At 42.6% G+C, this 64,925-nt stretch overlaps 1 protein-coding gene and 1 long non-coding RNA gene across 3 annotated transcripts; one reads left to right on the top strand and one right to left on the bottom strand.

Moving 5' to 3' along the window:
* The first annotated feature begins 22,453 nt into the window (after positions 1 to 22,453).
* On the top strand, positions 22,454 to 29,548 carry LOC123492597. The gene is made up of 3 exons (XR_006661803.1): positions 22,454 to 22,488; positions 28,153 to 28,246; positions 28,605 to 29,548. It is a non-coding gene; the product is annotated as an uncharacterized LOC123492597 (long non-coding RNA).
* A 1,085-nt stretch (positions 29,549 to 30,633) lies between these two features.
* On the bottom strand, positions 30,634 to 41,661 carry LOC121580810 (snRNA-activating protein complex subunit 3). Of its 2 annotated transcripts, none has more exons than XM_041895863.2 (9): positions 41,413 to 41,661; positions 40,986 to 41,069; positions 40,760 to 40,841; positions 40,218 to 40,322; positions 39,814 to 39,963; positions 38,937 to 39,019; positions 34,422 to 34,580; positions 31,170 to 31,277; positions 30,634 to 30,970 (listed from the first exon to the last, which is right to left on the bottom strand). In XM_041895863.2, the coding sequence occupies exons 1-9, from the start codon at positions 41,640 to 41,642 to the stop codon at positions 30,823 to 30,825; spliced, it is 1,149 nt and encodes a 382-aa protein (XP_041751797.2). In that variant the 5' UTR covers positions 41,643 to 41,661; the 3' UTR covers positions 30,634 to 30,822. The 2 variants fall into 2 exon arrangements, with proteins under 2 accessions (XP_041751797.2, XP_041751807.2); XM_041895873.2 differs by having other exon boundaries at positions 39,814 to 39,930.
* Positions 41,662 to 64,925: the final 23,264 nt, after the last annotated feature.

Genomic DNA, 64,925 nt, shown 5'->3' with positions numbered 1-64,925 from the left:
TACACTCTGACTCACAATGTTATGGCTGGCAGTTAACCTGGGGTATGTTAATACTTAAGTTTAATGATGAAAGGCTCACGGAGATGACGATAGAGTAACCTTAGTGTGGGGTTTATTTCACGAGACTGGACTCCTGGAGACTTTGTCTGAAATGGGGATGGTGTGGAGAGAGGGTGAGGGGAGTGAATTGTGGGTGGAGGGGGAATGGATAGTGTCTGGGTGAGTGCAGGAGCTTTGGACACACAGGCCAAAGGAGGGCTGCCTGAAGCGTTCCCGAAGTCTCAGCCGCAGCCTTCAACGCTCCGTCTGCCCAGCCTCCCCAGCCAGTTAGCCCATCCCAGCGGCGACACAGACCGTTATATAACAAGCACTCCAAATATCGGGAAGAAAAATACGAAAAAAAAAGATGATGAAAAAAAATCTACTTTATCACTTAAAATCAACAAGGAGAATGTCAATGTTTGCTCTGAGGGAGAGAAAAAAAACGTTTAAATATACATTTATTCAGAGACCGGCTGAGATCAAACAGCAAAATTGATCAGCTCTTCCCTCAACCCCTTCCCCCTCTTTCTTCCTTTCCTGCCTCCCTTTCTCTTTTCCCCTCTTCTCTGAAGTATCGACTTTCTGCATGAGCCATCACCATGCACCGATTCCTGGCCCGCTGTCACCTCTCTTAAGAGGCAGAGCCTGGAGTATTATGGGATTGGGTCCATCTGACAGCCTTAGGCAGGGTGTGTTGGGAGTTGAGGTTGAGAATACACACACATACAAACACACACATACGTATACAACCACACACACTCAGTCACACACACACACACACACACACACACACCTCTCTCCCTCACGAGGCCTCTTGTCTTACCAGCGAGGCACAAATTGAGTTCCCTCGACCAGTCCACCACAAAACAAGTTTCTAATCAAACAAGGACTGCCAATGATTCCTCCAAACCTCCACACATTTCCCTAGTGTCCCTCACAGCCCCTCTCACTGCATTACCCAATAGGAAATCAGATTAACTCACTCCAGCCTATCAAGTGTAATTAGTCCATTTCGGTGTGCCCAATTGCAAGGCCTTTTACAAAATGGGCCTGTCAAACCCCTTCCCGAGGCGATCAAATATTTGCCTAGGGTATTCAAGGCGGACGCAGCCCTAAATTAAAAATACCATCCTGTCTCCTGGTAAGGAATAACGACTGATTGTGGAGTTAGAATGCGACCAACCACAATCTGATGTGATGGTCATGAACAGCCTTCTACTGTCCAACCACAACCAGTCAAATGGCGGGTCATATTTAATAATCCGAGAATGGTTTAATATGATTGATACACTTGTCAGTTATTGTTTATTTAATCACCTCCAACCACCCCCACAGTCAAATGAGGTGGATCATGATGTTCAATAAGGAGATAGTTAATATGATTGGATAAGTCATTTGTCAATTATTTGTTCTGACCAATCAGAATCATACAATGTTTGGCCAACGCTTGGACAACGCATCTCCAAAATAAGCCATAATGGCCAATACTGCATAGGTAATAATTTAATCATTGATCAATGAGTGAAGGGTGTCATTAGGACTTGATGAGCAAATTGTGCTGCAGTGCAGATTCTGAAGCAACACCTCGTTGAATGGAGACAGCTGGAATGGGCATTGGAGGTGGATCGATAAGACCTGGGGCAGATACAGAGGGAGTGATGGGTACTCCATTGCAGCATCACTACGGTGGTATATTAGCAATTAGGAAGGCCAGCTGCTGATTCATGACAAACCACAAAAAATAACAAGAAAAAACAAGAAGACAGTTTTTTGGAGAGTATAGCTGAATCCTAAGTTTGTTCACCTCAGACTCAGTCAGTGTATTTCAGATAGACACAGGTGGCCGTATCTAGCAGAGAGAGGAGCAGCCCTATCTAAATCAGTACTGACTGAGATGGAGGTTAACCTGTGCTCTCAGTAGGTACAGTACAGTAGTTATCCCTCCTATGTAAGCAGATCTCGAGCTCCTAAACTGGGTCCCACTACACTACAATTCTACAAATGAGATTTACACTTGTATTGAATTAATTTGTTCAATTGAAATGTAAGTCTATTAATCACCATCATCCCTGTGATGGCAATGATTCATCTGGATACCTTAGATCAGCGTTTCCCAAATGATTCATCTGATACTGTATACCAAACCTGTCAGCAGTGACTGATATGGTGTATCTATGATATATCCTATTTACATGTAGGTTCAACATGCCAATAACTAATTGATTATGACAATATTTTATGGATGAATTGCTTTACCGACATGTTTCATAAAACAGATTAACTCTGTCAATAATAATAATAATATCTTTTTTTACCCGATTCAAAATTCATTCTTCTGTTCAAAGGGTTTTCTTTATTTTACAATTTTCTACATTGTAGAATAATAGTGAAACATCACAAATAACACATAGCATGGAATCATGCTGTTAACCGAAAGTGTTAAAAATATATATTTTATATTTGAGATTCTTTTAAATAGCCACCCTTTACCTTGATGACAGCTTTTGCACACTCTTGGCATTCTCTCAACCAGCTTCACCTGGAATGCTTTTCCAAAAGTCTTGATGGAGTTCCCACATATGCTGAGCACTTGTTGGCTGCTTTTCCTTCACTCTTCGGTCCGACCCATCCCGACCATCTCAATTTGGTTGAGGTCGAGGGATTGTGAAGCCCAGGTCATCTGATGCAGCACTCCATCACTCTCCTTCTTGGTCAAATAGCCCTTACACAGCCTGGAGGTGTGTTGGGTCATTGTCCTGTTGAAAAACAAATATAGTCCCACTAAGCCCAAACCAGATGGGATGCTATCGCTGCAGAGATGCTGTTTGTAGCTATGCTGGTTAAGTGTGCCTTGAATTCTAAATAAATCACAGACAGTGTCACCATCAAAATACCCCACACACCTGCCCACCTCCTCCTCCATGTTTACGGTGAGAAATACACATGCGGAGATCATCCGTTCACCCACACACTTGCGTCTCACAAAACACGAGCGGTTGAACCAAAAATCTCCAATTTGACTCCAACCAAAGACGAATTTCACCGGTCTAATGTCCATTGCTCGTGTTTTCTTAGCCAAAGCAAAATCTCTTGCTTCTTATTGGTGTCCTTTAGTAGTGGTTTCTTTGCAGCAATTCGACCATCAAGGCCTGATTCACACAGTCTCCTCTGAACAGTTGATGTTGAGATGTGTCTGTGACTTGAACTCTAATGAAGCATTTATTTGAACGAATTTCTGGGGCTGGTAACTCTAATGAACTTATCCTCTGCAGCAGGGAAACGCTCTGGGTCTTCCATTTCTGTGCGGGTCCTCACTTGAGAGCCAGTTTCATCATAGCGCTTGATGTTTTTCATGATTAGAAAATATAAAAATAAAAAAAAACCCTTGAATATTGATTGTTCTAAAACTTTTTGACTGGTAGTGTATGCTATTTAGCAGATACTTTATCCAAAGCAACTTACAGTCATGCGCGCAATACAGTTTACATATGGGTGGTCCCAGGAATCGAACCCACATTCCTGGCATTATAAGCGCCATGCTCTACCACCTGAGCCATACAGGACCACTATATTTGGAGTGAACATGGCTGGTTTGATACAGATGAAGAAGGAGAATTTAGTGCAGAGAGAGTAGTTATTTAATGTAGGTGACTGGTGTGTGGCCCAGTGGGACCCAGTCCCAGGGTCATCCGGTCACTGTCCCTACGAGGTTGCCCCGCAACGGGTCACCTGGCGCCGCCTCTATTCCTCGTTATTTATCTCCATCTGACAGTCCATTCCTCTTCCTGTCATCTCTCTCTCCTTCCTCGTCCCCCATTCCCTCTCCTCCTCTCCTCTCCGTGTCTGTTTTTCGTCCTCCCTCTCCACTCCCCCTGGAACTAGAGCCAGCGCCAGCTCCCGAACTAATGCCTGCTGGAGTCGACCCCTCCACTGCCACCGCCCCCATCCCCCCTCCAGTAGCCCCCACTAGCCCCATCCCCTGTAGAGATCGCCATGGCAACCCTGGTTTCATGGGGGCGTACCTAACGATGGTGATATGGCGGATCCGGCTGTATGCTCTTGGCGGTTCAGCTATGTGCTCTCGATGTATAATGTTAAGGTCCAGTAGTTCCTCTAACCCAGCTGGGGGGGGTTGCGATCTCACTCCCCGTGGCCCAGCAATGATAATTATTTCACGTTGGTTGGGTCTGGAAATTGACTCTCCCTCCCAGTGTCAGGACAAGGCCCCCTTTCTATTTCATTCATTAGGAAAGTAGCAGCTAACGGAGGCAAGAGGCAGCCGGACAGAGTGAAGGCCCCTCTTTTGGCCGGTGATAAATTGGTTCGCCTCGCAGGCTGGAGGTAGGGAGAGGGAGGAAGGGGGGTAGAATGACACGCAGAGGACGGGAGGAAAACACAGGAATCCAAACACCGTAAGGAGGTGAGTGAATCACCAGCAGATAAAAACCTCTAGTTCAAAAGAGAGATCAAAGAGACAGACAGGAGAAATACACTTCCAGCTAGAGTGTCTGTCCATTCTGTCTGAAATAAGAGCCCTATTCTGGGTTTGTATTAGCAAGGAGACCACTGGTCCGCACATCAAGGACAGGCCCCAAAGTGCGAACAAGTAGTGGGCATTAACATCAATTGAAAGCACAGTAATGACAGGAAAATAGTGGTATCATCTTCACTAGAGTTCCGGTTAAGGTGGAGGAATCCTCCAAGCCATTTTAAAGCAGTTTTGTACCTTGCAATTACTTTGCAGCACTCACAGGCAGTTTAAAGTGACACAGCAGTGTGAAAAAAAAATGTGGAAGAAAGCACCGAAAAGAGTATGTTAAGCGAATGGGTTTCATGTGAGCAACTCTTTGATTTATAATTCAGTACGCAGCGCCTCCTGCTAACAGGCTAATGCTCCACTGAATTAGCTAACCTGCGTGCTACTGGAGAGGAACCACCAACCCAACATGATGGGTCATTTTACTCTATTAGGTGGGTTTAAAGGGTCGAGGCGTGGGGTCCATACCTCCGTCTCTCTCAACATCACCTGGTGGGCATCGGGCATCAGATCACCCAGGGGTGAACTATGTGAGGAGGTTCAGGAAGGTCTGGAAGATGGGAAGTAAGAAGGGTCTCTCTCTCTGATATCTAGCCAGATGAAAGGGATGAAGGGATTGGTGAAGTGGGGACTGAAACACTCCCCTCCCCCAAACTGGAGGAAGGAAAGACCTCATATAGCCATAGGGGGGTTTACAGTGACTGGACCAAACAATGAGAGGAGTTTAGTTATAGTAATCGATGAACTTTAATATAGATTCACTGCACATCCAGTAGAGCGCTTTATGTGACCTTTCATCTGACACTCTGCATCTGTGTGTCATAAAGAAGAAGTCGGACCAAAACAAGACCAGAAATACATAGTGCAGCTACTCCATTTGGAATAGTAGGCGTGTAGAATCGTTTCTAATCAGATAGCTGCTTTGATAAACTGCAGTGCTCTCTGTTCTCTGTCTGTGTAGCCTGGTTTCTACTAGACACAGTTAGGCTTTTCCTCTGTCAGTCTCCCCCTGGGTCCAATGATTCCCCTGATCATCTCCTTCTCTTTACGCCTTATAAACTAATGTATGTGCTGACTTTAATTTCAACCGCTGTGATCCCCCACAATCCCCTCTGTTCCCTCGGTTCCCGCTTTCCACATTCCCGATGCAGTATCCTTGGTCCCTTTATTCCCATACATAGGCAGTCCCCAGTTAGCAGTTCAGCGTCTCAATTCCTTGGCGATGTTGGGCCTCGGCGGTTCAGTTAAGCGTTTCCCCATGCCCTTCTCCCAAATTCACAGCTCTTAACCGAGGAGGAACCCCTTTCTCCCAGTTTCCCATCACCAGCACTGCTTTCAGGGTTTCAAGTTCCCCTCGATAGTGTGCATGAATTAACCTAGATTTTGTCTCGCCCATCTTTGTCAAGCCCGTTTGCCAAATACTCAAAGGGCCAATAAGCTAGGTCTTCGCCGGCTGTTCTCCAAGTAATCCTCAGCTCTACTCTCTCTCAAAAATCCAATGTTAAGGTTGAGAGGAGGTAACTTGCAATTATTCAACTCATTGGGGTTGGGAAGTGGTAAAATCTGAGGAATCACCCTTTTTTTGTTAGTATGGGGATTGGTCTGCATGATGCAGTTAACTGCCCATATGTCGTTCAACATGGTACATTTGCAATCAGCTTTGTGCCAATGTGTGACCCGTTTCAGGAAGTGGCGTATGTCTGCGTCACTACTACTTCTGGAGGCATTTGAACATACAGTCATGCCAAAATTATTGGCACCTAAATCGATATATTTCTGAAAATTTACACATGTTTTCTATACATATTTATTTCCTTTGTGTGTATTGAATAACACACAAAAACCGAAAAAACCAAATTTACATAATTTCACACAAAACTCAAAAAAGTGGGCGACAAAATGATTGTCTTTTACTCTAACTTATTATTGTGCACACCCTTTGGAAAAAATAACTAATCTCTTCCTATAACCATCAATAGAAAGCTTCTTACACCTCTCACCGAATTTTGACCACTCTTCTTTTGCAAACTGCTCCAGGTCTCTCATATTGGATGGGTGCCTTTTCCCAACAGCAATTTTAGATCTCTCCACAGGTGTTCAATGGGATTAAATCTGACTCATTGCTTACCACTTCAGAACTCTCCGCGCTTTGTTGCCATCCATTTCTGGGTGCTTTTTGAGTATGTTTGGGGTCATTGTCCTGCTGGAAGACCCATGATCTCGGACATAAACCCAACTTTCTAACACACTGGGCCCCTACCACCGACCCAAAATCCCTTTGGTAATCCTCAGATTTCCATGATGCCTTGCACACAGTCAAGGCACCCAGTGCCAGAGGCAGCAAAACAACCCCAAAGCATCAAACCTCCACCATATTTGACTGTAGGTACTGTATTTCTTTTCTTTGGAAGGCTTCATTACATTTTATTTAAACAGTAACGATGTGCTTTACCAAAAAGCTCTATCTTAGTCTCATCTGTCCATAAACGTTCTCCCAGAAGGAATTTGGCTTACTCATTACATTTGGCAAACTGTAGTCTTGCTTTTTGTCTCTGTGTCAGCAGTGGGGTTCCTCCTGGGTCTCCTGCCATGGCGTTTCATTTCATTCCAAATTTCGGCCCATTATAGTTCGCGCACTGTTAGTGATGCACCTGAGCCTGCAGGACACCAATTTCTTTGAACTTGTTTGGGGCTGCTTATCCACCATCCGGACTATCCTGCGTTGCAACCTTTCATCAATTTTTCTCTTCCGTCCACGTCCAGGAGATTAGCTACAGTGCCATGGGTTGCAAACTTCTTGATCATGTTGCGCACTGCTGACAAAACATCTATGAATCCTCTGAGATGACTTGTAACCTTGAGATTGTTGTTATATTTTTCCTCAATTTTGGTTCTCAAGTCCTCAGACAGTTCTCTTTCCCTCTTTCTGTTCTCCATGCTTAGTATGTGGCACACACAAACACATCAAAACTGAGTCACTTCTCTCCTTTTTATCTGCTTTCAGGTGTATTTTTGTTCCCACACTGTTACTTGCTCCCAGAGTGAGTTTAAAAAAGAGCATCACATGCTTGACCTTATTTATCCACAATTTTGAAAAGGGTGCCAATTTTGTCCATTACCCATTTTTTTAATTTTGTGTGAAATTATGTCAAATTTGCTTTTTTCCTGTTTTTTTTGTATTATTCCAAAAGCACACACAAAGGAAATAAACATGTGCATAGCAAAACATGTGTAATTTCAATACTTTTTCTGTAAATACTTCATTTTCTGGAAAAATTTCCAGGGGGTGCCAACAATTTTGGCCATACTGTATATTCCTACCAGTCAAAAGTTTGGACACACACCTACTCATTCAATTTTTTCTTAATGTTTTACTATTACTTGTAAATATAGTGAAGATATCAAAACTATGTAAAAATAACACATATGAATCATTAATTAACCAAAAAAGTGTTAAACAAATCCAAATATATTTTATATTTGAGATTCTTCAAATGGCCACCCTTTGTCTTATACTTTGCACACTCTTGGCATTCTCTCAACCAGCTTCATGAGGTAGTCACCTGGAATGCATTTCAATTAACAGGTGTACCTTCTTAAAAGAGAAGTTAATTTGTGCAAATTTATTTCCTTCTTATCGTTTGAGCCAATCCAGTTGTGTTGTGACAAAGGTAGGGGGGGGCATACAGAAGATAGCCCTATTTGTAAAAGACCAAGTCCATATTATGTCAAGAACGGCTTAGAAATAAGCAAGAGAAAGCTAGTCCGTCATTACTTTAAGACTCGCAGAGAAGAAGGTCAGTCAATACAGAAAATGTCAAAACTTTTGAAAGTTTCTTCAAGTGCAGTCGCAAAACCCCATCAAAGCGCTATGATAAACTGGCTCTCTCGAGACCCCACGGAATGGAAACCCAGGTTACCTCTGCTGCAGAGGATCTTCATTAGTTACCACCTCGAAATTGCACCCAAATAAATGCTTCAAAGAGTTCCAAGTCACAGACGCTATCTCAACATCAACAGTTCAGAGGGACTTTGTGAATCAGGCCTTGATGTCAAACTGCTGCAAAAAACCACTACTAAACACCAATAAACCTGCTTGGGCCAAAACACAGCAATGACATTATTAAGTAGTACTACTGTATGGGTTGGGATTATGGTTCACAGCTACTAGCTACATCTCTAACCAAATACTCCTTCGCCAATATTATATACCCATCAAGTTAGCCAGGTGTGTCTGGGGGTATTACGACCATCTAACAATAGTGACCCATCCACTTAGCTTCAGATGTAGCTGGGAGTTGGTTATGGCATTTACTTCACATGACCCATCAATTTAGACAAGTGTGTCTGAGTAAGCTATCGTCTAATAATTATAAAATATCTTTATCTGACACTTTCTATTTTTGATATTGCTACTATGCAAGTACTATTTCTCCTATACATTAACACCTTCTGTATCCTGTGCATGTGACAAATAAACTATGATTTTAATTGATATAGTGTGTGTTTACCAAACTAATGTAAATCATCAGATTATATCAACTATGTTTTTTTTTTTACCTGGAGTTTTCCCTTATCATAGGCTACTACTTTCACCACTTTTAGTCTTGGGTTGTTTACTACACTTCCTTACCCCTCTGTTTATACACACATGACACAGAGTGGCGCAGTGGTCTAAGGCACTGCAACGGCAGTACTTCTAACTTTGCCACTGAGATCCTGGTTTAATCCGGCTCTGTCGTAGCCGGCGCGCCGGGAGACCCATGGCGCGCGTGCGTCGTCCAATAGGAAGAATGACCGCAGGGATGTCGCTCAATTGGTAGAGCATGGCGTTTGCAATACCAGGGTTGTGGGTTCGATTCCCCCCCGGGGCCCTATAAAAATAAATAAAAATTAATGTATGCACTCACTAACTGTAAATCGCTCTGATACTTTACTAAAATGTAACGAAGCATCTTAAAAGATACACCTGGGTGGGGCTAAAGCTTAAGAGGGTGTGAGGATGCTGAATGGTAACAAAAAGCTCTCCAGTAGGTGTACCAAAACATTCAAGAGCCATTTTCTCAAAAGTGGGGTTACAAGTTTATCAACTTTGAAAGCAGAATTACTTTCCACATTGTTCCTCAACTGCAATTTATGATATACCATTTTCTGCTCTGAGTCTCTACTTTTATCCAATTAAAAAAACACAATTTCACATTTTGATTTATATACCGAATATTCGGTCGCATATATCCTTAAACATGAGCAAACCTACTCCATAAACCACTGGGGCTAAAAGTTCAGTAGTTGAGCTGTTGTCCTAAACTCTTATTCTTCGTGACAGAGGTGCTGCTATCTAAATGTATCTTGGTCCATCTATCATGATTAACTACTCCTCGACGGAATGTGGCCATAGCGTCTGCTGTGTGTGTGTGTGTGTGTGTTTCTGGGTAAAAAATGGCCATCTAGCTCTGGGATGGTGCAGGGACTGCCAGCCACCTTGGCTAATGTCAACCTGATCGAGGCTCAACCCAGATGGGTGGATTTCCCACCCTCGACCTGGGTCTATCCATAATTAATATGTTGTTTATCAAATTCGTTTGCCTCGAAATGTCCCATGCACGCTCCCCCTTAGTGAAGACCTACCTCCAAGCAGCTGAAGGTTGCTCCGGAACTTGGCTCGCCCCAACATCTGCTCCCCTCGCAGGGGCGACCAGCGCAGCCCTGTCTCGAGCTGACTCCTCCCCTAGCCAAGCCCTTCCCCTGTCCTCGCACGCTACCCCCATTTGCCATACCCCCCCACAGCCCCCCCCTCTCCCCCTGGGCCCGAGCCCCCGGCCCAGCTCTGGCCCGTTCCATCACCTTACTCCTCCTCCCGCCTGCCAGCAAGTGCCCAGTGTAGTCACTCCACCACTGAAGGACTGATCCTGTCTTATCATCCCCATCGCAGCCTGTCGAGAGGGGAGGATGAGGAGGAGGCATCTGTGGCGCTCCCACTAACCGGTACTGTTACCCTGACAAAGAAGCATCTGTCATCCCTCTTCACACACTCACCTGCTGTCCGAGGGCCTGACTCTCTCATTCCTCTCTCTCTCTCTCCCCATCTCGTCCCTCCCTCCCTCTCTCTCTCTCCTGCAGAGCTGATAGGGAAGCTCTCCTACCCTCCTCCCTCAAAAAACTCTCTGCCATCTCTTGTTCTTTTTAATCTGGGATATACATCCATTTTCGGACTTGGGGGTAAAACACATATGCTCCACTATCTGTTTACTGTACTTCCAGATTATTTTCCAGGAGTCTCCACCAGCCATCCAGTGTTTCAACAATAGACATTTTGTATTAATGATAATACATGACCTGTGCCACTCAGTCCCAAATATTGTTTCCAACATTTATTAAATCCATACTTTTGTCACATCTCACTTATAGTATAAAACTTTCTCAATCATTTGTTTATTTGGCTCTTTTACTTTCCTTACTAGGTCATTTAATGGGTTCACATAGTTCTCACCGGAGTCGGAAACAGTAACACTTCATGAAGAAAAAATAGCCCCCTAACATGGCTGTGGTGTTAATGAAAATCTACCTGTCTGCTTACTTTATCATTCCCAATGGCACCCTGCCCACCCCCCAACGGTAGTTGCCCGGCGGCGAGGGGAAGGCTGCCAATCCACGGGCCACTCACACACAAACACACACACTCCAACACCCTTTCACTATTATTGCCCTTCCGACCAGTTTCCTAACCCTACACAAACCCTCCCTAACCCTACACTCTACACACCAGGCCTGTACCTAAACCCTACACACTACACACACGTCCTGAGTACCCCTAAACCCCTACACACTACACACACAGTCCTCGAGTACCAAAACCCTAACAATACACACCGTCCTTACCTCCCTACCCACTTAAACCTACACTCTCCCGTCCTGGCTACCATCCCTACACACTACACCTCCTATACCCTAACCCTACACCTACACACACGTTGATCTACATCTTTCCTAAACCCTACACACTACACACAGTCCTGGTCCATAAACCCCTACACACTACACCCAGTCTGGTGCCCCTAAACCCCTACACACATCGGCCTAAAAATATGCCGAAACCTGAACACACATACAGGGAATAGTTAAGTTCATTATTTTAAGGTATATTATTATTTTATATGTTCCCAAGTACATTTACACATACTCTGAATGTTACTAGGTGATATGGTGAGTAGACAGCAGACATCATGGGGTCTTAAGGGGATGTTGTGCCACACCTCGTCTGCCATGAATAATACTCCTACCACCTTCAGTCCCTCCTCCCTCCCTCCCTCCTCCCTCCCTCTCTCCATCCATCCGTTCACCCCCACCTACCTACCTCCATCTCCCCCTCCTCCCTCCCTCCTCTCCCTCCCCCCCCCCCCCCACCTACCTACCTCCATCTCCCCCTCCCTCCCTCCCCACTAGGCCTGGTGTCTAACCCTACTGAGCTGGCTCAGTCCACACCGTCTCTCACCCCTACAGGCTGGGCAGGGGTCCTCCTCCTCCTGGTTGCTCCTCTGTGTTATTCCTGACCTCTCTCCCTCTCCTCTCTCCTCCCCAATCCCCCTCTCTGGGGTGACTGGGCCCTGTCCTTCACATTCATCAGTATCTCCTTTACTCCTATTGTCTCCCACACACACACACACACACACACACACACACACACACACACCCACTGCTCTGTCCTGTGTTTGTGGTCACACCCACCTAGGTCACCTTCATTCAGTCCTCCTGCTGTGTTTGTTCAACAGTAGAAAGGTTCAAGTAGACGTGACGTCCTGAAATTAAATATCACTTTAATATTTTACAGTCACTTTAATAAATGTTTACATATCTTCACTTCTCATCTCCTATTATATACTGCATTATTTTCTATAATTTCTACTGTATCTTAGTCCATGCCGCTCTATCATTCTTGTCCATATATTATATTTTCTTAAATTCCATTCCTACTTTGTGTGTTATTTATATTTGTGAATTTTAATATTACTTGTTATATTACTGCACTGTCGGCTAACACAAGCATTTATTCTACACCCCGCTCTAACATCTGCTAACACTGTATGTGACAAATACAATTTGATTTGATGTGGTGGTTCAGAGGAAGCAGTTGCAGGCCTAGTATTACTGATGTGATGTCTTGTTGTTGTCAGTCACAATTCACCTTTCTAGACGAGACCTCTGATAATTCCAACTCAGTGATGTAGTGGAAATAAACTCAAATCAACTACCTTTTTAATTGTGTAATAGGGTCTATCTACCCTTTTTTACTTACATCCCTCACTACTAACCAAACATGTATGTTCCTAATAATATCTTCTAGAGAATGTAACTAAATACTTTAATACAATGAAGAGAAGTGACAATACTCAATTCCTGTTATGAGTATGTGTCCTCTTAGTTCTTGGTAGAGCATGGCGCTTGTAACGCCAGGGTAGTGGGTTCGATCCCCGGGACCACCCATACTAAAAATTATCACACATACTGTAAGTCCTTTGGATAAAAGTTAGTGGGGCTCAGTACCTATCTCTCCACCACTGGAGGGCAATGAATCGCAAGCATAAGAATCTATTTCCTGTAGTGGTGCAAACTCGAATACTCCACTAATGTCAGCATTCTGTAAAATATAAGACACTATAATACCCGTTACTCCAAAGTAGCCTACAGTTTAAATATAAAAGTTATTTCACACAGAGTCGATACGCTTTACCAAATGTTCTTACCTTCAAAGGAGTGATATGTATTACTATGTGATAACATGTCATATTTGGGGGTATTAGACACTCATATTTCAGATTACAACTCGAGGAAACAACGCATAGTTCCTCAAGTCAACTGTTGATATGTCAAAATGATCACATGTGGATTTATTCAACCATATACCATAATGCCGGCATCATTACCAAGGAAATGTACTTGCGCAGTTCTCCTAAACGTTACATCTTATGGAGGGGTTACCTCATCCACTTAATTGTCTTGCATTACTACATCTACAAATACAACTGTGTGCACATCAACACAAATAATCTCAATTCAATTACTTTATTCCTAAAAAGACCAAGATGCGCATTGCAAACTAGAATTTGAGTGTTTAGGATTTTAGCTTACCCTATTTTAGAGCTATTATGGTAGAATCCATTACCGTGTTGCGTGGATCGGAAAGTTGTGCAGGCTTTCTTCAACATATACTAATTTGGTACATTTTACACTTTTCCTATAGTAAACTCCATTCACTGTTTGTGAATATACACTACATCACATAATAGTATTCCTTTCTTAACGTATGAATTAGTTCGTTTTAACTGAGGTCAAAGCTATAAAAGACAGTCCGCATGTTCATGTTGTCACCGGAAAATACTAGAATGACGGGAAAAGGAAACATTGTCGCGCAACGCTGATAGCTAAAGTTTCACTACATGTTGACAAGCATGAAAAAGTATCTACCTGTAAACATAATAATGCACTCTTCATGGTCGCAGAGATTCGGATTAATGAATGACTTATCGTCCACTTTCTGTTTGTGTGCACAGTCGATGGGCTAATGCATGGCATGGGGGGTAAGGGTTAGTGCCCTTGCTACACACCCACACTGTTATGCACGAATCATCATGCCCTCTGAGTCGACACTTGTGGATGTTCCCACATCTTAAACTCAATTCAGGTCTGCAATAGGTAGGTGCATGGTCCTAAACATTTTTCCAATTGCTTTTCGTAGGACTACACGCATTTCATATGCTATGTTCTTTCTGTGAATTAGGCTAAAAGTTGCATTCTGTTTCCAAGTTTGCACTGAGTAGATGATCTGTGTATTATTATGTGTCAACAGGGTGCCCCTACGTCGCAAGGAAATGGCTCGGATTACAAACCTGGTACTTGATCTTTGCGAAATGCGCTACCCTCACTGGCCTGCCAGGTAAGCAATACACAATCACACAAGACAAGTTACTTCCAGTTATCATAACACGTATGTAGAGCTGGTCTATATGACAAAAATCCATTCCATAAATTGCCAGAAATTATGCAATAACGATACATTTATAATAACATTAATGTCTCCACAATTTTGTGTAAATTATCCTTTTAAACTACTACTACTAGTTTATGTTTATATCAATTGTCCCATTAACAATCACCAATATTAGCACAATTATTTCATTTCAAACTTCATATTTCTCTAGTATAGGCTACTTATCGTTACATATCAGCAAAATATTACGATAAGTGATGGTATGATCGGTGTCATAGTTTTCGGTTTGTCGTCCCAGCGCTAACATATATAATTTTTCTTTAATTTCATGGTATTCTAGAGTTATTACTTCCATTCTAACTTATATTGAACACTTTTAAAGCAGACTTTACCATTTTGTCATGCAGGGGCATTTATTAAAGACGGGTGTTTTGAATTGTCTGCCAATTACATAATTTACAACTAGCTCATCAATTCCCTGCTCTCTCCCTTTTCTACCAATTAATACTACTCTGATGGCTGTGAGCTCGGCCAACATGAAGTTTCCCATCTTCTTCTTTGTACCCATAAATAAAGTTAGCTAGCTCCCTCGTCTCACCCATATACTATACTATACTATACTACACTACACTACACTACACTACACTACCTACACTACACTACACTACACTACACTACACTACACTCCCTCCTCCTCCTACACTCACTCCTCCCAATACAATACACCCTCTATCTCAACAATACACCAGTGCTTGATATTGGCATTGTGTACAATATACAAACATCAGCTTGAGCACCAGAAAAGCATCTATGCATTGACTTTCCTCCTCTATTGCAGTGCATTCCTTGCCCCAAAATTATATACCCTACCGTGCCCAATAAAGAGAATATGCCCAGCCTAACAAGAGAAAGGGCTTCACAGGGCCTGTGGGAGTTGAGAACAACCCGAAGGTGGAGCTGAATGGAGAGAAGGTTTGTTTATATCTCCTCTCTTTTGTCACCGTTGTCATTTTGCTCTGGTTCGTGTTCGTTAGGGCACACACGGAAGACGTTATGCAACAGAAAATAATATAGCGTTCACCTGGCTTCCGACCCATTCCAAATATACTTTACGTATTTCTAAGCACCTCAAGGCGTCATGATACTACTAATGGTCTAGTTACTTTAGACAGAAACAAACGCGGGGAGGATGGGGGCGGGCCTATCCTACTGTCTGGTTGCTTTCGAGTCGCGCCATACTGTAGCATTTTAACTAGTTTTATTTGTCACGTACCCAGTTTACAGCAGTATAAAAGGTGCAGCGAAATGCTTATGTGCTAGCTCCCTCAACAATGCAGTACATTAATCAATTTACTTCCATTTGGTGCCTAATGAACATGCCCCTTTTTTTGAGGTGGTTGCCCTAATGTTAAAGGGGCAATCTGCTATTTCTACATCCATTTTTGGACTGTTAAATAAATAAATATAGCCATTATTCTTAAATTTATAAATGCCTCATGAATTTAGTTCAACTTTCGTACCCCATCAGAACCCAAAATATAACAAAGTCTATGTAAACAAACACTGTATAGTTTCAAAATATGGTTAAATCTATTATTTGATATTATATGTCATCCTTGTCTATAATGCAAATTGGTAATATTCTATTTCTCAAGGCCCATCCCCTCAGCTGTTTCCCACCACAAGTGATGGGTACCACGTTTTGTTATTGTTTCAACTGCGGATTGCCCCTTTAAGGTTAGGTTTTGGAGTTAAAGTAGTCTGATCCTAGGTCTGTGATTTATAATGTTTTTTGGCAACATGTTTGGTTTTCTTTCATTAGCAAATGATGCTGTCGGATATACGGACTCTACAGTAACCCAGAGAGGGGGTTTAAAACCCAATCTAACCATTCTACCATATTCAATTATCTTCATAGTTAATTTTATTTATATGACTGTTTATTCACTTATACTACTAACCTCACTTTCTTGACTAGCACCAGCTGCCTACGTAACATTGATGACCGTCCGCTCTTGTACCAATGTGTCTGTCTGCTGTTGATGTTTTCTCGTTTTGCCAATGGTACCGATGCTTTGTGTCTATACTACCCCAAAGGCCAACCATCGGCTGTGAATTGACAATTAATTGGGAAATGTTATTTTTGGGGGTTATGTTACTATATTTACCAAGTTGTTTCCCCAAGCTGAACCCCATTATGTGTGGAAGTGTCTAGGAGCAGACTAGTCAAGGGGGGGGGGGGGCCCCAACTTCTCTCTCTGGCTAGCTTCAATTGCCCAACTAAATAACTAATAACCATACCCTGGCACTGTGTGTTTGGTGTGGTTACCCAGTGTCCTGAGAGGTGAGGCTGACGGGAGGGGGATGGTGAGGGGGGGGGATGGGGGGCATCCAGGTCTCTGAACAGAGACAGCCCCAGGATGTGCGCCGATACTGTTGCATGATGGGATAGGTACCCTCCCACCCCCACTTAGGAAAGCATGATGATGTGGCACCTGGTGATTTTCATTTTTATAGTTGTTGTTTTTTGTCCCTAATTATTACCATTGGCTTGCCACTACCATTGCAAAGGTGTAAGGTGATGGTTTGGCTCCGATATCCTCCCTCTGTTTCTTAGCTAGCCTGGTTTTTCTGTTGGTAACTAATAGTATTTTGAGGTGTTTTAAATGTTCAACTACGGGATGTAGGGGTAGTAGGTTATTTCCTTGTAGTGAATGGTGAGAGGGCATAGAGGGAGAGAGTTTTCCATACTGTCTAGAAGCTGTAAGTTTAGTTTACTATGATATATAGGTGTGATTGTGTCCTTAAAACTAACCACTGTCATTCATTTTAAACTAACCTGGCTCTCACTATGAGGGATCATGCAAATGTTGTGTTTAGTGAGAGTGGGCATTCACCATCAAAAATGTAAATAAATCTGTTCATTTTTTGGGGGTGAATTAAATGTGTATGTTCAAAATGTAATTTTGCATACCTGAATGAATAACCTCCTTTCCTTCCCACTTCTCTGGTTTTGATGTCCTAACTGTTTTTCTATTCACATTACATGCCTAGCCTGCTTGTTGATCAGTGGCATGTGTTGCTCCCTCCCTCGCTCCTTGGGTTGTTTTTATCAAGCTTTTAATTGGCTTTTCACAATTCTTATCATTAAAGCAACTATTTATGTTTTATTTTTGCATGGCATTCTATGTCTCATCTGGAAAAGGTAAAGGTGCTCTCTTGCCCCAATACTATTCACTTATAGAACTGTTCTGGAACTACCTCTTGCCGACTACTTGGTAGGTGTAATACAACAGTAATCCACTGATGGGGATAGCTACTTTCCCTTGTTTTTATGGCAAGGACAGTTGGGATGGAGTTATTTACTACTACAGATGTGGTCAAATATATTGGCACCCCTTCATACTCACTTTCTTCTAAAATAAGTTGACGTTAAAAAACTTTGGTGTTTACATGTGCATTTGTTTATTTACACTGCACAGACAAAACACACAAAAAATATATATATATAAATAAACTAAATTTAATTTTTACCTAATCAACTGGCCTTCAAAATTCTAAATAATTTGGTTGGAGGCAAAGATTCTGTTTACTGTGTAATTTATCTCACTGTATATTCAATTAAGGTAAAAAATCCATTCATCGTTTAGACACGTTCTACTCCATTACAGTATATTTCAGGGGTGCCAATATATTTGACTGCATCTGTGTGTGTGTTATTTGCTCTAGGACCCCACACCAAAAATCTACACTCCCAACCCAAGGAAGAAGGGAAAAAAAGATGTCCCACTATCCTCATTATAACATGATTGAACTCAATACGAGACATAATGCAGCTACATACAATACAACTTGTCGATCACTTTCAAACTAACTCGGTGTCTTGCGTTCCTGTCTCTCTGTCAGATATTAGAGGCCTACACTGCCAGCAGTCCCACATCCCTCCAGGTACAGCGTCTTCAATGCACACCCTCAACCTTCTCCCGTGTTGTAGGTGTTGTGAGAGTTATGTGTGTGTGTGAGCAAACATCAGTCCTCCTCGCACTCTATATTTTGTCAAAGGGTAACACAACAACCACAGTAATGAAAACCTTGCATGGCTCTCCATATCTTATTAGTACAGTAGTGTCCTTCTCATTATATACTTATAACTAACAACTACAAACTCTATATGTAAACATTTGGATCCTTTGTGCTCACTATGTGTTCCTGTGTGTTCCTGTGCCCAGGTGGAGAGGGCCCCACTCCTAAGCGGCGAGGCAGGAAGACCAAAGCTGAGAAGATGCTCCTACTCCAGCAGCAGGACCCCCAGGGCTCAGGCAGTGACATGTACGGTTGCATAATGTGGTTATGGTTCGTCTGTCTGTCTTACCTGCTGTTGTCTCCTGTAGAGGCCTCTTCAGCAGGCTTCTCCTTGTCCACTCCTGCTTCTTATCATCACCATTAGTCTTATCTAGAGCAACAACAACACACATACAATAAAGCAAATGTGCATTTACAAAACATAATGTCTTCATTCTCTGGTGTATTTTAACAATTTCAGTTCTATTATCTAATAGAATCTCTATATGACACTCCACTGATTAAAAATCCACTAGTAATCCATAATTAATGCTGTTAAAATGCATTGTCAGAAAACAACAGAGATCAATCTATTACTACCGTTAACAACATTGCTTTACTTTCTTGGGTAAAAAAAAAAAATCCTAAAGGCGTTTCTCTCCGTTCAGGGACACTGCTGAGTCAGAGAGAAGAGGAGAGGGGCGCGGACGTCCAGGAAGCGGAGAAGGGTGAGGAGGGAGCACGAGAACCCTGTAAGCGGAGGGACGGCCGGAGCTCCTCTACTCCTCTGACCAGGGGGTGGTCTCCCACACCGACCGGGGTGGTGTCCCACGACCGACGGGTGGTGTCCCACGACCAGACAGGATGTGTCCCCGACCGGGCGGGGGTGGTTCCCACCCGCGGGTTTCCCCACCAGGTGTGTCCCCGACCACGGGGTGGTGTCCCACACCAACAGGGGTGGTGTCCCACACCAAGGGGTGTTCCCACCGGGGTGTTCCCCGTGTCCCCAGGGTTGTTCCCACGCCAACAGGGGTGTTCCCACCAGACAGGGGTGGTGTCCCACACCGGGCAGGGGTGGTTCCCGCGACCGCGGGGTGGTGTCCCACCGTGGGGTGGTGTCCCACACCAGCAGGGGTGGTGTCCCCACCAACGGGGTGGTGTCCCCACGACCAGCGGGAGTGGTTCCCACACCACGGGGTGGTGTCCCCGCGACTCGGGGGTGGTGTCCACCGGGCCAGACAGGGGGTGGTGTCCACACGACCAGACCGGGGTGGTGTCCCACGACCAGCGGGTGGTGTCCCCGCGACCAGCGGGGTGGTTCCCCGACCAACAGGGTGGTGTCCCACGACCAGACGGGGTGGTGTCCCACGACCAGACGGGGGTGGTGTCCCACACCAGGGTTGGTGTCCCACGACCAGACAGGGGTGGTGACCCCGACCAGAGGGGTGGTGTCCCACGACCCAGGGGTGGTGTCCCCCCGACCAACGGGATGGTATCCCCGACCGTTTCCCCCCGGTGGTGTCCCACGAGCCCACAGGTTGTTCCCCACCGTGGTGTCCCACGGAAGCCAGGGGTGGTGTCCCACACCCTTTCCCCGACCAGACAGGTTGTGTCCCCCGACCAACGGATTGGTGTCCCCCGACCAACGGGGTTGTCCCACACCAGACAGGCTGGCAAATTCTAATTCAATACTGTTTCCACTATATGGGGGGGTTTGCCATAGTTGGTACCTTCCAAGTACTCCATAGGGTTAAAGGTGCATGTTAACATTTGCTCCAGCCTAGTGTAATCCAGTTACACAGTGATCACCATGTCATACAAACTGTCCATCCAAGCATATCTACATTATGAACATCCAATCAACATCTCTTTCTCCACCCCGTTAACCAATGTAACCGTCAGAGAGAGCAAGCGGCAGCAGCCCACTCCGCCGAGGCGGGGGACAAAGAGCGATCAGAAAGAGTAAGGTACCCTCTGTCCATGTCTTCTGCTCTTCCCTTCTTTCTCTCCCCCTTCCCTTCTTCTCCTTTCCATCTTCCACCTGTCTGTCCATCTATCTGTATCTGTCTTCCGTCCACCCACCCACACTCCTTTTTTTATACCCATGTTCCCTCCCCCCCAGGGGCTCCACATCACCCCACAGGGCTCCCACTCACCCCACCTCCACATTCTCAATGCTTATATATTTTTTACTACTCCGTCTAAAATGGGCCCGACTGAGTGTCGTTTGTGTAGAACACCATGTGTCAGATCTGTGAAGATGGCAGGTCAGGGTTTATGTCGGATGTAGCCACGGGAGACGGGGCAATACAGAATTGATGCCAACATGGGGTCTTCCATGTGCACAGTCACAGAGCCTGCACAAAGGTCACTGTTCTGGATGGGGGGGAGTTGGGTTCCCTGTTCTCGTACATCCATCTCAAATTATCTCCAGTTGACATGTTGATGGAATTTCCAGTGGTCTACTCTTACACTCATTCATTTGGTTGTGTGTACATTGAGGTTTTTTTATCGCTTTGCATGTGACTTCAAATTGAATTCGTGTACCTGTTGATTTAGTGCGTTAATGGTTATGTGTTTCTCTATCAGGCAAAAAAAAAGGATGGGAAAAAAAGTGGATGAAAGGTGAAAGAAAAAGGTGAGTTTGTGTATTGGTGTTTTCTTGTGGACATTGTGAAGATCATTGCTACTAGGCTAGTTACTCCTTGTGATTAGGGTCAACTCTGGCTTTCATCATCTATATTTTTTTTTCTTCCCTTCATCGCAGAATACTAGCAGAATCGAGGGCTGCAGAGGTTGCATGGAGAAATCAAAATCTCCCATTCACAACCCAGTAGGTTCAAGACTGCCCCTGATCGGGTACTCTACCCCTCACAGTCCGGAGCCTGGTGGTTTTCTGTTCTACCTGATGATTAATTGCACCACCTGGTGTCCCGTCTAAATCTCCCTGATAGGGGGAACAATGAGTCAGTGGATGGCTCCGAGGTCCAGAGTTAGTTTGAGGGATCTCGATCTTAGTTCTTGTTTATTTAATACTTTTTTTTTTCAACCTTTGCAATTTTGTTTAGTAGGCTGTTACTCACCTGGTTGAAAAGATAAATGTGTGTGTGTGTGTGTGTGTGTGTGTGTGTGTGTGTGTGTGTTTAGGATGTGAAGAAAGGTGTCTGGTGGCGTTGGATGAGTGGGTATGCTCAGTCACCCCCCACCTGCAAAACACTCAACTCATGCCCTCAAATAATGTCCCTTCTGAGCTGTGTCCCAGATGATGTGCTGACCCTACTGTGGGTTATGGTTGAGTTTTTGCTTCCCCCTACCAAAGCGCACACCTACTGCCACTTAGCCCTCACCTTCTGCTTAGTTAGTTCGTCACATTATAAGAGTACGTAAAACTCTGCTAATTGTATCACTGTGGTGCATGTTATTGTGTGCATGTTTACTGAGTGAATATTTATGTGCATCAAACTTTTATCCCCATGTACATGCTGCTCTTTGTTACTTAGATCTGAGTTTATAATTATCTTATATTTTATCCAAAGTGACTTAGTCATTTTATTGCATACATTTTCGTAATGGTGGTCCCGGAATTCCCACCATCCTGGTTGCAAGCGCTATGCTCTACCACCTGAGCTCCAAGGACCACCTATATCTCTTTATTTATGTATGCTCTCCATGGGTCCAATCGGAGGTTCGAGGCAGCCAGACATTATCGGACAATCCACCATGCTTACAACAAGTTTAAGAGCATGTTCCTGCTGGAGGGGGACCACTGCTCTCCAGGTGCTCAACAAGTCCATAGCAGAGCAAACAGCAGGGGGGAGGCCAGGAGGGGAGTCGGAGGCGCGGGCCAGGGAGAACAACACAGGTACTGGGAGGAAAGAGGGACTGGGGCTCTGTTCCTATACCACACTAGCAACCACTGGCTAACTGCAAACTTAGTAAACCAAGAATGGTGCTTTAAGAAGGCCAGCAGGTCAGGGAAAACACCACCTGGAATGGGGGGGGGGAATGGGGGTCTTGTGGAGTGGGAGATAAGTGATAATGTAATGGAGGTGGTTGTACACTACTTACTGTATTCTGCACCTAGAGCTAAACCCAAGCTTTAGCTCAGTGGGCTAATCCAGTTTTTCATCCGAACACTGGTTTATACCTGATCATCACATAGCTGATTTAGTTCCCACACTGGTCTCAGATCAGATTATCCAACAAATCCTTCAGAAAGATGAAGAAATATTACCCAGTATCTGTGGTTAGGGTCAACGCTCTACATATTCCTCCTTGGAATCTGATAGAAATCCTAGATGTGATACATCAACTCAAACATTCCAGATTCAGAAGGCTCTGTGTCTTTCTCAGTGTTCTGCAATCTCGTTGTTGTGTAAATATCCTGTGATTTATGTCCATCACTATTTTTGAAAAAACTCTTCACCACCTATAAGAAGGTATCCCTCTCTTCATAATATTCCTTTTTGTTTTAGATTTTTTATTACATTTTTTACATAAACAATTACTGTGGGAACATATTGTATAAGTCAAACAGTCACTTAGTATAGGTAGTTAGAGCGTATCCGCTCTTGGCTCAATGCCAACTTGTGATATGCACACGTGAATCTGACTTTCGTATAAGTCAGGCGGGGACAACATTAGGAGAATTAGCTCAAATTCTAGTTATGTCACATTCGGGTTAGGATTTGACACTGTATTTAATCAGGTATGGTGGGCCAACTCCGAACTGGAAATACACGCAACTTTTGCATAAATCATCATGCTTTGTCAATGGGAGATTCATTCGCATGAAAATTGGAGTTAGCGTTGTGCATTCATCCCTGTATGAAAAGAATATTGTCTACTGATCATATGGGCTTTGAGGTTCTGGTCACATCATTGGCCACCCTTTATGACCGGATTAGGCCATGTCGTAGAATAAAAGCCTTGTTCACACTGCAAGCCTTAATGCTCAGATCGGTTTTGTTTTTTAAAATCCATTTCGGAATACTGACTGTCCAAACAGCGAGTTACATGTGACCAAATCGGATTTGTGTGTGTTCAGACAGCAGTCATTTGCTGACATGGCTACGCTAGTTGTCATAGTAATGACGGGTGGTGTTGATTGGTGGTGGTGCTCATGACGTGCTTCCTATCACTCCGGAAGTGTGGCAAGCTAAGGTGACAACAATGCCTGCCATGGACATTTTCCCAGTTGCTTTGAATGTTCAAAATCATAGTGTTAGAACTAGGGTTGTGGAGGGCATTAAATTGTCAGCCGGTTATTGTCGTGCAAAAGACTGCCAGTCTCACGGTAATTGACCGTTAATTAACAAACACCTTTAGCATCTCCATGCCTCCACACATACAAGCCACTGATGCACCCTTTAAGAAAGTATAATAAATCAATTTAATGTACACCATCACAAAAAATCCATTGTTGTAGTCAGGTCTAAAGAAACATGATATGAAGAAAATGTATTTCAGAAGATCTAAATATTTGTTGGCCTACTGTAGGCCTATGTTATCTGGCTATGCTCCATGCCATAGGCTGTAGGCTTGTTCATTTAGCTGACAACATATAAGTCCCGTCGCATTCTTTTATTTTATATGATTTTATAGTAAGAATAATATAATTGAACTTTTTTTACTTGTTTGTTGTTGTTTTTTTGTTAGGGGGTAGATCAGCTTTAGTATTGCAGATTGTAACTTCCATCAATGTAATTGTCTGCATCACTTCCAATCCCCCATATATATTTTTTGCATATATACAGTACCAGTCAAAAGTTGGGACACACCTACTCATTCAAGGGTTTTTCTTTATTTTTACTATTTTCTACATTATAGAATAATAGTGAAGACATCCAAACTATGAAATAACACATGGAATCATGTATTAACCCAAAAAGTGTTAAACAAATCAAAATATATGTTATATTTGAGGTTCTTCAAATAGCCACCCTTTGCCTTGATGACAGCTTTGCACACTCTTGGCATTCTCTCAACCAGCTTCATGAGGAATGTTTTTCCAACAGTCTTAGAGGAGTTCCCACATATGCTGAGCACTTGTTGGCTGCTTTTCCTTCACTCTGCCGTCCGACTCATCCCAAACAATCTCAATTGGGTTAAGGTCGGGGGATTGTGGAGGCCAGGTCATCTGATGCAGCATTCCACTCTCCTTCTTGGTAAAATAGCCCTTACACAGCCTGGAGGTGTGTTGGGTCATTGTCCTGTTGAAAAACAAATTATAGTCCCACTAAGCCCAAACCAGATGGGATGGCGTATCGCTGTAGAATGCTGTGGTAGCCATGCTGGTTAAGTGTGCCTTGAATTCTAAATAAATCAGTGTCACCAGCAAAGCTCCCCCACACAATAACACCTCCTCTTCCATGCTTTACGGTGGGAACTACACATGCAGAGATCATCCGTTCACCCGCACCGCGTCTCACAAAGACACAGCGGTTGGAACCAAAAATCTCAAATTTGGACTCCAGACCAAAGGACAAATTTCCACCGGTCTAATGTCCATTGCTTGTGTTTCTTGGCCCAAGCAGGTCTCTTCTTCTTATTGGTGTCCTTTAGTAGTGGTTTCTTTGCAGCAATTCGACCATGAAGGCCTGATTCACACAGTCCCCTCTGAACAGTTGATGTTGAGATGGCTGTGACTTGAACTCTGTGAAGCATTTATTTGGGCTTCAATTTCTGAGGCTGGTAACTGTAATGAACTTATCCTCTACAGCAGAGGTAACTCTGGGTCTTCCATTCCTGTGGCGGTCCTCATGAGAGCCAGTTTCATCATAGCGCTTGATGGTTTTTGCAACTGTACTTGAAGAAACTTTCAAAGTTCTTGACATTTTCCATATTGACTGACCTTCATGTCTTAAAGTAATGATGGACTGTCGTTTCTCTTTGCTTATTTGAGCTGTTCTTGCCATAATATGGACTTGGTCTTTTACCAAATAGGGCTATCATCTGAATACCTTGTCACAACACAACTGATTATCTCATATCTTAAGATGGAAAGAAATTCCACAAATTAACTTTTTAAGGCTCACCTGTTAATTGAAATGCATTCCAGGTGACTACCTCATGAAGGTAGTTGAGAGAATGCCAAGAGTGTGCAAAGCTGTCATCAAGGCAAAGGATGGCTATTTGAAGAATCTAAAATATAAAATATGTTTTGATTTGTTTAACACTTTTTTGGTTACTACATTTTACATTTACATTTTAGTCATTTAGCAGACGCTCTTATCCAGAGCGACTTACAGTTAGTGCATACATTCTTTTTTCCTACTGGCCCCCCGTGTTATGTGTTATTTCATAGTTTTGATGTCTTCGCTATTATTCTGCATTGTAGAAAATAGTAAAAATAAAGAAAAACCCTGGAATGAGTAGGTGTGTCCCAACTTTTGACTGGTTCTGTACATACATACATACATACATACATACATACATACATACATACATACATACATACATACATACACATATAAATAAAAACATATACATATCCTTTAAAAATATATCTTTTCCTTTATTACTTTCTAACCCTACCACCCCTCCCCTAATTTGGGTAAACTAGTGAACAACAATACTTAGGCCTCTACTTCCAGCTTATACATACTATATACATTTTATGTACACAATTTTACAATAGTTCTATTTTGTTTGTTTTTACTCCTGAACTTCCTCTACCCTCAATCTCTCTGATCATTTTCATGATGTCCATCCGGTTAGCTTCTATATGCCATATCTTTCAAACTGTGCTCTTTCACAAAAGTTCTTAACCTATAATTATTGAACTTAGCTGAATAAAATATAAATAATATTTTTCCCATTACGGAGCGAGTGCGCATATGAAGTGGCTATGTTGAGCATAAAAGTGATCATTTTGAAACAGGTCCTATATGCTAGATAGAGTTATTTGGGAACTTTAGTTGTGAATGATACAAACCTTAGAATGTCTTAGAAATCAAAACGGATATCGGCTGCATGGGGTGACTACATGCTATTGATGATTTGAGAAAGTAACAAAAAAAGCTGTTCCTTGCCCCAGTCTGCACAGCTGTTCTCTCATCGAGTGGTCATATTTTCACACATCCGACTACTCTCAATTTAATCTTGTCTTTACTAATATGTAAAATTTGTTTAGATTTAGAATGGCCCATTATCAAATGGGCATGGGGGGAAAAAGCCGTAATCCATATGTACTCAAATAGCGAATGGAGGCCGCGCGCTTTCCCACCAGTCCGTTTTGTAGGGCTACTTCAGGTTTATAGCGGAGCATGTGTTTTAATATGAGCAGCTGAGAAATAAATATAAGAACACTTATTTCACTCCACGCCTCAACCACTGCCTGGGCTCATATGCATAAGCACTAGTATGCTTATTGGAGTTTTGAATTAATCTTCACCTTAGAAAGCGCTAAGGTTTTTCATTTGTTAGGCTTTGGAACAACATCCCCCAAAACCATGTTTAATACTGTTCAAATTGATCATCACAGTGAAGTGAGTTTTAAAAGTAAGATAGGCCTACTGTTTTGATAAGTGCTTGATGTGATTTTCAGTTGCATTTGTATCGTTGTCAGTGGTTAGAGGGACAATAGAGCCCTGAGTAACAGGCCATTAGGACCTGATGGTAGTTAGCAAGTTGGGTACTACCAAAGCATGTCCAGATTGCATAAAAGGAGATTACCATGGACAGTCACATGGAATTTTATTGTGGTCATGACTCATGATGGCCGGTGTGGGGGTAATATGGGTGACCCCTAGTAAGAAAACCTTTTAAAGTCTCAAGGTATATGATCCAACTTTCAAAACGAGTCCTTTTTAACTAGCCACAGCAGTCAACTAGCTAGCTAGGTAGCTGTTTAGCTTTCTAGCACATTCACTCATTTGTTTGTAAATAATTAACAAAATAGTTAGTCACATGGCCAGGGATCAGATTTGAATCTGATTTCAAACCACATACGAAGGTGGTTTGAAATCTGACTTGAAATATCTGATTCCATGTGATTTTTGGTTGTTCAGACTGCAGGAGAAATAACAGATTCTAATCAGATATGTAATTTTTTTTTTTTTTTATAGGATTGGCGTCATTTCAAACTGCCAATGTGAACAAGGCTTAAGAGTAAGATGCCACAGCGGCCTTACCACCATAGAATTATATTTATGTGGTTCCTATAACTTTTTATGACTGGTCTGTAGGCACTATGCCCTTTTTTTATGATTGGCTCAGTAAGTATTAACATGATCAGGAGGGTTGTGTTATAGTCGGGACCACATCCGTACCACCAGGCATTTCCAATGGATGGAATATCAGATTAGTCTCCGCCTGGCCAGGGTGCAGGCATGAGTGTGTCACATGTCATCCCCTCCTGACTCCTCCAGGAGATTTCAGTGTTATGGGTCGTAAAATGAGAGCTAGAAAAATAATTATGTGTATCTGGGCAAGAGGCTGGGTGTCTGTGTTTGGATGATGTATGCAGGCTGAAACTGAAAGCGTGTGTGTCTGTTCCTCACGTTGTGTGTGTCTCTTGCTCTAGATAAGACTAATGGTGACTCCAGTCCTGATGATAAGAAGCAGGAGTCGGACAAGGAGAAGCCTGCTGAAGAGGCCTCTACAGGAGATAACAGCAGGTAAGACAGACCGATGGACTGTAGGACGGACAGACAGACGGGGGCCAATGAGTTCTGGGTGTTTGGAGGTCTGTGCTTGCTCACAACAACAGACTTAACCAGAGCCACCAGACCTACATGTGCATACGCCGTTGACGAATGTCCTCCATCTCACTCTGTTCACTGTATCTCTTTGGGTCTCAGTAGGTTTAATGAACAAGAATTCCTAAACCAAGCAAATTTTCACACAAAAATAAATGTATCAGCATTTGTCAGTTTGCTAGTTATATCCCCATTTGTGTTTGTATATCTTCTATAAACGTTCTTAACTGCACTGTGTGCTAGTTGCCGTCCCATTTCATAATCCCTTTACATGCAGTGTAGTGAAGGCCCAAGAGGAATCCACCTGATGATGAAGAAACCTATCTGACTGACTGAACTGAAGGGAATGTTGGTGCTGCTGACCTGAACTCACTGCTCCTGAGTCCTGACTGATCTGTGCTGCCACCACTTGCACACACTAGTCCAAACACCACCAATCAGAGGTTAACTCCTGTTGCTATGACTACATGTCCATCTCAAATAGTACAAATCCAGGCTCTTTTCTGGTTTGCACACCCACGTCCTTCTAAACCTTACAGAGCAGTGTCTTCCATAGTCTTATTTTAGATTTCTTTTAACGATTTAACTATGGCTGTTTTTAAACTGATGGTAGTAAAAAGTGGTTCCATAAGGAAGATATATTGTTAGTTTAATACAGGCATATCTAACCCATCCCTGACCTCATATTGTTTGTTTAAACTATTCTACTAAGAAGTGAAATGTTGACCATATCATGTTTGAGAAGGTCATGGCAAAAATGGAGTGGGTCAACGAAGCTGTATATTCTGTTTTGGAATATTTGACCAGATAGTCTGTTTTTAGAATCACTTAACGTTTGACATCCCAATATCTTTCAGTTCAACTCAATTCTCCCAATTATACAAGATGGATGATGTATGGTAAGACTACATATACGGTAGTTACTGGTAGAGGAGTCTTTGTATTACTTGTTAGTTTAGTAAATGTAATCAATACTGACCAATATTACTCCTAGAGTAGGTGTACATATTTTTTTCAGAATGTTCTTGCACAGAAAGGAAATACTACTCCAGTGTGACAGTTTATTTTGCCAATAAAGTGCTTTTCTTTTTCTCGCACACCCACATTTAAATGTGTTTTTAAGTCCTCCATTTTGCTGACATTGATGTAAATAAGAGTATTTTTGTGCCTGTCTGAAAGCCTGTTTTTGCCTCCTTTAAATAAAGCAATGGTTCAATAACATTCCTTTTGTCAGTAACTACATTAATTGATTGATATTCAGTTATTTTGCTTATCGAAACAAATGATTAATTATTAGTTTTTAGATGCAGTCAAATATATTGGCACCCTTGCATGATTCACTATTTATTCTAAAAATAAGTTTAAATTAAAAACTTGTTCACACTTCACAGGTCCAAATCAAAACTGGCCTAGACTAGCTTATTCAAAATGCATTAAATTTGGTTGGAGGCAATGATTCTGGTTAACAGAGTAATGTCTCACCTGTGGTAAGTTGCAGGTGCCTACAGGGTAAAAATAGCCATTCAACATGTTTAAGAGAAAACAACATTCTGCTCTATTGTAAAGTACAAGGGGGTGCCAATATAATTGACCTCATCTGTATGTGTTCAAGTGAAGCTGCTTCAATCAATGGTACTGTAGTGTCAAGTCGACGGTTATCTTTTCACAGGTCACAACAATAGTCACATGGAAAACAAGTATTTGCGTAATCTTTTCTCAGATCTGAGCTTTCGGGTCTAAACAAATGGCCATCATTAGCTTAACAGATCGGTTAAGACGATTCAAAACACTTCAATGGAATAAAGATGTTGCTAAAGTGCCTTTCCAAGTCACCATCACTCGAGCTGTCGCAGGGCAAGATATACAGTGCTATCCAACTCCCTAGCCAGAGGCACTACAGGTGTTACATTTACATTTACGTCATTTAGCAGACGCTCTTATCCAGAGCGACTTACAAATAGGTGCATTCACCTTATAGCCAGTGGGATAACCACTTTACGATATATTTTTTTTTTTTTGGGGGGGGTGGGGGGTAGAAGGATTACTTTATCCTATCCCAGGTATTCCTTAAAGAGGTGGGGTTTCAAATGTATAAGAGAAGGGTATTGTCCCACTGTCCATAGAAGCTTAATTTGTGAAACCAATACTTCGTAAAAGCTATAATCGTTCATGTGAACTTTTCATCATGAGTAGCATGAACTGGTGACGTCACCAGTTCACCACTGAAGGTTCATCAATCCTAAACTAACGTTCTCAATATGAGCTTTACAATTCTAGACGACTACAGAAAAATATCACTGCAAATGTACCCCCCAAAAATGCTTTATTAACCAGAACATTTCCATGTGACCGTGAATCCCAATCCAAGATGAAAGTAGAAAAACAGTAGGTAAAGTGCTTTAATTCCAACAGAAAATAGAAAACCTCCTCCCTATGTGCCAATACTGCCCAGCAGTAGATGGGAGAAAGGTTAGTAGAATGTGGGCAGCTCAGTCTCAGTTGAAGGCACCAGGGTCCACATAAGGGTAGGCCAGGAACTGTCCTAGTTTGTTTCCTTCCTTGTCATAGTGCAGCATGCGGAAGCACCGCTCACAGAAGAGACACGGGTCATTTGGGGCAAATGGATCATTTGTGGTTAACCATCTGAAAACGAAACAAAAAAAGGCCAGTTAGTAACTGACAACTTCCGTGCCAGATAATTCTTTAACTCATCATTTTTAAAACTAATGTACAGTCAATTACTAGGGATATGTTTTTTTTGGCCAGGTCATGTAAACAGGGAAAACTCATAACCCAAGTAATGATTATCTTTTATTGTGGGGGACATTTTGTCTCTACACACCTGCCGATGTAGACGTTACACACGGCGCACTTTCTGGTCATGACCCTGTGCTTGTGGGTAAGGAGAGGGTACAGTTTCTTATCCAGGCAGTCATCCTTATGGGCCAGTCTAGAAACATTGGGCAGGGGAAAAAATAAAAAAACGTACATACCATGTCCACACTAATGAGCCAAACTGTACTGAACTAGCCCTGTTACGTATCCACCATAGTTGCTGGAACCTTTCACCTGTCGTGTGGAATGATCTCCAATGCACTTTACAAATAGGAAGAATTGGTGCCTCATTCCATGGAGGGCCTACGGTATGCTGGTGTTTGTTTTTCCTTTCAGTTAAGACCTAGACAACCAGGTGAGGGGAGTTCCTCACTAATTACTAACCTTAATTAACCTTAATTAATGTGGTCCTCTGTAGCTCAGCTGGTAGAGCACGGCGCTTGTAACGCCAAGGTAGTGGGTTCAATCCCGGGACCACCCATACACAAAGAAAAATGTATGCACGCATGACTGTAAGTCGCTTTGGATAAAAGCGTCTGCTAAATGGCATATTATTATTATTATTAATCAATCAAGTACATGGGAGGAGCGAAAACCCGTAGACACTGTCCTCCTTGGAATGAGTTTGACCCCTGTGCTGTAGGCCTAGGGCACTGTTTCCCAAACTCGGTGCACATTTTGTTCTTTGCGCTAACACTACACAGCTGATTCAAATTATCAAAGCTTGATAATTAGTTGATTATTTGAATCAGCTGTGTAGTTCTAGGGCAAAAACCAAAACGTGCACCGAGTTTGGAAAACACTGGCCTGGGGCATTTGACGGCTCCTAGGAGATCATTTTACTGAAGAATGTGTCTTTAAACTACACAACAATACATAAAAAGCAAAACACTATCATAATTTGTGTATACTGTATTTTGATATGTATTGTTGTGTTAAACAGGGCTCATCTGGAAAAGAGACCTTGGTCTCAGCATTGACTCCCTGTCAAAATAAAGGTTAAATAAATAAACCGTGCTGAAAAAGGACAAAGTGATGGGATATCTGAACCAGCACAGTTTGGGAACTGTTTCACTGGCAGCACTGAGGCAGAGTCCTTCTTGGAAACATCACACCGCTATGCCACAAAACCAGCCTTCATGCACAGTTACAGTGCCTGCAGCAAAGAAAACCAGTCAGAAGAATGCTAAAAATACTTAAACAAATCAAATCAGTCTCAGAACGATGACATTTTGAAAGCCTCTAGGCTCTTTATCATGTGAGTGAATTGATCAAAGAAGTGAATTGATCCTATTCATCTAGAAAGGGCAGCACTTTCCCCTGGCCTGCTGCCTTATCAGAAATCTAGCCTTCTTCACAGTATTGACTATTGACACACAGCACTGATATGAGTAAGGGTGACCTGATTTCTGACACATTGATTCCTCATAGATACAGCGAGTTCCAAAAGTAAAGTGTAGACTGTCGGCTTTAATTTGAGCGTATTAACACACTTTGTACATTCAGTGCATTCGGAAAGTATTTCAGACCTCTTGACTTTTTCCATATTTTGTTACGTTACAGCCTTAAATAGTTTTTTCCCCCTCAATCTACACACAATACCCCATAATGACAAACAGGTTTTTAGAAATGTTTGCAAATATATATATATATATATATTTTTTTTATTTTTTTTAACTACTGAAATATCACATTTACATAAGTATTCAGACCCTTTACTCAGTACTTTGTTGAAGCACCTTTGGCAGCGATTACAGCCTCGAGTCTTCTTGGGTGTGACGCTACAAGCTTGGCACACCTGTATTTGGGGAGTTTCTCCCATTTATCTCTGCAGATCCTCTCAAGCTCTGTCAGGTTGGATGGGGAGCGTCGCTGCACAGCTATTTTCAGGTCTTTCCAGAGATGTTCGATCGGGTTCAAGTCCGGCCTCTGGCTGGGCCACTCAAGGCCATTCAGAGACAAAGTGTCATTTTGGGACGCAAACTCAAAATTGAATAAATGTAAACTCTATATCTGACATGGTACTGGTGTCTTGTTAAGACTACCAAGAACCTCTGTGTGACCCTGATTTAGCCCACTGCAGTAAAAGGTTATTAAGGGGGTAAAATTATCTGTTTCAGTCATTAGTAAAGGGCACATCGTTAAAGAGTTATTATTATTATTATTATTATTATAAGAGTACAATTATCTTTTTTAGGTGGGTACATTGTGGGTACCCAAGTCATTAAGCATGTTGTGAACCTAGGGTCACAATATTGAATGCATTAAGGCGTTATCTGTTAGACACCTAGAGAGGAGGAGAGAGTGATTTATTAAGTCCCGAGCTTGCAGACCCTGTAGCTGCTTGTAAATACCCCTACTTGTAACCTGACACCAACCCCTGCACCCATCTCTTTAAGTTCAACAAGTTCACTACACATCACCTGAGAGGATGTCACTAAGAGATCAACAAGTTCAAACACATTTTTTACTTCAAAGAAACAGGTGCACTATCAAGTTACCTAATGACAATAAATATAGTGCCCCATCCGAGGATGTCATTAAGAGGTCAACCAAAAGGACACAGCAAAGCACATCAATCACTTTTTGACAGCAACAGTCTACTATGCTCTCTCTTACATTTGCTGTTTGTTTTGGTTGCGTTTCAGATTATTTTGTGCCCAATAGAAATTAATGGTACATAATGTATTGTGTCATTTTGGAGTCACTTTTATTGTAAATATATTTATAATATGTTTCTACATTAATGTTGATGCTAGCTCTTATTTACAATAAAAGTGACTCCAAACTGACACAATACATTATTACCATAATTTCTATTTGGTACAAAATAATCTGAAACAACCAGAACAAACAGCAAATGCATCCAACAAATGTGTAGAGTCACAAGCTTGATGTGGTCATTGCGTGCGGTGAATATGGGACCAAATACTAAATATTTTACTACTTTACGTGAATTTGTCGCAATACTTTTGGTCCCCTAAAATGGGGGGACTATGTACAAAAGTGCTGTAATTTCTTAACGGTTTACCCGATATGGATAAAAATACCCTCAAATTAAAGCTGACAGTCTGCACTTTAACCTCATAGCTGTATCATTTCTAATCCAAAGTGCTGGAGTACAGAGACAAAACAACAAACGTGTCACTGTCCCAATACTTTTGAAGCTCACTGTAGGGGGGGGAACAACACACCAAGTCAAAGCTCAACATCCAGGTATCAATATGATCAATATGAATGACAAAATATGACCTCTGACCTGATGTCGGTGATGATGACAACGTGCTCGCAGTCTCCCTGGTGACAGAAGAGGTAGGGGTAGCCCACCTTCACCTTCAGGTCGTAGAACCTGGTGTCCTCCATCTTGGCCTTGTGGAACGTGGGGAAGTCTCTAGTCTTTGCCCAATCAATGGTGGTCCTGGAAATACAATGCAATGCAACTTTATTGTCCAATTTGAAAAGTACAGTAGAAAGTAGAGAGGAAGAGAAATTAACTTCAACACCCAGAAAACACGCTTTGGAAATTAATCTTAATTTATACTGAACAAAAATAAATGCAACATGCAACAATTTAAAAGATTTTACTGAGTTACAGTTCATATTGACATAAATAAATCAGGCCCTAAACTATGGATTTCACATGACTGGGAATACAGATATGCATCTGTTGGTCACAGATACAACAACATCTCCTTCGCATTGAGTTGATCAGGCTGTTGATTCTGGCCTGTGGAATGTTGTCCCACTCCTCTTCGATGGCTGTGCAAAGTTGCTGGATATTGGCGGGAACTGGAACACGCGGTCATACGTCGATCCAGAGCATCCCACACATGCTCAATGGGTGACATGGCTTGTGAGTATGCACGCCATGGAAGAACTGGGAGATTTTCAGCTTCCAGGAATTGTGTACAGATCCTTGCGACATGGGGCCGTGCATTATCATGCTGAAACATGAGGTAATGGCGGCGGATTAATGGCACGACAATGGCCCTGAGGATCTCATCCCGGTATCTCAGTGCATTCAAAGTCCCATCGATAAAATGAAATTGTGTTCATTGTCCATAGCTTATAACTGCCCCTACCATAACCCCACTGCACCATGGGGCACTCTGTTCACAACGTTGACATCAGCAAACTGCTTGCCCACACGACGCCATACACATGCTGTCTGCCATCTGCCCGATACAGTTGAAACCAGGATTCTTCTCCAGCGTGCCAGTGGCCATCGAGCATTCGCCTACTGAAATCGGTTACGACTCCGTACACTGCAGTCAGGTCAAGATCCTGGGTGAGGGATGACGAGCACGCAGATGAGCTTCCCTGAGACGGTTTCTGACAGTTTGTGCAGAGATCTTTCGGTTGTGCAAACCCATAGTTTCATCAGCTGTCCGTAACTGGTTTCAGACGATCCCGCAGGTCAAGAAGCCAGATGTGGAGGTCCTGGGCTGGTGTGGTTACACGTGGTCTGCGGTTGTGAGGCCGGTTGGACATACTGCCAAATTCTCTAAAACAACGTTGGAGGTGGCTTATGGTAGAGAAATTAACATTCAATTCTCTGGCAACAGCTCTGGTGGACATTCCTGCAGTTAGCATGCCACTGCACACTCCCTCAAAAACGTTCATGTGGCATTGTGCTGTGTGACAAAACTGCACATTTTAGAGTGGCCTTTTATTGTCCCCAGCACAAGGTGCACCTGTGTAATGATCATGCTGTTTAATCAGCTTCTTGATATGCCACACCTGTCAGGTGGATGGTGTTGGGTTCTAACTTGAAATATCCTTATTCATGTTACCATATTAGAACAATGGAGGGTGGATAAGAACTAGGTGTATGGAAAGTTACTGAGTGAGAAAGGGGAGGGCAGAAAGTTTACATTCTGTCAGAACATGTTATTGTTAAATCTCATGTATCCTATGGAGAGGAGAAGGGAAACAGTCTTGTTTCAGTCACTGATAAGGTAGGACAGCCGTGAGTTAGGGAGGAGTGAGGAATGCGGGCCGAGGTCAGGTCAGACGAAGTGAGAAGGAACAGTTGCCACTCGAGTTCCTGCCTAGCAACAGAGAGATGTATTGGCTGTCCAGATGTGCAAGAGGGTCTCCGCCTAGAAAGAGGGTATAAATATACACTACCAGTCAAAAGTTTGGACACATTCACATCCTACTAATTCAAGGGTTTTTCTTTATTTTTACTATTTTCTACATTGTAGAATAAAAGTGAAGACATCCAAACTATGAAATAACACATATGGAATCATGTAGTAACCAAAAAGGTGTTAAACATATCAAAACATATTTTATATTTGAAATTCTTCAAAGTAGCCACCCTTTGCCTTGATGTCAGCTTTGCACACTCTTGGCATTCTCTCAACCAGCTTCACCTGGAATGCTTTTCCAACAGTCTTGAAGGAGTTCCCACATATTCTGAGCACTTGTTGGCTGCTTTTCCTTCACTCTGCAGTCCAATTCATCCCAAACCATCTCAATTGGGTTGAGGTCGGGTGATTATGGAGGCCAGGTCATCTGATGCAGCACTCCATCACTCTCCTTCTTGGTCAAATAGCCCTTACACAGCCTGGAGGTGTGTTGGGTTATTGTCCTGTTGAAAAACAAATGACAGTCCCACTAAGCGCAAACCAGATGGGATGGCGTATCACTGCAGAATGCTGTGGTAGCCATGCTGGTTAAGTGTGCCTTGAATTCTAAATAAATCACTGACAGTGTCACCAGCAAAAGCACCCCCACACCATCACACCTCCTCCTCCATGCTTCACGGTGGGAACCACACATGCGGAGATCATCCGTTCACCTACTCTGCGTCTCACAAAGACACAGCGGTTGGAACCAAAAATTGTACATTTGGACTCATCAGACCAAAGGACAGATTTCCACCAGTCTAATGTCCATTGCTCGTGTTTCTTGGACCAAGCAAGTCTCTTCTTCTTATTGGTGTCCTTTAGTAGTGGTGTCTTTGCAGCAATTCAACCATGAAGGCCTGATTCACAAGTCCCCTCTGAACAGTTGATGGTGAGATGTGTCTGTTACTTGAACTCCTGAAGCATTTATTTGGGCTGCAATTTCTGAGGTGCAGTTAACTCTAATAAACTTATCCTCTGCAGCAGAGGTTACTCTGGGTCTTCCATTCCTGTGGCGGCCCTCATGAGAGCCAGTTTCATCATAGCGCTTGATGGTTTTTGCAACTGCACTTGAAGAAACGTTCAAAGTTCTTGACATTTTCTGTATTGACTGACCTTCATGTCTTAAAGTAATGATGGACTGTCGTTTCTCTTTGCTTATTTGAGCTGTTCTTGCCATAATATGGACTTGGTCTTTTACCAAATAGGGCTATCTTCTGTATACTCCCCCTACCTTGTCACAACACAACTGATTGGCTCGAACGCATTAAGAAGGAAAGAAATTCCACTAATTAACTTTTAACAAGGCACACCTGTTAAATTAAATGCATTCCAGGTGACTACCTCATGAAGCTAGTTGAGAGAATGCCAAGAGTGTGCAAAGCTGTCATCAAGGCAAAGGATGGCTACTTTGAAGAATTTCAAATATAAAATATGTTTTGATATGTTTAACACCTTTTTGGTTACTACATGATTCCATATGTGTTATTTCATAGTTTTGATGTCTTCACTTTTATTCTACAATGTAGAAAAACTCTTGAATGAGTAGGTGTGTCCAAACTTTTGACTGGTACTGTAAACGTCTTTTCAGCTGTTTCACCCATTGGGTGAATAAACTTGGTTTGAGCTTTTCCTAGTCTTGCGTGAGTTTTACTCTGTTTATTTTAGAACCTAACAATTGGATTATCTTGGCAAAGGAGAAATGCTCACTAACAGGGATGTAAACAAATGTGTGCACAACATTTTAGAGAAATAAGCTTTTTGTGTGTATGAAACATTTCTGGGATCTTTTATTTCAGCTCATGAAACATGGGACCAACACTTTACATGTTGTGTTTATATTTTTTGTTCAGTATGCTTTCTACTAGCCTTGTCTGAGAAAATAGTTTTGATTATACTCTGGCTTAAAGGTTGTTTCCAGTTCATCATCAATCAAATGCTAAGTGGATGAGAGGGAGCACGTAGAAATACTTTTCTAATTTCCAGTGGGTCTTGTAGTGGCCTGGTTTGGCATATTAATGAATTGGATTGTGGCCCATTATAATCTAACACATCTCTGTTTATTCTGCTGTCACATCCCCAAAGGTTAACCCCAGCCATAGAGTTGTGTCTGGGTCATGAATAGGCAAACCGAATGCAATGTTCTTCACCTAATACCTCCCCAAATTCTCATCTCCAGGTCCAATATAAAGTTATATGGCTGAAAAAGTATAGTCCTGATGTAACCTAATATGCGGATCTGCCCCTACCTCTCACTCTCTACAGTATTGTCTCTGCAATATAACAAGCCTGTTTTGTCTTTTTCAGGTTACCCCCTGGCTTCTACGGGCCCATTTCCACGGATGTTCTCTCAATTTTAATTCAATGGCAGTCTACGGTAGAGTCAGCAGGATCAGCTAAGGTGAGAGTTCAAGTTAGCCTAGTCTGAAGTGTTCAGTCAGTCCAGTAGATACCAGTGGGGATGATGGTTCAGTCAGTCCAGTAGATACCAGAGGGGATGATGGTTCAGTCAGTCCAGTAGATACCAGAGGGGGATGATAGTTCAGTCAGTCCAGTAGATGTAGCGAGAGGGGATGATGGAGATGACAGATAGATGTCAGAGAAAGCAAAAGCGAGAAAGAGAGAGCAAGAAAGACACTTACTCGCTCATGTCCTGGCACTCAGGGTGACGCATGTCATTGTAGAAGACCCCTTCAAAGTAGAAGAAGGCGGATTTGAAGTGATCCTGAAACAGACAGTGAAAAGGTTCACCCAACACCAACATGATGATCAAGTCCTATTACGTAGGCTTATACTTTCTCTATGAGGGTGTCTGAGTATGTGGCTGAGTAGCCCAAATGTACACCTCCTTATTATCTAATGTATGAATAAGATGTGGTCTAATCGTATGCCATAGCAAATGTGTTCAAGACTCACAATCAATGACTGTACCTGTGAAGCAGCACGTGTTCCACGTCGGAATGTACTGTATATCCATAGTCAGTAGACAGTTCTTCTTGAAAAGTTGTCCTTTACATCACCGAGCAGTGCACAAGAAATCTACTGGCATCTACTAAATGTTTGGTTTTGATTTGGAAGTAGGGTGGTAGCATCTAACAATTGGATTTATTAGTTTGTTGTGCACTGCTCGTGATGTAAGGGTCGACTATTTAAGACGAACTGTCTACTGACTGTAGATTTACATTCCCGACGGTAGCCTAGCCTTTAGAGCGTTGGGCCAGTAACCAAAAGGTCGCTAGTTCGAATCCTCGAGCCTACAATGTGAAAAATCTGTTGATGTGCCCTTGAGCAAGGCACTTAACCCTAATTGCTCCAGGGTCGCCGCTGACCCTGAGCATGACCCCACTTTCCGAGGGTGTCTCAGGGGGAGTTGGGATATGCAAAAAACACATTTCCATTTCACACATATGCATATAATACACACTTGTACATGTGTGAAACAGGAAAATATAAGCACCCACCTACCATCACAATAGTATGGTTTGAGCGTGAGTATCTCTTTGTGTGTGCGCGTGTCACCTTGCTGATGAAGTCCGGTGCCATGTCGGGCGTGTTGCTGAACTCTCCGAAGACCTGCAGGTCGCTGATACAGCAGATAGCATCCCTCAGGTCCACCAGCCTATGGGAGCCCAGCATCTGAAAGGTCATGTGGGGCCTCACATACTTAAACTGGAAGAGAGCAGAGAGGGCCACACAATGGATACAAAAACATTCTACCGTGCTGATATAACGTGCGTTATAGGGAAATAATGCACGCTCTAGAATGCCTTTCAAGCCAAACTGAAACAAGTATTCAACAATGCCATGGTATAAATTATATTAATAGGCAATATTGTTGTGTCTAATGATGGAGATTGTGAGAATCACCAAAAGTTGAAAATTCCAACAGAGACTTGGCATCGAAGAAGTGAAACGGCACGTACTCTCTCAAATATGGCTGGGTAGAGAACGTTGATGCTCAAAATGATCTCCCCTTCTGGCACCAAGTCAACAAGGTCCTCAGGCCTTTTACCCACTGCTAGGCTCTCCTAGAAGATCAAACAAAAACACACACACACACAAGTCAATCAAATGTCTAAAAACAGCCCATCTTAGCTCTTGTGGGTCATGTTCATTAGGCACCAAACTGAAGAATATGACCCAAGGGTCTGGGTGTGTAGACTGCTGGGTGTCAGTCACGCTACAAGTCAAAGGTCACATCAACAGGTTATACTCTTTGCAAGTGACGCGGCGTTTTTCCAAGAAGTAGCCTTGGAAGTTTTTGAACTTTTGTAGGCTTTTTGAATGGTATTCAATGGACAAAAAATTTAACGCACTGGTCTCCGACGCAAACACCCGGTAGAAGTAAATTCATCCTCAAACACGAATATAAGTTTATATATCTTAAATTACTTACAATTATATAATCGTCAAGCCCACGGAAGTAAAGCGGAAGGGGTGGTTACTTTCACGGGGTATAACTCACCAGTTCATCTTGGTAGTGGTCAACTCTGCTTATCTTATCGATCCTCAGGGTGTCTTTGTAATCCTGCTTCTTCTTTCTCTGTCTGTCAGAACACGAACAAGGCAACACTTTTTTAATGCAGTGATTGAGTATCTATCTGCAGAACATGGAATTGGTGCATTATGTCTAAATGGTCTAGGATGTAATTTGAATAGTAAAATGACAGTAAAATGTTGTAATGTTTGACATTAGTGTTTGCAGAGTGGGGTCAGGTGGCACAACGTTGGTGTCAAGGGGCTCCTCTTCAGGTTGACAGCGAAGATTGTCAATGCTGGAAAAAAATCGACCATGTGAAGATTACGGAAAAAATATAGGTAATTTGACAGCAAAAAGTCTGAACCTCTACTTTATAAAAAACATCTCTGATACAATTAGTTTTGACCAAGATTCTAAAATGGGTCACAAACAAAAACAAAGGGAAGATCCTTCCTGCCCCCTAAATTATATCCCTAGTCCACTACTACAGACTCTGAAGTTCATCACCAAACATCTTATTATTGACAAACGATAACTAGCATATTGAGAAGTTACTGCTTGTCAACTAGACTGACACAATGGCTATCCAGCTAACTAGTGTCCCAAATACATGTATAACTAACCCTTACTGTACAAACCTGCAGATAGCTTTCAGTTCATCCAACGTTTCTGGTGCGATTCCCATCTCCTTTGCAAAGTCGGCATCTTGAGTCTCTTCGTATTTTTCCTCGTAGGAATAGTCAATTCGTTTCAATTTCTCAAGCCATGCGGTTCTGAATGAGCCAACGTGGAATGGTTTGGTGTTTATGTCTTTATATTCAAAAACGGGAATATTTTCGTTCACGTTTGAGCTGCTGCCCGCCGCCATTTTTTCATCTAAATGACGTAAAAATACCCAGGGAACGCTGGGAAATGTAGTGTCTCGAGATAGGAAAATACCAGGTAAACTTCACAGATTGTGGGAGTTATTTTACCGTGGCCCAGTCAAAAACCCCTTACGTCATCCAGTGAAAGTGGGGAGGAGGAGCGCCCATCTCAAATCGAACAGTAATCTGCGCCGCTTGGTCATTTTGTCAACAAGGCAACATGGTGCATTGTCTAGAAACATACAACATATATTTCCATAACTAGTTTTCATTGGGAGGCAGATAAAGCGTTTTTATCAAAAGCAATCGCTTTTATAATATAATAATATGCCATTTAGCAGACGCTTTTATCCAAAGCGACTTACAGTCATGTGCGCATACATTCTTACGTATGGGTGGTCCCGGGGATCGAACCCGCTACCCTGGCGTTACAAGCGTCATGCTCTACCAATTGAGCTACAGAGGACCTTTGCATGGAAAAACACAGAATCCTAATCATTTCTACACGTGCTTAATTACGTCACTTTTGTTTTGCGCCGATTTAGCGGTTGGACAGAATGGGGTACCGGGCTCAGCCCCGGGAAGCAGCCAGGTTCCAAATTGAATGCAATCAACTTTCAGCCGGGGCAAAACACGCCAAACAGTAGAAGCATCTCATTAGCATAGGCTAATTATGGGGCTGAGTTTTGCCTTGTGACTTAGGTGGGTGTGTCCTTGATTACGGAAACCCCCACCGGGCACAATTCAGTAGGCTATTTTATAAAGGTGTCAAACATGGCTCACGTGAAGAATAGGAACATCCAAAAGGTAAGACGCTTTTAGCCTTTTTACTTATTTTTTATTTGAACGTTCAATAGGCCTACTACATTTATTTAAAGGGGAAATCTGGGATTTTGATATCATTGATGGTCAGTCCTTCAAATACATGTCAACAATCCTTCGTCCAAAGGACCCTTCTATGGATAAAATGTCATGATATTATTTGTTTAGGTATTTTGTGTATTTTCACAAAAATAATCTGCTATCATGGGATTGACCATAAAAACTCATCTAAAATGTTAAACCTAATCCTACTTTCTATAGAAGCATTAAATATTATTTTGTATAGCATCACACCCATTACTTTAGAGTTGGAAAGGTAATTTGGTCCTAATAGCTACATTGCTTTGTTGTTCTTAAAGGTCTAATGCAGCCGTTTTAATCTCAATATCAAATCATTTCTGCGTAACAATTAAGTGGGCTACCTTACTAACCACGTTTCCATCCCCAGTTTTTATGCTAGTAAAGTCATAGGCTACCTTATAATTTTTTTGGTTAAAAAGACAGCTGTGATGAAAATAGGAAGTGTCGGTACAATTTTATAAATGCAGACAGATAGGCCCTAATTTGTTCGTTGGACATGGTGGGATCTTTTTGTGTCATAGAATTCATTATGAAAATGGCATTGAAACGCCTTTATGCGCAAATATTGATATAATAACCACCATATCCAAGTAAACGTGGAGTCAGGGGATGATATGGTGTGTTGTCCTCCCACTAACACTCGGTAAACCATGCAGTTTATAGGCTACAGATGAAATAAGTTATGATGAATTTCCACAGGGTGGTAAAAGTGCACCCCTTAACCTAGGGTATGGCAAAGTGAAGTGTGAGAAATACACTCACCAGTTGAATCTCATTGAAACTCTAAAATGCTATTTTGGAGAAACAGCAAAAACAAACACTAAATGTCCCCCAGACATTATCACCCCAATATTATGTTTATATTAGGTTTAAAGGTCTGTGGAATGGCGTGTACAATATCCTACTCAACCTCATCATACATAAGCTACATTGACTAATTTAGCCTACCTTAGGAACAATTCATACAGTGCAACATGAAATAGATGCATTATACACCGCTATCAATGCCGACTTCAAATACTCACATCAATGTGAAAGGAACCAGAGCATAAAACATCTGACTCAGAATGCAAACTATGCCAGATAAATCCTACACATGAATTGAAATAAAAGGCATACATCAAATGAATTTACTAGGCCTACAATTGACAAGGATGCATAAAGACAAACAAACTCGTCCAAGGAATGAAGAAAAATCTACACATAAAGGCCGTGCCCATGATTCAGCACCGCTGAATGGACAGCGCCTCGGTACAGGTAGGCACTGGGTGGAGCTCCGTGGGTTGTGGCTGAATGGACAGCGTCTCTGTCCAGTAGCCAGCTAGAATTAAGCTATTCAGTTTGTGGGAAGTCAGACATTTTCTGGGCACAGTTGAGTAGCCTACAATGCTTATAAGAAAATGCATAACTGGCACGCAGATCTTTAGAAATTGTAGGATACATTGTAAATTGTCACGCATAAGGAAAAAGGTTGCAGACAACCTGCTACATGAAGTCACCCTTGCGGAACGGCGCATACCGTGTACAATGACAGCATCATTGTCTTGTGCGCTCCCACCAAAATTGTTGCTCTGCATTCAGAGATGTTCCTTATAAGCTAATTTTTTGTATTTGCCTGTCTGCATTATTCGCCAAGGAAGGGACACATTATGCGAAATATTACAAAATGTTGTATCAACAAGACTGCTCGAGAAGATTTATATTGCAATATAGTAGCCAACACCGAGGCGGCCCAGCGAAACTTTTTCACCAGGCCAGCTTGTCTCTCTGTCTGATATTATTGTTGCCTACGCAGCATCCTGGGTGCTCATTATATAGAAAAAACAGCCCCTACATCCACACTATAGCCTAAATAACTTAGCAATATTTAATGACGTTTAGCAAGCACGATTGATCTGTTAGAATATCTCATATTAATTCAGGAAGATGGACGAACAAGACTGATAGAGTGAAAGGTGAAAATGCATTATACCAGAGGCAGGTAGGTGACAAGTACGGATGAAGGCAGAGGATGATGATGTGGACCTACGGCATGAAGTTAAAAAAAGTTAGCCCAACTAGGTAATCATTAATTATTTGGATTATCTCAATTATCATTCTGTCACTGCATGACAATGCACATTTATTATAGCCTACAATTGTTATTATCTTTAAGCCCCCCAAAAAAAGACATGTATTTTGAAATGCTCCAAATATTGCAGTTTTTCAGTTGTTCATTTTCATACCAATAGGGACTCTCCTAAGCTGTGCTGTTGAGGAACTACTAGAGCAAGAATACTTGTAGTTGTTTTGTTTGGAACACAGCCTTGCATCCCCGCCATCACACAATTACTGCTGTTTAGGCATTCCAAAAGGTCAATTCTAAATCGCAATCTGGTCAGGTGGGCATTTGAAAGCGTGTTATATTGCCAACATGGCTAGCTAATTTACAAAATACGATTTTACAGTGTTAGATCCACAAGGCAATCCAGAGAAGCAGATCATTTTGGGTCGCAAAAATTTAAACGATTTTACTGGAGTTACAGTTCATATAAGGAAATCAGTAAATTGAAATAAATTCATTAGGCCCTAATCTATGGATTTCACATGACTGGGCAGGGACCCGGGCAGGGACCCACCCTTGGGTGCCACTTGAGAATTAGTTTTCTCCCCAACAAAAGGGCTTTATTACAGACAGAAATACTCCTCAGTTTCATCAGCTGTCTGGGTGACTGGTCTCAGACGATCCAGCTGGTGAAGAAGCCAGATGTGGAGGTCCTGGGCTGGTGTGGTTACACGTGGTCTGCGGTTGTGAGGTCGGTTGGACATTCTGCAAAAATTCTCTAAAATGACGTTGGAGGCAGCTAATGGTTGCGAAATTAACATTAAATTATTTGGCAACAGCTCTGGTGGACATTCCTGCAGTTAGCATGACAATTGCACGCTCCCCTCAAGACTTGAAACATCGGTGGCATTGCTTATATTTCCTTTGAAATTGGTAAATTAGTCACACCTGTGACAAATGCACCGCTTATGACCAAAGAGAAGACAAATAAATAAAGGCACTGCTGTAGCGTTTAGATTGATTCTCAGAGGTTGCGTTTACACAGGCAGCCCATTTCTTATATTTTTTTCACTAATTGGCCTGTGACCAATCAGATCAGCTCTGAAAAAGAGCTGGTGTGAAAAGCTCCGATGGGATTGGTCAAAGACCAATTAGTAGAAAAAAATATCCGAATCGGGCATTGCCCCTAAAAACGCAGCCAGAGGGCTTTGCAGTTTGGCTAGGCGCAGTTTGGCTAGGCACAGTTCTGCATGTACCCTTCTCAGTCAGGTATTGCGCGCTAGTGTAAGGATTGGAAATGATGGCTCCTTGCGTAGCTGATAAACTAGATTTCCCTGACTTTCAGATGGACCCAGAGGATCTCTTCTCCTGGTGCCTGAAACGATGTAAGTCCCCCTACTTCACGAGGCTAAGCTATACACTGCTTTAGATGTTCCCTCTTATGTAAAATAGTTATCAGAAGTCCATAAGCCTTGTAACCATAGTTACAGTATTAATGCCTACAGCACACATCTCAGCTGGTGCAGGCACATTTAAGATTGTGTTGGCCACAATAGATCTTAATACTGTCTGCTGCATGCTGTGATTGCTATAGCCCACATACTCAACTGGTGGACTGCAATCCAGTTTTTTTAGGAACTCTGTTGTGCTTCGAACCCTGGTATCATATAAACACACAAGATGTGGAAGAGTGTGTTGAATTACAGGAAACATGCTTTAAAATGGCTAAATTCTCAACTCTAGCAAGAGTGGTTTGAACAGTTTGGTGTGGTTTGGGAGTTTGTTCCCTTGTTGCTTAGGAAGTCCACTGTCTGCCACTAATGAAAATGCACCAGATGGAGGGTCTGACAAGTTTACGCAATCTTTGGTGACCCCCTAGCTCCTTATAAATCATGCTAGCCCAATGTGTGCCAAAAATGAATTTGACCCAAACCCATTGGCCTCCAAAAACCCTTTAAACTTCTATTTTCCCTTCCCAGGAAATCCCCAAGATGGATTTAGAGACTGCATTGCAGGATGGCGCCGAAGCCCTTGACCTCTTCCTCAACAACCGCTTCTCAGAAGCCTTGGATCTCCTCAGACCCCTGGTATGTCCCATTCACAATCATGATAGCTTGCCTTGAGGCTTACAGTAGCGTGTGGGAGGACCTGAGGCATCCCATCCTTTAAGATAACTGCTCATGTCTGTCTATAATAGTGAATAATTGCTTCTAGAGTTCTTCTCTTTCTGAAGGGTTTTGTCATGTTCTCTCAGGGAGGAGCCAGAGTATGTACCACGCAATGGGCTACAGCAGCATGCTGGTCATGCAGGGCGGGCATGACCTTTGAACCCAAGGACATTGACAAGGCCATGACTGCTCTGAAGGAGTCTCTGCAGACATGCCAGATGTACGGTTTTGCTTCTCTCACAGAAAATGACATGAATGTAGGGCATCTAGTTCTATGGATTTTCAATTGCCAATGCGTTGAAGAAGCTTAATCTCACATGTCAGATTCAGACATTGTTGCGCCCATGGCAGGACTTAAAGCTAGAGTCCTAAATCGAAACATTAGCAAAGAGGTCACTTCGCCTCTGTTTTGGTAAAAGCTGAAGGATGACCTGGAGCAATGTAACTATGGATGCAAGGACTGACCAGCCATGATATAACAATTCAAAGTTTTGAGGCTGTTTGTTTACATTTACATTGTTACTGAACGTTGGCGTAAACCAAGCTTATTTTTGGTTCTGATGGGGTATGAACAGTTAAACTAAGCCCATGAGGCATTTATCGGAGTTATATTCTTCAAAAATCAATCGCTGTGTACATATTAAGTTATGTCCAAAGGTGGCTGTAGCAACTAAGGATTCTAGCTTTAACACAGTACGTTATCTCATCACAGGTTCCGGAGGGAAGACTACCATGGTGGAGGCCATCACTGAGATGTTTTACAAGCAGCCAACTGACAACTTAACTGAAGGTGAGATGGGCATACGCATATCTGTTGTGGTGCTTGCAGGATGATATCCAGTATGTCGACAACTGGACATCTGTACATGTAGTATGATGCATGACTATGGAAACTCACTGGTAGTGTAGTCATCCATACTGAAGTATACGGCATGTTTCATGACTATGGACTTTTGACTAATTTTATTATTAGGGGTCATCATACTTCATCTTCAGGATCTTCAGATGCCCAGCCCACATGGGACTTATAAAACACTATTTGCTGTAGCAAAACAAAATGATAATATATGCACAGTGTATTCAGAAAAAATTGTTTCCCTCATCAATCTACACACAAGATCCCATAATGACAAAGCAAAAACAGGTTTTTAGAAATGTTTGCTAATTTTATTAAATAAACTGAAACCACATTTACATAGGTATTCAGTACTTTGTTGCACCTGGCAGCGATTACAGCCTCCCGAGTCTTCTTGGGTATGACGCTACAAGCTTGGCACACCTGTATTTGGGGAGTTTGTACTCCCATTCTTCTCTGCAGATCCTCAAGCTCTGTCAGGTTGGCTGGAGAGCGTCGCTGCACAGCTTTTTTCAGGTCTCTCCAGAGATGTTCAATCAGGTTCAAGTCCGGGCTCTGGCTGGGCCACTCAAGGACATTCAGAGACTTGTCAAAGCCACTCCTGCGTTGTCGTGGCTGTGTGCTTAGGGATGGTGCCAGGTTTCTCCAGACGTGACGCTTGGCATTCAGGCCGACGAGTTCAATCTTGGTTTCATCAGACTAGAGTATCTTGTTTCTCATAGTCTGAGAGTCGCCTTTAGGTGCCTTTTGGCAAACTAAGCGGGCTGTCATGTGCCTTTTTTACTGAGTAGTGGCTTCCGTCTGGCCACTCTACTATAAAGGCCTGATTGGTGGAGTGCTGCAGAGATGGTTGTCCTTCTGGAAGGTTCTCCCATCTCCACAGAGTGAACTCTAGAGCTCTGTCAGTGACCATCGGGTTCTTGGTCACCTACCTGACCAAGGCCCTTCTCCCCCGATTGCTCAGTTTGGCCAGGCGGCCAGCTCTAGGAAGGGTCTTGGTGGTTCCAAACTTCTTCCATTTAAGAATGATGGAGGCCACTGTGTTCTTGGGACCTTCAATGCTGCAGATATGTTTTTGGTACCCTTCGCAGGGATCTGTGCCTCGATACAATCCTGTCTCCGGAGCTCTACGGACAATTCCTTCGACCTCAAGACTTGGTTTTTGCTCTGACATGCGCTGTCAACTGTGGGCCCTTATATAGACAGGTGTTCCTTTTGAAATCATGTCCAATCAATTGAATTTACCACAGGTGGCCTCAAGTTGTAGATGCATCTCAAGGATGATCAATGGAAACAGGATGGAAACCTGAGCTCAATTTCGAATCACATAGCAAAGGGTCTGAATACTTATGTAATAAAGGTATTTCTGTTTTCTGCTCATTTCTAAAAACCTGCTTTCGCTTTGTCATTATGGGGGTGTGTAGATAATCCATTTCCAGAATAAAGCAATGTAACAAAATGTGGAAAAAGGAAGTGGTCTGAATACTTTCTGAACGACACTGTGTACATATACTACATCCACATTAGTTTAAATGTAGGTGGGTTTATTCGGTCTTTGACTGACGGGCATCTCTTGGTTTGCTCCTTGCCCACTGCAGAGAGATGCATGCAGAGCTGTGCTATGCTGACGGTGCTAATGCAGAAAGGCTGCACTCACCTTTCTGGAACGAGAGCATGATCAGCTTCACCAAAGGGAGGGCATCAAGATCCGCAACAGCTTTCTGATCTACAAGTGGGCAGGGTTTTTTCTATTATTATTATTATTATTATTATTATTATATAAAACAAACATTTGAAGGGCTTTTACACTACTGACCCAAAGCAAGTTTACAGAGCTGGCCTGGTTACGCATGAACTGGTTGACTCGATAATGTGAAAAGGGTATTATGTTTGGGTAGTCCAGTCACAGGTGGCTGTGTGACACCTTAATTGGGGAGGACTGGCTCATAGTAATGGCTGGAATGGTATCAAACATGGTTTCCATATGTTTGATTACAATTCACTCCATTCCAGATGATGATTATTATTAGCCACTGTCATCCCTCACCAGCCTCCTGTGCTTCAGTAGAATAATGACTGTGTTCACAGAATTGATGCACTAGAAGGAAATGCATCAAATGTTATCAAGCAGTGATTGTTTTTAGCAAGGTCACATTTGGCAAGTCAAGTATTTTGGGGGACCTTGCATGGTTCATGGGCGGCGCTGCAATTGGCCCAGCGTCGTCCAGGGTAGGGCCGGGCATGGGGATGTAGCTCAGTTGATAGAGCATGGCGTTTGCAACACCAGGGTTGTGGGTTCGATTCCCACAGGGTATGAAAAAAATAATGTATGCACTAACTGTAAGTCGCTCTGGATAAGAGCGTCTGCTAAATTACTTAAATGTAAAAAAAAAAACATATTGTACTCAAGTTCATAGTTCAATGTATGTAGTTCTGTCCTTGAGCTGTTCTTGTCTATTAATGTTCTGCATTATGTTTGGTGCTGACCCCAGGAAGAGTAGCTGCTGCATTAGCAACAGCTAATGGGGATCCTAATAAAAGAACAGAATACCTGTATGTTTTCTCCCTCTCTACCAGGGAATGTAAGTTATGTCAACCATGGCAAAGAACCAGGGTCTGACCAGATGAGCACACACACTCACTTCAGGTGCGAGCGTGAACACTGGGCATTGGTTCATTTAACTTGGTAAGCGCATTGGTGTTTAGTGTTTGCACCTCCCCGCTATGGGTGAGGTCAAAGCTGGAGGGACAGGCAGATTAGTAAGAGTCACTAAAGCGGTCAAATGTAAGATTCACAATTATGAATGTTTATCTTCATTGGCCATTTTTTTTTGACACAGAAGGTTTTTGTTTTGTGCTCCTCAAATGTCAAAGGTCACTGTCCTCACCGTTTGGTTTCCTCTTTCAGTATTTGTCTCTCTTGCCGAGCAAGGTCCTCCGAACTACTGGAGTGGATGGGTTTCTCTGGAGACCGGGTAGGTGACAAGGAGTAGTCTCACCACTTCTCTCACTGACAGAACTATGCCGCATCACACACCGGCCGCCTTGCAAAATACTCCTTTTCTCTTGGATAGTCAGTGGGGAGTCTTTTTTGAAGCGGGCCTTCAAGAGACAAGCAAAGTAATTATTGTCCCCTGACGACTGAGTGCTTGCATATGTCAGAAAATAATAAATCTGTAAATGTTTGAAATGATAAATTTCTTTAGTTCACTCACCATTATGCCTCGTAGAATTCAGCCAATGACGCATGCAATGAAGTGGATGTTGTTGACAGAGGCTTGTTGTGCAGGGAAGTGGGTCTGTCCCCCAGCTGAGGAGGGGGCAGCCAGCAACAGCCTGCCGCTCCATCCTCAGCACTATGTGCTCCTGACGTACTCACCTCATCAGCGTCATACTGGGTAAGGTACAGATCTTAGATCAGCTTTCCCTCCCGAAACCTTACCGTAACCTGGGAACTGTAAGTTGGGGAAAACCCAAAAAAGGTCCCAAGACCTGTGTCCAGGCTACAAACATTGACCTCTCCCCAAACGCCACCTGGCCACTGGAGTTTTATGTGGATAAAGGAGGCCCTCTGGTGGTGAAAAGTCTAAACTGCTCCATTGTTACTGCAGTACTGTGATCATCAACTCTACTTGAGTCACACACTTTCACTGTGCTTTAAAAAAGTCAGTCTCCTGCTGGTTTCTTATGTGACGAGCATTTCATCCATTTGTATTGACTATTTAGCTGCGTTTACACAGGCAGCCCAATTCGTGGTATCTTTTTCAGAACCAATCTGATTGGTCAAAAAGACAAATTAGTGAAAGATCAGGAATTGGACTGCTTGAGTAAACACAGCCTTAGATAATGGGTTTTACTTCTACAACAGACATTAGGGTTGAGTGATGCCTTGTCTTTCCTTCTCTAAGGTACTGGTGAGGGGGAACCTGGTAGAGGCTGAACTTCTTTCTGAGCCTACATTGAGAAGTTCCCCAATTAAGTGGAACAGCAGTCCCCTTCCTGCAAAAAATCTTCCCACTTGCCCCCCTCCCGTTAACATCGACTGTGGTTGTTCTCCAGCCCTCATCTATTCTACCAGGCCACAGATTGCTGTGCTCAAGGGGTAACTTTGAATTTGTGGAGTAATCTCCCTTTTTAAGAATGGTGTCTTCATACATTTTCCTGGGTCGCATTATTCATTGGTACCAAACGGAAGAAAACCGACAAACTGGGAGAGAGACTTCCTAAACTTTTCAATGAGAAACGCTTGTGTTCTGTTGCAAAGCATTTTGCTATGGCGTGCCCTTAAATGAATATGACCCCGTCTGCTATGCTACAAGTCATAAAATCAAGCCCTCTGTCTAACAAGAACCATATCTCACCGTTTTGTTATCCGTCCCCCAGGCCCAGAAAAGAAGTTCCTGGAGTGCATAGCGGCGCAGCAGGAGTGGCGTCAGATCCACCATCTGTGTTACTGGGAGCTTTGTAGCCCGTCCTACTCCTTCCAGCAGGTTTGGCTGGAGGCTCTCTCAGTATGCAGACCTTCTCTCCCCGCAAAGAGAGCAAGTGGTCCCAGGTATAGTACACCTGTAGCAGCCTGACTAAAACCATTTAGGACTTACTTCCTGGGTGTAGTTTTGTCACACATACACCGGGTAGGTGCAGTGAAAAGTGTTGTTTTACAGGGTCAGCCATAGTGGTACGACACCCCTGGTGCAGATTAGGATTGCGTGCTTTAAGGGGACATCGACAGATTTTTTCACCTTGTCGCTCGGGTATACGAACCAGCGACCTATCGGTTACTGGCCCAACGCTAACCGTAGGCTACCTGCCGCCCTAGCAGCCTAACTAAAACATTTAGGAATGACTTCCCGGTCACAGATTAAGGGCCCTCTTCCAGTAATTTGAGTTTTAACTCTCCCTCCTCTTTCTTCCCCAGCCTCTTTTTACCATCGCTTACTGTCTTTCCTCCTGCTCTTTACAGCTCCCCCATGTTATAAAACTGGAGGTCTGTGTACTGTCTACCCCTTTTTTTCATTTGAAATGTTGACTTTTTGGTCTCTCTGGCAGGCTATGTACGTGAGTTCCAGAAAACTTCCATCCTCAGGCATGATGCCAGAGGAGGAGGTGAAGAAAACCGGAGAAATGTGGAACTGTTGTTCAGGTATGTCTTTGTCAATAAAGACACATTTTATTTGTATGGCACCCAAAGATACTCTAACTTGAAAATAAGTAGGTCCACACTCCCCCAAAAAAAGATTACTCTATTTTCAGGACAGCATAAATGTAATTTACATGAATCATAAACTGAACCAAAGGCACTGTCACACTGATGAGAAGGTGGGTTGTTAAGGTTTGTAGCTATGGCTAATTTATGTCTGTATAGGCAAGTGGAGGAGCCTGCAGGCTGGGATTGCAGGGAAATCCATCCCAACTGAGAAGTTTGCCGCGAAGAAGGCTCTTGCGGTACAGTGCCGTAACCCCAGTGACGCTGTTGATTCCTGCCATGGTGAACACTTAATTTTAAAAAATTATTTAATTATTTTTACTTCATTCAAAGCAAACATGTTCACATGTTTTTTTAAATGTGCTATTTAGGTCTAAAATGCATTTTCCTCATAACAGGAAATGATATATGTTTGGCAATTTCACCATCGTTAAGCAAAAGGCCTGAACTGACACAGAGCATTCTGGTCACTGTCGAGGAAAGCTGAGGAGCAACTGAAGAATGACCCAAGTGAGATTACCGGCCACAATGCTCTAGGTCTAATCTATGGTCCGATGTGGGTAAGAAATGCCAGTCCGATTTCTGGATCCGTCAGCCCTGTCTAATACAGAATAATAGTTTTTCTTTTTTTTCCCCCTCCCAGATCCATCAGAGTACCATGTGGATGACCAGTGCATGGTCCAGATGCTAAAGGGTCTGTGTCCTACGAGACACCTGGGCCATCTGGACCAGGCCCAGCTCTGCTTCACACACACGTCCTGTCTCCAGGTACGGCTATCTTATTAGTCATGTTTTCATTTTCTTGTGTGGGGTGTACATGGACCAATACAGATTCATATAATTTATGTTAGCTTGTGTGTAAAAAAGTAATATGGAGGCATTGCTCAGCCATAATGCGAGAGGGAAGTTGTGCATCTCTATACTTCAAGCTTGAGGGACATTATATTTAGTCTAATTTGTGCCATTTTTTTGGGGTGAAGCTGCTGCGGCCATTAAACGTTTACATTTTAATGGTTTCAAAGGCTCACTTAAGTGACAGTCAGAGTTCACAAGGGGCCATTATCGCCATTCACTGATCATTTAGAATGTGGGTATTGCTGTTCTCAGGGTGCAGCTCAGGGGTTAATCTCAATAGTCTCGAGATGCCACCATGTTCAAGACTATTGAGTGTCCCAAATGTAATCGATCGTGGTTTGCTTTCTTGGCATCTGATTTGTTGTGGTGGTCTTTTGTTTTTACAGAAAACAGGATCAAGTACACTTTCTACCTTTGTGCCATACAGCATGAAGTGAACTGGCCCTACAAGCAGCAAGGAGACTTGGGAAGGCTACCACCACCATAGAAAATGCCAAGTAAGTGTCTATTGAAACCAGCACTACTTTAGATGCATTGTTTACTGCCTAGGGATGAAGAAGACATGTTATTAAGACTAGTCCTAGATGTTTACAGGATGAACTACAAGGGTTATAGGCATGAAGTCGAGGCTTCACTTCTTTATCCATGCTGCACTTAACACACAATGGGGACCTCGTACCAAACCTCTCCACCCCAGCGCATCGCCAGCTTGAGTGACGCTAAGGTAACGGGAGCTACTGCTAACGTGGAATTGCTGAATGTCTTGAACCATTCTAACTTCTGATATGGAGGTGTACAGACTTGTAAGAGCCTTGATTATAGTATGGTAGAGTACACTTAGAAAAAAGCCTGCACCCTTTTAAAATAGTAAATGTTGCAATATGAAAATTTGACCCTTTTCTGTGTGGGCCACTTATGACTTGAGATCTTTGAGCACATAACTCATTAAAGCAATAAATCTTTCCATTAGGACGATAGCATGTAGCCTACTTTTTTACAAGAAAAGTGGAGCTACACACTTATCTTGGTTAGATTTGGCCTCTATTTTTTGAATAGCCTATGATTTGAGTCTTTAAAGACATGTACCTGTAATGGTTTGTCTGTTCTCTTATGGTTTATGCTGTTATACATCTCTGCTCTGTTTTAATTGTGTGCTAATATTGAACCAATTAAACTACATTTGAACACATGGTACTTTATTACCTGCAGATATGAAGGTGTAATGGTATTGCAACATTTTACCTGTCATTGTACTAAGTGATGGGTTGCTCAAAATATTTTGACAAATAAAACGTATTCGTTGTAATGGATGAATTTGAGATTTTGTTTTTTTTAATGAATTGTCTGCCATTAACTCACTGACAATTAGATCCTACAATGAGCACATTTATTGTCACTGTCAGATCTCAATAACAAATGCATCACACCTACAAACTGGCACATTACTGTTATGTTCCCTACAGCAAATTAACTGTTCAGTCAGTTTTATCAGAGGACTTTCTTTGTTACTATTCAGACTTTGGTAGTACTGTACACAAATCCAAAATCAGAGGTTTGCTCTGTTATAAAGGCAGTTTACTGTATAATCTAAATGCAACTGACATGTTTCATATATGTGTGTGTGTGTGTATATATATATATATATATATATATATATAGTAACAACAAGTCAAAAGCTGACACCTACTCATTCCAGGGTTGTTTTTTTTCTACATTGTAGGAGTAATGTGAAGACAAACTATGAAATAACAACTATGGAATCATATAGTATCCAAAAGTGTTAAACAAATCAAAACATATTTGCTTCAAAGTAGCCACCCTTTGCGTTGACAGCTTTGCATACTCTGGTGCATTCCTCTCAACCAGCTTCATGAAGTAGTGTCACCTGAAATGCTTTTCGCATTGGAGTTCTACATATGCTGAGCACTTACCAAACTTGACTGGTACAGTGTGTGTTTATATAAATACAAACAAAAGTATGGACACAACTTAAAATCAGTGGATCTGCCATTTCAGCCATACATGTTGCTGACAGGTGTATAAAATCAAGCACACAGCCATGCATGCAATTTCCATAGACAAACATTGGCAGTAGAATGGCCTTACTGAAGAGCTCAGTGACTTCAACGTGGCACTGTCATAGGATGCCAACCTTTCCAACAAGTCAAGTTCACAACTTTGCCTGCTAGTGCTACCCCGGTCAACTGTGAAGTGCTGTTATTGTGAAGTGGAAACGTCTAGGGAGCAACAACGAAACACGCCGGGCGGTGATAGGCCTCAGTCTCACAGAACGGACAGCTGAAAAGCATAAAAATAAATAAAGGTCTGTAGTCTGCAACATCATTCCAACGCCTGGAAGCAAGGTCAGCACAAGAACTGTTCGCCGGGAGCTTCATGAAATGAGTTTCATGGCCGAGCAGCTGCACACAAGCCTATGATCACCATGTGCAATGCCAAGCGCCGGCTGGAGTGGTGTAAAGCTCGCCGCCATTGGACTCTGGAGCAGGAAACATGTTCTCTTGAGTGATGAATCACAGGCAGAACCATCTGGCAGTCCTAATGACAAATCTGGGTTTGGCGTATAACAGAGAGAACGCTACCTGCCCCATGCATAGTGCCAACTGTAAAAGTTTGCAGAGGAAGAATAATGCTCTTTGGGGCTGTTTTTCATGGTTTGGGCTAGCCCTTCGTTCCAGAAGGGAAAACTTAACGCTACAGCATACAATGACATTCTAGGATGATTCTGTGCTTCCAACTTTGTGGCAACAGTTTGGGGAAGGCCCTTTCCTGTTTCAGCAAGGACAGTATCCCCATGCACAAAGCGAGGTCCATAAAGACATGGTTTGTCGAGATCGGTGTGGAAGAACTTGATCGGCCTGCACAGAGCCCTGACCTCAACTCCATCGAACACCTTGGGATGAATTGAACGCCGATCAAGTAGTCAAGACTAATCGCCCCAACATCAGTGCCCGACCTCACTAATGCTCTTGTGGCTGAATGGAAGCAAGTCCCCACAGCAATGTTCCAACATTTAGTGGAAAGCCTTCCCAGAAGAGTGGAGGCTGTTATAACAGCAAAGGGGCCACCAACTCCATATTAATGCCTATGATTTTGAATGAGATGTTCGACGAGCAGGCGTCCACATACTTTTAGTCATGTAATGTATATTCCAGAATGGAAGTTATGCTCTAATATTGAAAATGCAGAACAATCCACTTGCATGCGTTCAGAATGATTGCAGCATCCGAGGATCACTGACGAAAGTGCTGCTCCGAACGCTCAGATGTGTTTGTAGTGTTTGCGCGGTGATGCTTCAAGAGGTTTTTGGTGAGCCGGCTCATCTGACTCCGTCTACGTAAAAGAGCCGGCTCATTTTGCTCCCAAACGGCTTCTTCGTTAAAATGTTTAAAGGGAAATGTCACTTTTTTTGTATTTATTTCTTTACTTCAGATTCATCTCCAGCACCTTCCAACATCAACATATGTGAAAATGGCAGCACGTTTTGCTTTGTTTATTGGAAAATGAGAGGAAGGTAAGTGTTTCCAGTGACATCGTCATTAATGTGTGTCAGCAGATTTTAACCAATTATGAGAAGGCATTGCCTACTAATTGTCTAATAATTGGTTGACTTCATAGGAAGATGTTTCCAATCTTTTTGACTGCAAAACATATAAACGTGCGGGTTTTTACATATGTTGTGGTGGTGCTGGACATGATGAATATGAAGTTTGACATTTTAGAAATGTCCCTTTAAAATTCGAACTAGAACCATGAAAAAAATGCTGTAATTTCTGCCAAAGCCCAAAATTTAGGCTACCATTATGTCAGATCATGAAACGCACCTCCAAATACATTTTTACCTGGCCAAATTATTAGATGGCACTGAAACAAATCAGCTATGGGACCAGATTGACACGCCTTCCCACTTTATTGTTTCTGCAGTGAAGATTCACCCTTTAGATAATTATTTTGTAATTTATCTGCAGAAAAAAAAGATTTGAGCTCCTAAAGAGGCAGCACCAGGATTCACAGGGCCAGGGTGTCCACTCTGGACACATGGAAAAAGCAGCAGCGGACATTTCTGAACTCTTAACCAACGGGCCTTTACATCCATGAATGTGTATCAATAATTTGTCACTATTTCTGGAGGCCTCTAAGATGTATTGTTCAGTGGTCCTCTGTAGCCTGGGGCCAGGAGCACGGCGCTTGTAACGCCAAGGTAGTGGGTTCGATCCTCGGGACCACTCATACAAATAAAAATAAATAAATGTATGCACGATGACTGTAAGTCGCTTTGGATAAAAGCGTCTGCTAATCATAACATATTATATTATTATTATTATTATATTTATTAGTTTTTCTCTCTCATTTATTTTACATGCTATCAGATTGCCAAATGCTACTAGATTGCCAGTAAGGAGGATAAAAAATAATCTATAAATGTATTGTATGGATCCTGTGAATTGAAATAATAAAAACTTGATATAAAAAAATAAAAGCAGTAGTATGGGTATGCACTAAGGAATTAAATGAACGAAGCTCTTTCACTTGATGTGATTCGCCTGACGTTCACCAAAAGATCTGTTCGTTCGCGAACGACCCATTACTAGTGCCAACTGAGAGCCGGGGGGAGGAATAAAAAGGATGGAAGGGAAACAGAGACGAAGCAGAAAAAAATGTATAACATAGCAATCCAAAGCTCTTGGAAGCAGGGTACAAAGACAAGGCGGTGAAATTCTTAAAATGTTTAAAGAGAAGTCAACCCAACCCACAAAGCAAAAAGGTAAATCTCTACGTTACCAGATTTTAGTTCATTAGCCACGTTAGCTAGCGTAGTCGCTGACGTTTTCTAGCTAGCCCGTTACACATTAAACATCGATTTAAAATACGATTTGGCAACTTGCCTTGTAATGTTGTCACTTGCAGTGCACGGATAATAAAATGCAACGAATAAATTATGAAATGGCTAACTTAACGTAATTAACGCTTTAAAAAACTGCTCACGGCGAAGGAAGAGTGACGTTTCTTTAAATTGCTAATTAGCATGCCAAACAGTATGTATATTTAGGTCTTTAACTAGTTGATTAGCCATTTCTTAGCCAATTTTGTTGATTTGATAAGGTTGACATCATCCACTGTTGAATGTCTCAATTGACAAGCTATGTTTCATTTTATAGTTCTGTTTCAGCCCAGTGACGAATGTGGACTGGCTATGCTAACTAGCCAACTGGCAATGCCATTGCTAACTTGTACAATTAGCTAGCTATAATTTACTAACGTTAGCTAGCCTAGTATGAAGCCAGCTAAATGTTGGATTGCCAATACCAGTTTGCATTATGTGGTCAATGGAGCCAAGCTCCCAGTCTGGGATGTTATCTCCCCTAATTTAGTGGTATTTTTTCTTTCGCACAACAAAGGTCAACTGACTAACAAAAGTGATGACTATAAAAATTGTGCAAGTTATGCCAACTAGGGCTTGTCTCCAGTGTCCTCATGAGAGAAAATGTAATTTGAAAATTGGTATCAATATAGGCTTGATACTAGTTTAGTAAGGGACTTGGCTAGTTAGCCTGCCACAAGCCATGCCTGGTTGTGGTTGTATTGATGTGCATGATGATGATCTAACAGTGCCACCAAGGCACAATCACCTGATTCGTTTATTGCTCACAGCAGCCGTGATATTTTGTAATCGGTTGCTTTCTTGTCTGTCCTAAAAGTGTTTTTGTCTGTAATGAAACACTTATGTTTGTGAGTTAATCGTGGTGCTTGCAATCGGCTGCTTGCATTATGGTCAATCTTTTAGCCCGCCAGCTACCAATCATATTTCCAAAACTTCTAAATGGATATATATTTTTGCCATCTGTGACAGGTAACATATCATGGGTTATAAAAAAAAATAGTAGGCCTATGTCAATGCTAGTATGTCAGTGCAGAAGGGTACCTATTAACCTTTGTTAATAAGGTAGATGGCAATTTCCACAGCAGCCATATTGTAATAAAACCTAAGCCGTACCACTTGTCTTATAAAACAGAACACATTCTGTTAGCTAAACACTTGGCTATGTACAATTGACAGCAATGATTCGCTCTGTTAGCCTAACTGTCAGCATCATACAGTTCGCTAACATGACCATTTACATTCACTAGTATATTTAGTTGTACCTGAGTACTCAAGGTTTGATTCAAGAGTGTTTTTTATAATGGTCACCGGGGAGATGACCATAGTAGCCTATTTGCCTCTACTCAAATCAAAGTTGATTGGTCACGCAGGCATGGATACAGCAGGTGTAAACACTGAAGTTAAACGCTGACTTGCAAGCTCTTCCTCACCAATGCAGTATTCAATATCAAGGAAAGAAATAGAAAAGTGGCTGTTTCACGCTCTTTGGGCAGACATGGGTATTTATAGGAAAAGGAGTTTGTGGGGATTCCAATTACAGAGGGAGGTAACATGGCTCGCAGGACAAGGTGAAGGAGTTTGTAGGGATTCCACCGTCGGAGCAGAGGAGTTAACGTGGCTCGTGCAGGACGAGGTTAGTGAGATGAATATGGCTTGGTCTCACCCCTAATCCCTTAATTGAATGATTGACCTAGAGCTGAGGGAATGGTAGAGCATTAGCCAGGGCTTTGCTTTCCGGCCACAGTAAGGTCTGATAGACAGTGGCCAGGAAACCAGATCGACATATTCCGCTTTTATACATTTATTCGGTCGACCAAAAACTCATGTTTCAAGGAAGAATATAAGGATTCAAGAAGATTGCATCTTGATTGAAGAAAACCGCCACCCTCTTCAGTTCAGTATCATGCATTAATAAGTTTACTTATTCAACCATTAAAGATGAGTATCTTATCCTCACCTGTCACTATTCTCCTCCGCCGTGTCCATCAAAACATAGGGTGTCTGCTACCTGTGTAAGCTTTCACAGGAATAGCAGCGATGCATCGCAGAGGCTTAAGTGCTACCGGAGAGAACAGTGAAACACTGGGCAGTATACTCAGACTGTTGGTTAGGCTGCTGCAAGTGGTCATGGGAAGACAACACAGAGAGCTGCTTTTGTGTTGGTGGAAAAAGCTTAGCACATTCTAATTGAGCAACCAGAGCTGGATATATTCAGCCGCGGCTCATGGAAGCATGACCAGATCTCCACTACAGCTCGGCTCATGGAAGCCAACTGGATTCTGGGAACAAAGTAACCTTAGTTTCGGTGTGTGCCCTGATGTACGCCGCATGGTAGTCTGACCTCAAGAGCCTAGTGTTTTGCCCTTAAGATTGAGGCCAGTTTCCCGAACCAGATTAAGGCTAGTCCTGACTAAAAAAAACACTTTCGATTGAGAATGAGACCGCTTTTAGTCGAGGACCGTCTTAATCTGCCCTGGGAAATGGCCCTGTGAGTTCTCTTCGAAATGCTTAGCTTTGTCTCTCCTTCTGAATGTGCCACGTCATGCCTCGTTCTGTCTCTCTCTCGCTTTCTCTCCTCCTAGCCTTGTTGGACACCTTGACGAGGAACGGCAGCTCTGCGGGGAATGGCGCGCGCACTGCAGACAGCGCACTACAGCCTCCTCGAAGAGCACCAATGCCCGGCTCTCCAGGGGAGGGCCAGGAGGCCGGAGGGGCGAGCCCAGCACCAAGGGCTTCAATTAAGGATCTCAGGTGGAGGGAGGCAGAGGTGAGCAGGAACCTTGTTTCTTTTTTCCCTTGATCAGCCCAGTCCCGTAATCTGTTTGGGGAATGGCTATCTGTGTGTAAAAGTCTGTTCCGCCTCTGCACTCCTCCCTGACAAAACTATATGGTACGGCCCTCTGTCCCACTTCTCATGTGCGCAGCAGGCAGGCCTGTGTGTCTAGTTGTGCTGCTTCACTCTGGTGCGTTCTCATGTGGCGATTAGGAGGAGGGCCACTTTCAGCCTGGTTGGGGTTGTTGTATGATTACCAGACCCTGAGTTTTAACAATCAATGAAATTTAGGAGGCTGACACTGTGACACATTTGGGTGTTCTTCTCTTTTCGTTTGGCTACCTGTTAAGTGAAGATGAGGAAATGGTGAATTGTAAATTCCTCTGACTTCCCTCACTGTTGCTTGTGTGTAAATAGATCATAGGTTACATGATAACCTGATGGTGGTTCTTCCCACAACAGGAAATTGACAAGGATCCGTCTCACCTCACGTGAGCATGCTCTGAACACACAAATCAGATATATTTTAGATGAAACTGAAAGTGTATCCTACACACCAAAAATAAACTAACCCACTTTCTCATGTCAAAGCCCTGTTTCACCGAGGGACCATTAGTCAAAAGCTTTATGCTTGACCTTCTGACAGTAGCTAACCCTTACTAGCCTAATCCCCTAGTCTTTTTTATCTTGCAAAGACCCTTATGCCTGGGTTTCTAAAATCAGAGCACCAGACAAACTTCACTAGCCTGTGGATTAGAGGTCTATAACCTTTTTCTAGCATTAGGGCTACTTTTTAAAAAAATTCACAACGCATGGCATGCTTCAACTTATTTTTGAAAGCTTTCAACAGGGCTCCATTCTTCTCCTCCTCTCCCCTGTGACTCTTCCCTGGGTCCTTAGTGTACAAGAGAAAGTAGTGCAGTATGTTTTCTGTCAATATACCTGGTAAAATAATTAAGCAATAAGACTCCGAGGGGGTGTGGTATATGGTTAATATAAACTACTTCTAAGGGCTGTTCTTCTGCACGACACAACGCTTGCATTTTAGTCATTTAGCAGACGCCTATCCAGCGACTTAGTTAGTGAGTGCATAAAGACAAAAAACATTTAAAAATCATATCACATCAAATGGCTACACACTGAGTGATAAACAAACGTGGCGCACTACTACAGGCAATATTGTTGGAAATTAATTGGCAGACATTTAATTTAAAAAATTAATTAAGCCAATAGTGGCTAGCCGGGGGTGGGATAATGTCAATATTAAGTGCTGGTTAAATAGTAGCTGGGAGCTTGTGGTGTCTGGATACTTGTGAGATTTGTTTATGACAGTTGGCGTGTGGAACACGTGAAATTTGTATGTATTTCAGAATTGTTTGGCGAGCTACTCATAGGTGGCCAAGTAGCTACTGATCGGACCTGTTGGAGATCCCTGCTGGGGATTATATAAAGGCAAGTGATGTAAATCCGAGATCCATCAAGTTCAGATGACCATCCTGGTTTGGGGGAAGAAGTGGTATTCAAAGTCTGGGTCAGTGGAGTCGCCAAAAACAAACTTTTTTGAGGGGGAACTAATAATTAAGAGTACAGATTATTGTATGGGAAACGGTTTTCACTCCTCCTTTGTACTTAATTGATGAATTAAGGTCACTGATTATAAGGAACCCCCTCACCTGGTTGTCTAGGTCTTAATTGGAAAGGAAAACCAAAACCCAGCAGACACTCAGGCCTCCATGGAATGAGTTTGACACCCCTGGGCTACATGGTCTACTATGATATAGGTTGAATGTGATAGTCTGCCTATAACCAGCCTGAGTAGGCCTACAACTCCATTCCTGTTTAGAGAAATTAATCAAATTGGAAATGAACTATTATCAGGCTGGTTATTGTGATGCATGTCTGTTGAATTTGGAAAGCCACCCGTGATTCGCCCGCCCTCGCCGCTGTAACGACCAGAGCCGCTTACTGCGGGCCGCGGCCGCGGCACACTTCTTTACTAAACCACATAAGCAAAATAGTATGTAGTAAGTTAGCATGGGTCTTTGGACACGGACACTCCATTCATTGCTGGGATACTGGGCTCATGATTTCAACCCCTTGTGAGGGGTTCTAGAATGATCTCCCTGAGAGTTCTTGTTTAACACATCTCTTCCTGTGTCACTGTTGCATCACTGCTGTCCCCATAGGCCAGGGAGGTGGCTGGGACTGGGAGCTCCGAGCTTAATTGATGTCTCTGGTGAACAGAAGTGTTTCTAATATTGGGCCAAGTGTGGCCTAGGCTCCCACCACCTTCCCCAGCTGAGCAGGTCGCTTGGACTGCAAGTTAGATGGTTCTATTGGGCTCCATGTTTGTTTGCCTCTAACATCTTTGTGTTGCGCCTAATTAACCCTGCAGTTGACCTACAGTAGCACTCATAATCCCCCAGTCTAGTGTGGTGTACTCAGGCTAAACTTCTCTGCCTGTCTTATGGGAGAAGGCTGCTGTTGAAACACTTACTCAGCTCAACATTTTGAAAGTTGGGTTTGCAGTGTTTGCTTAGCTAATGACAGCGAAGAGTATCTGTGTATTTGTATGCTAAGTCTTTCATGGCAGAGCTGTTTGGATGGCTTGTTGTGGTTGGTTTTGCCCCATTGATGGTGTGTGACCGTTATTCAACTGCTCAATGAGGACACTGCAGTCTCCGCAGTGTTCTACATACCCAGCTATCGCTATGGGAACCCTCTGGGGACTTGGCAAGGTGCCCATGAGGCCAGTGAGAGAGGAAGGAAGAGGGACTGAGAGAGACAAAGAGAGCCGTGACACATCTCTGGCCATGGCAACACTCACATAAGTTCTTGGTAGGCCTGACCAACTTCTAGTCCCATAGTGAAGAGCGTTAGACAGATAGTATGTTAGTTTACTAGGATGCTGTATTTGTTTATAGCAAGTTCAGAGGCTAACCTGTATTTGGCTAAAACAGGCTTACATGCAGCGAAGGGTTTAACCTCTCAATTGAAAGGTACACTGAGTGACATCCAGACATATTTTATTGTTTATATATTTGATTATTCTAATTGAATGCTAATGTAACATGTCTGTCAAGTATCTCACAGGTGGTTATCCTGGAGACTGGAGGTAATCTCTCCTGCAGGTCACACACTGGTGTATTGCGTTTGAACTCTCCTACTCTGTTCTGCCACGAGTGTTGATTTGCCCTCTTGTGGTTTCTCAAATGGTGCTCCAGGGAGCATAGCTTTCTAAACCCCTCAGCTCCTTGCTCTAGCCCACTTTCTCCTCGGGGGAATCCCTGTTGAAACCGGATGCAGCTTGGATTGCTATCTTGGGTGGGGAGGTCCAATTCACTAACGTTGAGCCCTCGATTTAGCTCGAGTGGAGCGAGTGAACAATGTTGGTCACTTGTGGGGGTTGAATGACCCACAATTCAATCTGTAGTCACATGTCAAACTCTGCGGGCTGCAAAGTGTCCAATTTTATCAAGGCTACATTTGCATGTCAGAAAAAAGTATGAAGCTGAAGGCTTAGTTATATATATATATATATATATATATATATATATATATATATATATATATATATTGA

The sequence above is a fragment of the Coregonus clupeaformis genome, chromosome 1 (genome assembly GCF_020615455.1).
Source record: "Coregonus clupeaformis isolate EN_2021a chromosome 1, ASM2061545v1, whole genome shotgun sequence".
NCBI classification, from domain to species: Eukaryota; Metazoa; Chordata; class Actinopteri; order Salmoniformes; family Salmonidae; genus Coregonus; species Coregonus clupeaformis.
Note: the sequence above shows the minus strand (reverse complement) of the source record. Positions and strands in the feature narration are given on the sequence as shown.

What these genes read in the sequence shown, in the direction of transcription:
- LOC121580810 (XM_041895863.2), bottom strand. Translation starts at nt 41,642, where the DNA reads ATGGCGGCGGGCAGCAGCTCAAACGTGAACGAAAATATTCCCGTTTTT. An exon ending in GAACTGAAAGCTATCTGCAG is followed by an intron (nt 41,070 to 41,412) that starts GTTTGTACAGTA and finishes ATTTTTTTCCAG; the next exon opens with CATTGACAATCTTCGCTGTC. An exon ending in ACCCAGCCATATTTGAGAGA is followed by an intron (nt 39,964 to 40,217) that starts GTACGTGCCGTT and finishes GCTCTCTTCCAG; the next exon opens with TTTAAGTATGTGAGGCCCCA.